This window comes from Bos indicus x Bos taurus, chromosome 4 (assembly GCF_003369695.1).
Source record: "Bos indicus x Bos taurus breed Angus x Brahman F1 hybrid chromosome 4, Bos_hybrid_MaternalHap_v2.0, whole genome shotgun sequence".
NCBI classification, from domain to species: Eukaryota; Metazoa; Chordata; class Mammalia; order Artiodactyla; family Bovidae; genus Bos; species Bos indicus x Bos taurus.
Genome location: NC_040079.1, coordinates 60,101,431 through 60,173,519, shown reverse-complemented (window position 1 = coordinate 60,173,519; position 72,089 = coordinate 60,101,431). Strand labels below are relative to the sequence as shown.

General features: G+C 40.3%; 2 protein-coding genes and 1 pseudogene across 3 annotated transcripts; 1 reads left to right on the top strand and 2 right to left on the bottom strand.

The window, feature by feature from the left end:
- Positions 1 to 1,840: 1,840 nt before the first annotated feature.
- Positions 1,841 to 2,759, bottom strand: LOC113890908 (annotated as a pseudogene).
- Positions 2,760 to 52,082: 49,323 nt separating this feature from the next.
- DNAJB9 (DnaJ heat shock protein family (Hsp40) member B9) lies at positions 52,083 to 57,663 on the bottom strand. Its single transcript, XM_027539550.1, has 3 exons — positions 57,470 to 57,663; positions 55,335 to 55,561; positions 52,083 to 54,436 (listed from the first exon to the last, which is right to left on the bottom strand). Exons 2-3 carry the CDS (start codon positions 55,549 to 55,551, stop codon positions 53,982 to 53,984), a joined length of 672 nt encoding a protein of 223 aa, XP_027395351.1. The 5' UTR covers positions 55,552 to 55,561; positions 57,470 to 57,663; the 3' UTR covers positions 52,083 to 53,981.
- A 137-nt stretch (positions 57,664 to 57,800) lies between these two features.
- THAP5 (THAP domain containing 5) lies at positions 57,801 to 65,849 on the top strand. 2 transcript variants are annotated; one of them, XR_003510769.1, is made up of 4 exons: positions 57,801 to 58,028; positions 61,298 to 61,490; positions 61,996 to 63,537; positions 65,648 to 65,849. XR_003510769.1 is itself a non-coding variant. In XM_027539548.1 (3 exons), exons 1-3 carry the CDS (start codon positions 57,949 to 57,951, stop codon positions 62,908 to 62,910), a joined length of 1,188 nt encoding a protein of 395 aa, XP_027395349.1. In that variant the 5' UTR covers positions 57,801 to 57,948; the 3' UTR covers positions 62,911 to 65,849. The 2 variants fall into 2 exon arrangements, 1 of the variants encoding a protein (XP_027395349.1); XM_027539548.1 differs by having other exon boundaries at positions 61,996 to 65,849.
- Positions 65,850 to 72,089: the final 6,240 nt, after the last annotated feature.

Here is a 72,089-nt window from a genome sequence, read left to right as displayed (position 1 = left end):
CATAGACTTGGATTACTGTCATATTGAATGGTTTGCCTTGGAAAAGAACAGAGATCATTCTGTCATTTTTGAGATTGCATCCAAGTACTGCATTTCAGACACTTTTGTTGACCATGATGGCTAGTCCATTTCTTCTGAGGGATTCCTGCCTGCAGTAGTAGATATAATGGTCATCTGAGTTAAATCACCCATTCCAGTCCATTTTAGTTTGCTGATTCCTAGAATGTCAATGGTCACTCTTGCCATCTCCTGTTTGACCACTTCCAATTTCCCTTGATTCATGGACCTAACATTCCAGGTTCCTATGCAATATTGCTCTTTACAGCATCGGACCTTGCTTCTATCACCAGTCACATCCACAACTGGGTATTGTTTTTGCTTTGGCTCCATCCCTTCATTCTTTCTGGAGTTATTTCTCCACTGATCTCCAGTAGCATACTGGGCACTTACCAACCTGGGAGTTCCTCTTTCAGTATCCTATCCTATCATTTTGCCTTTTCATACTGTTCATGGGGTTCTCAAGGCAAGAATACTGAAGTTGTTTGGCATTCCCTTCTCCAGTGGACCACATTCTGTCAGACCTCTCCACCATAACCCACCCATCTTGGGTGGCCCCACATGGCATGGCTTAGTTTCATTGAGTTAGACAAGGCTGTGGTTCATGTGATCAGATTGGCTAGTTTTCTGTGATTATGGTTTCATTGTGTTTGCCCTCTGATGCCCTCTTGCAACACTTACCATCTTACTTGGGTTTCTCTTACCTTGGACATAGGGTATATAATGGGTATTGTTAATTGTCAAAAATGTGTGGAAAATGCTATGTCTAAAGCAATGTTTTCTTCCCTGTGCTCTCCAGTTCTATAATCATCTTAGATAGGCTTATCAATTTACATAGTTTCCCTAGAGACAAAGGAGTTTCACTCAGGCACTTACTATAAAGAATAGAGGGGAAACTATTTTTCTTCCTTTATAGTTTCTGGTGACCAGGATGAGACTTGCAAATGGGATACTGGGAAAACTGCAGAGGTCAGGAAAGGATGAGAATTCTCACCAAAGTCAGCTCCCCTAGATCTCTCTCTGTGGTGTCTAGTGTGAAATAAAATATTTCCTGCCATATCAGTAGACAGGGATTCACAGTTATCAGCGATTACAGCCCTCCAATGTGAGCTGGTGAGTCGTAAGGGCACTCAGGAAGAATACCTACTAGCCATCAGATTGCAGCCACTCCCTATAGTAAGCTCCAAAAGAGCTCAGGATGTGAAAAATACAGGGTACCAGGTGAGGTGGCCATGAAAGGAACGATTTCAGTGAGTCAGATTCTTGCAGCTTCCCATATATAGACAAGCACTAAAATCCTTAACTTGGGATATCTGGTTTTCTTTAACAATACTTTTTTTAAGAGATAAATAAGGCCTTTATATACAGAGAAGAGCTAGTGGTGAGTGGAGTTAAGGTAGCACTAGTAGTAAAGAACCCGCCTACCATTGCATGAGACATGAAATCCAGGTTCAGTCCTTGGATTGGGGAAATCCCCTGGAGAAGGGAACAGCAACCCACTCCAGCATTCTTGCCTGGAGAATCCCATGGACATAGGTGCCTGGCGGGCTACAGTTCATGGAATGGCAAAGAATCAGACATGCCTGAAGTGACTGAGCACACATACAGAGAAGCATGACTAACTAGCGGGGGCAGGCGGGCTGTCAGCAGCAGCAGACCAGACAGGGTGACCACACCAGCAGGGCCCTGTCAGTGGTGGAAGATGCGCCAGAAGCAGGCCTTGTCCTCCTTGTCTTTCTGAGGGATCTGCACTTAGAGGCATGGCTCACAGCTAGATCTGCACCTAGATCCACAGCTCAGGGCTCACCATAGTCGCCAGGGTGGGTCCCAGCTCCAGCACCTTGGCAAAGTCAGCCTGGGCCTCTTAAGTGTTCCACATTGATGCATGTGCCTTGATGTACTTGAAGTAGGACTTGACCTTGTCATCATACTTACTGAGGATGGAGGAGCAGTGGCCCAGCACTTCTGATACTCTTCCACCATCAGCTTGCACTAACAGTAGTTGAGCAACAGCAGTGTGATCTGCTGATCCAACTGGATTCTGTCAGGGGACTCAGACTGTTCTTTTATCTGAAGGTTCTTGACACAGGCGATGGCCTCATAGTATTTGGCAGCAGCCTCCTTCACATGGCCTTTGAGGTACAACCAGTTGCCCTCCTGGTGGATGACTGGCATTGCCTTTGCCTTCTCCTCAACTGTCATTGCCCATGGGTCCTGCTGATATGTGCCAGGATTCTCCATCTTAAGCATCTCAATGTCAAAGATGAGAGGCTAGGCCTTCTGCTGCAGGGTATCCAGATCAGCATGGCCCAGGGAATTGTGCTCCTGCATCTAGGTGATGCCCTCCAGGAGGTCCTTGCTGGCTTCGATGTTGAGTAAACTCTTGGCCAATAGCGGATATAAGACCACATGCTTGACGTCACAACAGAACTGAGCGATCTCCCCCTCCCACATGGTGTACAGGATGGGCTCCCACAGGGGCAACTTAAACTTCTTGCCAATGATGAGCTCCATGGTTTGCTCCATGATTTGCCCCCTGGCCGGCTGTCATCCAGCATGGTGTTCTCCTTATCATTGCAAAGAGTCTGGTAGCGGAACGTGATTTTGGTTCCATCCTGAAAGTCAGAGAGCTTTCCTTGGCCATCCTGTATCATGTGCTTTTGGATCCCATCCTCCCAGAGTCTTTCAATGATATCTACCATACTCCTTCCTCACTGCTCTCTTTCAGCAGCTTCTAGACCAGCTTCCGCAACTTGTAGAATTTAGGCAACTTCTGAGCTGGCGTCATTTCGGCTATGGGCAGAACAATAATATTTTGATGTTCAGATTACCTGCCCTTTGTGTAAAACTTCTATATAATCTGGCTCCTCCCCACCTCTCCTCAGAGCAGTTCTCTCAGGATTACTTGAGATGCTGTTTCCCAGCCTTGAAATTCTAAAACTTCCCACCAAATAAAACATAACTCTCAACTTTTGGAGGAGGAACTGGCAACCCACTCCAGTATTCTTGCCTGGAAAATTCCACTGACAGAGGAGCCTAGCAGGCTACACTCTACAGGGTCACCAGGAATCGGACAAGACTGAGCACGAATGCACATGGCATAGATTTCTTTTAAACTGGCATTCTTGCTTAATGATGTCATCTAGGCATCATTGGAGACTAAAAAAAATTACTGCTCTGTAAATAAAGCTAATTAAATGTCTACATAAATTTTAAAAGGGGCAATATTTTAATTTTTTCTTAATAGTGTAAAAATTCTTTGAACTAAGCTAAAACCATGAGAAAACTTGCTACTTTAGTGTTTAGCAGTATACCAAGACTAGCAAGAGTTTGCTTCAGGATTTCATTGAATAATTAAGATTATATTTTGACTGTGTCAGAGCCATTCAAATTGTTGGTGTTGCATCATAGCTACCTTAATTGTTTTAAACATGGATCCTCTGTGCCTGTGAATTTATTTGCATGCTTCTACTTGACTTTACTGACTCAGCTTTTAGGTTGTGACTATTTTTTAAGTCAACAAAAGAAGAAGCTAAAATTTTACATAGTTCATTTTTCCCCAAATTAGGATTGGCAAGGAAAAATATTGATTCTTGACCCTTTCTTTCCCTTTGCCTTCCTGTCTCACTGTGTATCCTGAGAGGTTGGCCTGGCTACCATCAGATTGTAGGGCCCCAAAATATGGCCAGATACAAATGTGGGTTGTACTCCATTTGCAGCTAGGGTCCTACCAACCATTCCCAGCTCTCAAGGGAATTGTCTAAGTCATTCTTTCAGTTATCTTTGGGGGTGGCTCTAGATCTCGGAAGAGGAGTAACGTTTGCATTTCACTGGAGACCCCTCTCGTGTCCAGGTGCTGTGTTGAGCTGTGCTGTGCCTAGTTGCTCAGTTGTGTCTCTTTGTGACTCCACAGATGGTAGCCCACCAGGCTCCTCAGTCCATGGGATTTTCCAGACTAGAATACTGGAGTGGGTTGCCATTTCCTCCTCCAGGGGATCTTCCCAACCTAGGGGTTGAATCTGCATTCCTTGTGTCTCCTGCATTGGCAGGTGGATTCTTTACCACTGAGTCACCTGGGGAACCCCTGTCAAGAATATTTACTCTCTGTCTCAGGTAAAATGTGAGACAATATATTGAAGAGGATTATTTTTTAAAGTAGTTCTCTTGCCAAAAAAAAAAAAATAAAGTAGTTCTCTGGTCAGAAATTGACTTAATTGAAAGCTGACATTCAGAATCTGATAAGAACTCTTTTTTAGACCTTGTCTACTAAGCTAAAAAGCAGAGCCATTTCTTTGCCAACAAAGGTCCATCCAGTCAAGGCTATGGTTTTTCCAGTAGTCATGTATGGGTGTGAGAGTTGGACTATAATGAAAGCTGAGTGCCAGAGAATTGATGCTTTTGACCTGTGTTGTTGGAGGAAGAGAAGGGGATGACAGAGGATGAGATGGTTGGATGGCATCACCGACTCAACGGACATGAATTTGAGTAAACTCTGGGAGTTATTGATGGACAGGGAGGCCTGGCGTGCTGCAGTCCATGGGGTCACAAAGAGTCGGACACAACTGAGTGACTGAACTGAACTGAACTAAGCTAAAATGAATCTACGCACCCAGAGGGAAAGAAAACCATTCTGAAGCCATTGTGGAAGGATTACTAAACATTCCAAAGAAATATGGCTCTAAATCTAGAATGTAGGAGTCTTTTGATTTCCATTTTTGTTGGAAATCTTCTCCCGGAAATGAAAGAGAAAATTGAGAATAATGCAAGATTGGATGGTAGGGTCAGCATCTTGAAATTATTTAGGTTACAACCCAATTCTTTGAGGAATTAAAACAATTGTACTTGTCTTACAATTGAGTCTTTACCAGAACAAAAATGCAGCTCTAGCAACAATTCAAAGTCTACCTATCTTTTTACCAATCCCCTCAACTTCCCTATTTATCTCAAAAGGCTTGTAGATGTTGTAAAACATCTGAATTTTGGAAACAAAAGTCCTTTTGGAGAAATTTACAGCCTTTCTCTGTCCTTTGAGATTGTAAATGTTCTACCTGGTCTTCCTTAGGAACCCAGCTCCATCTCTTAAAATGCAAATTTATGAAAGAATTTTTATCAGAGAAAAAATAAACTATTTGGAAACAAGGTGAATGAAAAGTCTCAAGCCTTTTTCACAAATATTAGTAAAAGCTTTAGCCATCTGACATGTAATCTTAATTTATTCTTTCTGCCAGAAACACAACCAGCCTTTCTTTTATAAACCACAGTTTGCACTGTTGCACCTCATGGATAACATTTTAAAGCAAAAATTATAAAATCAATGTGTCTGTATGCCTTTGTATGTATGTTATAGTTGCATGAAATTTTTCTGCCTCTGGATGATATTGCCAAAACTAATATGTCAAGAGTTCTATTTAATTTACTTGAAGACAAAATTTTAAATTAATCATGTTCTCTCAGAAATAGAAACTAACCCAAATGTTTTTCAAGTTCACATGATCTAAGATAAAAGCTAAACTTTGTTGGTTTAATTACAGTAGGCATGTCTTTAGAGTTATAAGCACTGAATATGCTACTTTGATTCTACCTAGATTCACTAAAAATCAGATAAGCTCATGTTTTCTCTGTTACAGAATTGAGGGTGATTGTGAGGGAAAAAATATATTTCAGTAGAGAATTATAATACAGTTCTGTGGATATCAGATTCTAGTTCCATTTATTGTCTTTGAGGTTTTGTTATATATCTATAAACCAAACTAGATCCTGATTCTTCCAGTATCCTCAAATATCTGGCTACAAGTCTCCAAACTAACACTGTCAGTTTTCTCCCTTTCTGAGTGGGAATCCTTAAGAGCAAAGACTGCCCTTGAACCTCTCTGGCAGGACAATACCAGATATGCCTAATAACCCAGAAAGCAGCCAAACTTCAAGAACTTGAACTTTGGGTCCACATCCCCCAATTACAAATGGGCTCTCTAGACTCTTGAACTGCACACTAGCTAGAGATCTAAAATTAAAATTGTCTTGGGAAGTTCCTCCCCAGAAGCAGATGGCATCTTGAGGTAGACAGCTCTCCCAAAATCAGAGGTCAAGATCCTTATTCAATATAAAAGCTTGATTCCTTTTGCCTTTTCACAACTTAGTTTTTCTCTCTGTTAATGCATGAGAAAACAGAGCTCCTTAAATCTGGCAACTATTGCTGAATCTACTGCTAAGCCCATCGCTGCACAGCAAAAGTGCCTATATTTTCTTGCTAAAGTGGTTTTAGGTAATAGAATTGCTTTTGGCTGAACAAAGAAGAGTCTGTGCCATAGTAAATACCTTCTGCTCTACCTGGATCAACACCTCTGGTATTGTAGAAAATAGAGGAAATAAATAAACCGCTTGACTAAAACAGGCTGTTTCCCCTTAAGGTACATTCCTTAATTTATTTGCTAACAACTGGTTTGGTTCATGGGGGCTCTGTCTAAGGAGTATACATCAGTGTCTTGGTATTATCCTCCTAACAGCTATCCTTGAAGTGTCTGTCCCTGGTGCACTGTGTTCTCCCAAAAGTCTTAAATGAATGTCCACAGTCACCAGTAGTTCATTAGATGGTCTCAGTATGCTTGAGAACAATCAAGATCAACAGCAGAAACAATCTCTTCCACAGATCTGACATCATAACCTATGAGTTTCACAGTGAGACAAGAGCAGCTTAGATCTGATGGTGACTGAGAGTGACACTAACTCTACATTTTCGGTCAATATCTCATGTATCAGAGGACGACCAAAAGGGGAGAATTGTTTAATTAATTAAACAGGGAAGCCATTACACTGATGTGACTGTAATGCCTTAGTGGCCTGTTTAAGCAAACCAAAATCTAAGCCTGTAAATGCCTCAAGGTAATGAAATCAAAACACTAAGGACACCAATTACAGTCAACTAAGCTTTTTGCTGTAGCCAATCAATAATTTCTTTAACTTCTCCCTTTTCCCTAGAAAACTATCTCCCTGAGCTCCAAACCACTTTTCATTTGACACTTGCTGTTTTTCAGTCATTCAGTCATGTCTGACTCTTTGCGACCCCGTGTACTGCAGGACCCCAGGCTTTCTTGTTCTTCATCTCCTGGAGTTTGCTCAAACTCATGTACATTGAATCAGTGATGCCATCCGTCTCATCCTCTGTTGTCCCCTTCCCCTGCCATCAATATTTCCCAACATCAGGGTCTTTTGTAATGAGTCAGGTCTTTGCATCAGGTGGCCAAAATATTGGAGCCTTAGCTGAAGCATCAGTCCTTCCAATGAATATTCAGGATGGATTTTTTTCCTTTAGGATTGACTGGTTTGATTTCCTGGCAGTCCAAGGGACTTCTCCAACATCACAGTTCAAAAGCATCAATTCTTTGGTGCTCAGCTTTCTTTATGGTCCAACTCTCATCCTTACATGACTACTGGCCAAAACCATAACTTTGACTAGATGGACCTTTGTTGGCGAAGTAATGTCTGCTTTTTATTACACTATCTGGGTTTGTAGTAGCTTTTCTTCTACGGAACAAGCATTTTTTAATCTCATGGCTACAGTCACATTTGCAGTGATTTTGGAGCCCACGTCTCTCACTGTTTCCATTGTTTCTCCATCTATTTGCCATGAAGTGATGGGACTGGATGCCATGATCTTCGAATTTTGAATATTGAGTTTTATGCCAGCTTTTTCACTCTCCTCTTTCACCTTCATCAAGAGGTTGTTTGGTTCCTCAGTTCCTTTTCACTTTCTGCCATAAGGGTGGTGTCATCTGCATATCTGAAGTTGTTGATATTTCTCCCAGCAATCTTGATTCCAGCTTGTGCTGGAAAAATCACAACTAGCTGCTGAACAACCATCAACTGGAAAATGTTGGATCCCACCAAAAAAGGATACCGTGCATCCAAGGGCAAAGGAGAAGCCCCAACAAGATGGTAGGAGGGGCAAAATCACATTTAGATCAAACCTCATACCTGCCAGAGATGCTCAGAGGGTGCAAACAAATCCTTATGGACAACCAAGGTCCAGGGAAAAGAGCAGTGACCTCCACAAGAGACTAAGCCAGGCCTGCTTTTGAGTGTCTGAGTGTCTCCTGAGGAGGTCAGCAGTAGCCTGCTGCAGGGACAGGGCTCTGGCTGCAGCAGACCTGGGATGCGTGGCGTGTTGCATAAGTTCTCTTGGAGGAGGTTGCCATTAGCCCCACCATAGAGCCGCCGAGCAGACAACCTACAAACTGGAGAACAATCAAAGAAGGCAAAAGTTCTAAGACCCACAACAGATTTCCCAACCTGAGGATCCAGCACAGGGACTAAGAATCCCCAGGGAATTTGAAGGTCAGTGGGATTTGATTACAGAACTTCCACAGGACTAGGGAAACCGACTCTTGGAGGGCACAAACAAAACATTGGGTGCACCAGGACCCACAAGAGACAAGCCAGACTTGCCTGTGAGGGTCCAGGAGTCTCCAGCAGAGGGTCCAGAGTCTCCGCTGTCAACCCCCATGCCATGGGTTGACAGCGGCATGCTGTAGGGTCAGGGGCACTGAATAACAGTCCTGGGAGCTTCGGCATGCTCCTTTTGAAGGTCTCTATTACTGCTATTACCCCTACCAAAGTTTGGCCTAAGGCCAAACTACAGGATGGTAACACAGCCCCACCCATCAGCAGAAAATTGGGTTAAAGATTTTCTGAGCATAGCCATCCTGCCACCAGACCAAGACCCAGTTTACCCCACAGCCAGTCCCTCCCATCTGGAAGCTTCCACAACCCTCTTCATCCATCAGAACGCAGACAGGATGGAAACCACAATCACAGAAAACTAACCAAAACTAATCACATGGATCACAGCCTTGTCTAACTCAATGAAACTATGAGCCATATGGTGTAGGGCCATCCAACTCAGACAGGTCTTGGAGAGTTCTGACAGAATGTGGCCCACTGGAGAAGGGAATGGCAAACCACTTAAGGCAGCATTCTTGCCTTAAGAACCCCATGAACAATAGGAAAAGGTTTGACACTGCCCAATTCCAATTGATTCATTTTGCTCAAATAAAATCTTAAAATTCTTAAAAAATAAATAAGGCAAACTAGGTCATAAACCAACTTTCAAGCAATTCTGACACAGGGTTTTTAAAAATATTTTGAAAAATAGATTTATTTTTTCAAATCTGTCTGTAGCTTCCCAAAATAATTCCTTAAACTAACAACCTTAAACTGAACGATTACTTCTATATTCATTTTTAAAGTCACACTTATTCTCATCTATTTCATATAATTAAAATTAATTCTGGTTTCAGACACCAATTTAGATATTCTAATCATGGAAAAAGCAAGAAAGTTCCAGAAAAACATCTATTTCTGCTTTATTGACTATGCCAACGCCTTTGACTGTGTGGATCACAATAAACTGTGGAAAATTCTGAACGAGATGGCAATACCAGACCACCTGACCTGCCTCTTAATAAATCTGTATGCAGGTTAGGAAGCAACAGTTAGAACTGGACATGGAACAACAGACTGGTTCCAAATAGCAAAAGGAGTACATCAAGGCTGTATATTATCACCCTGCTTATTTAACTTATATGCAGAGTACATCATGAGAAACACTGGACTGGAAGAAACACAAGCTGGAATCAAGATTGCCGGGAGAAATATCAATAACCTCAGATATGCAGATGACACCACCCTTATGGCAGAAAGTGAAGAAGAACTAAAAAGCCTCTTGATGAAATTGAAGGTGAAGAGTGAAAACGTTGGCTTAAAGCTCAACATTCAGAAAACAAAGATCATGGCATCCGGTCCCATCACTTCATGGGAAATAGATGGGGAAACAGTGGAAACAGTGCCAGACTTTATTTTTCTGGGCTCCAAAATCACTGCAATGGTGACTGCAGCCATGAAATTAAAAGACGCTTACTCCTTGGAAGGAAAGTTATGACCAACCTAGATAACATATTCAAAAGCAGAGACATTACTTTGCCAACAAAGGTCCGTTTAGTCAAGGCTATGGTTTTTCCTGTGGTCATGTATGGATGTGAGAGTTGGACTGTGAAGAAGGCTGAGCGCCGAAGAATTGATGCCTTTGAACTGTGGTGTTGGAGAAGACTCTTGAGGGAACCTTGGACTGCAAGGAGATCCAACCAGTCCATTCTGAAGGAGATCAGCCCTGGAATTTCTTTGGAAGGAATGATGCTAAAGCTGAAACTCCAGTACTTTGGCCATCTCATGCAAAGAGTTGACTCATTGGAAAAGACTGTGATGCTGGGAGGGATTGGGGGCAGGAGGAGAAGGGGATGACAGAGGATGAGACGTCTGGATGGCATCACTGACTTGATGGACGTGAGTCTGAGTGAACTCTGGGAGTTAGTGATGGACAGGGAGGCCTGGTGTGCTGCTATTCATGGGGTCATGAAGAGTCAGACACGACTGAGGGACTGAACTGAACTGAATCACCATTGATGCTTGATATATCATAAATCAAACCTCAAAATTATTTCTTGTATCAGGCTAATCCCAAGAAATAATTTTTAGCTTTGGTTTATTTTGCAGATCTGAGCTGTTATATACAGAATGGATTAACAACAAACTCTTACTGTGTAGCAAAGGGAATTATTTTCAGTAGCCTGTGATAAACCATAATGGTAAAGGATATGAAAAAGAATGTGTGTATACATATGTGTATAAGAAATGAAGTAGCTCAGTCGTGCCCAATTCTTTTCGACCCCATGGACTTTAGCCTACCAAGCTCCTCTGTCCATGGGATTTTCCACCCAATAGTAGTGGAGTGGATAGCCATTTCCTTCTCCAGGGGATCCTCCCAACCCAGGGATCAAACCTGGGTCTCCCACATTGTAGACAGACGCTTACTGTCTGAGCCACGAGGGAAGTCCATATATGTGTGTGTGTATATATATATATATATATAATTGAGTCATTTTGTTGTATAGCAGTAGTTAACACAATATTGTAATTCAACTATACTTCAATAAAAATGAATTTTTTTAAAAATCTGCAAAATACATAGAAAATTATTTCTTGTCATGTACATTCTTCAGGGTTTATATGACAAGGAACAAGCATATAAGGAATAAGCATATAACATGTAAGAGTACCTATGGTACTTAAAAAAATTTTTTTTTAACTGGAGGATAATTGCTTTGTAGTATTGCATATGGTACTCTTGATGACTGCTACATGAAGGGCAGATTTCCATAGCCAGAATGAAGAAGAAATTTGTGTTTCTCACCTTGACATTGAGAACAAAATACTCACATAAACTGGTTAAAAATCTCTTGGCGTCAGTGTGATTAAATAATATGCTTGCATCAATATCTATTCACTTTGCTGTGAACTCTTGGCCTCAACGTACATTATCAGAAACATGAGACATGTTTTCTTATTTCTCAAAGTAAGAGGTTTTTCTCCTAGTTCTGACTGCCGTAACTGTCTCAAAGGAAAAAAAATATGCCCTCAGCCACAAAGATAAATTATAGAAGAACTAAAAAAAAAAGTTAGGTTTAGTGATTTAAGAGGCACTTGGTGAGCTTTCAGACCTCAATTAAGGCTGTGATTTGAGAAAAAGAAAATGAATTTTCCAAGCAATTAGGTGGTAATAGATCTAATGGCTTTGGGGGGGGAAAAGAAATGGGTATATTTAATTTTGACAAGTGGCTGCCGTGCATGTGTTATATAACCTCTTTTGATAAGTATTTTTGCTCCAAATACCTTTTTTAATTATCTGCAAATGCCTTTTACAGGGAATTATAAAGAGTAACAACCACAAAGAAGACAGGCATTCTGCCCTACTGAGTCAATAGCATTCACTTTTCTAAAAATATCTCATATTAATTTCATAATACTTATTTTAAAAGGTCCAAAAATATGTGCTTACCAATAAACCATATGGTCTCAGAAGGATATTTTACAAGAAAATGTGTCAGCTTTCATAAACTTCCACAGGGGACCCTTTTCCTTTTGAAAGAAAAAAATCTGACGTTGAAAACACAGTGGAATTTGAACATGAAAAGACTTTTTAACAGCATGGGAATGCAATAGGATCCAACAAAATCGGTACATTTTATATTGAAGTAAGGTTCTGTGTTCAGCTCACTCGTGGGACAAAAGAACAAACTATTGGTTACAGTGATATAGCACAGGTATTCACATTAATGTAGGTTGAAGTTCCTCATTTACTCATTGTTGAAGGACAAGCTAAGATTGAGTCATCTGAAAATAGAACCACATCACTATACCTTATTCCATAGGTAAAAATCTTTTTTTAAGCCCTTTTGTTCACAGTGTACAATTTTCTTCATTATTTGACCCTACTTTTATCTCTGCCAATTCTTTAGAGTGCCAAAATTTGTCCTACAAAGCCTCACAAGGAGGAAATCCTCCATCCACTAGTTTTGTATGAGCAGGAAATTAATTCTCTGAGCTTTGGCGCCTGCCTCTTCCAGACCCCAGAAGCCTGACCTCTCTGACCTACAGAATAGCAAAATGAGTTGGCTTTAGGGTACAGAAAATATTTCAAGCTAGTCAACTGAATGAGGTTTCTCTAAAAGAAGGCATACAATTAAAATACATAATGGTTACACCTAAAACTTGGCTGGAGACAAAAGAACTCTATGTCTATTTTGCTGGGGTTGAAATAATTGTTTACAAGATAGGAATTCTGAGGTCATACCAGCAATTAATCAATGAGTGGTGAGTGGGACAATCCATTCAGTCATTTTAACCACAGTGATAAGGAATATTGGTTACTTCTCTTTAAAATGTTTATTATTATTATTTGACTGTGCTGGGTCTTCACTGTGTTGCACCAGCTTTTCTTATTGCAACCCACAGGCTCTCTATAGGAGCTGGGCTCAGTAGCTGCAGTGCACAAGTTTAGTTGCCTCACAACGTATGGGATCTTAGTTCCCCAACCAGGAGTTGGACTCACATCCCCTACATTAGGAGATGGATTCTTTGCCACTGGATCACCAGGGAAATCCCATGAATAATGATTTCTAAAGCCAAATCTTTCAGGAGGTGATCATCTGTTTATTCAGATGACAAAACCAATGGGTCAATTCTACTGCCCATTTGGTCCTTTATGTGATGAAATCTGAGGAATGCTTGCTGTTATCTGCGATGGAAGCATAGTGATATTGGTGATAATAGGAAAGCAGAGGCTCTCCTAACTCCAAGAGAGGAAGCAAGGGATAAAACAAGCAGAGGATGCACTCAGCTCAAGAAAAGCTGGACAGGACATCAGTGCCACAGAATTAAGCAGGAGAAAGCAGCACAGATCATGCAGCCAAAGTAACAGAGCTAAAAACAATACCTAATTAGTCGTAACAACAACTGGCATATGGTGAGCACAAATATTTGTCAGGAATTGTGTTTAGCTCAGCAAATATTTTTTAACATTTAAAAAAAATGATTTATTTGGCTGTGCCAGGTCTTAACTGCATCATGTGGGATCTGATCTTCTTTGGGCATGTGGAATCCTTACTTGTGGCATGTGAGATCTAGTTCCCTGACCAGAGATTGAACGTGGGCCCTCTTCACTGGGAGAGCAGAGTCTTAGCCCCTGGACCACCAGGAAAGTCCCCTATCTCAGCAAATCTTGACGACCTTTGATTGTGAGCTTCCCAGGTGGCACGCTAGTGGTAAAGAACCCACCTGCCAGTGCAGGAGACATAAGAGACATGAGTTCCATCCCTGGGTCAGGAACATGCCCTGGAGGAGGGCATGGCAACCCACTCCAGTATTCTTGCCTAGAGAGTCCCATGGACAAGAGGAGCCTGGTGGGCTATGGTCCAAACAGTCGGAAAGAGTCAGACACGACTGAGTGACTTATCACGCATACAATACATCCCCACGTTAGAAAGAGAGAAAATCGAGACTCAGAAAGCCAGTGGTGGAATCAGAGACAAATCCAGGCAATATAACTTCATGGTCTGTGCTTTTGCCAGAACCCCTTAGGAGCACTGGCTGAAGAAAAGAAACAGCAAAAATGAGCATGAAACTGAAATGAATCAGCCAAATATCAAGGGAGGGGCAAAAGCAGCCAGTGGACAGTCTTTAAGCTGTGGAACCCTACAGCCGGGACAGCAGGTAGGTGTGTGATGCTGCTTTGGAAGCCTGTGCTCAGCCTCATCCAGCAGCTTTAACCACCTATATTTATAAGCCGCCATCAGAAAGGGGTAACTGGAAATAGCCATTTTGGTAAGCATGGATCATTCAAGAGCAAATTCTGCAGGTCAAACAGAACTCTTCACTTGAAAAAAAAATCCAAAATCTTGCTTGAAGAACATACCAACATGTGGAATATCAGGCCTTCATTTGAGGAGCTCAAAACATTTTGTAAACACTCTCACAGGGGCCCTCACAAAAGAATCCTTTTTATTCTGTGCCCTGAAGCTAGGATTGGAATATTAGAGAATCCAGTACCTTCATACAACCTGTGGGATATCCTGTACTTTCACCAAGGCTAGAGAGAAGACAGTGATGATTTAGAAACTGGAATCTCAGTTTGTTTTGCAGGGATTACACATACTTCTAGAACCTCTGAAGGATGTGTTACTTACTGTGAATCAAAGCATCTGTGGTAGAGTGTACCTACCAGATTAATCGCATTTCCTGTGTTGATTTGTTAAGCAATTAGAACATGTACCATATAAAGTCTTACACCCATTATGTCATGCTGGTAAATAGCCAGCTTTAATCTTCAGTATCTTTAAGCAGTTGCCATTGTGTTATATTGTCCTCAGTGGATCCATGCATTTCTACTTATAATTCCTCTATTTCTAGAAGTGTGGTTTGTAAAAAATAGCTCTGACCTGTCAAATCTATAATATGGAATTGATTCTCTTTACTAAATATGTTTATAGCACTTTATGTTTACAAATGGATCTGTTTAGGTAAGTGTGGCTATTTCTTTTTTGTTGTTGTTAACTGAAGTAAAATTGCTTTACAATGTTGTGTTAATTTCTGCTTTACAGCAAAGTGAATCAGAAGTGTGACTATTTTCATCTTACTCTGGAAGGCTAAAGACCACATGGCTATAATTTACCCACTAAACCCATGATCAAAACAACTAGAAGTCTATTGATACTCAGCACAGTTTTGGCTCATGTTTTTCTTTCACTGAGGCAAAAAATAAAGAAATATGGACAACTAAGGATTTTAATTTAACTAATGATTATAGATAGAAAAGCTGAAAGACTCAGACTAAATCCTTCCCTAATTCTCACTTTATATCAGTATTAGTGTTTCTGGCAAGAATTACTCTCTAAGTAGCCTATGAACTGATATTTCAACTTTTCTTCAGTTATTAAGGTTTAGGTAGTCTTGCCTGGAGAATCCCATGGATGGAGAAGCCTGGTAGGCTGCAGTCCATGGGGTCGAGAAGAGTCGGACACGATTGAGCGACTTCACTTTCACTTTTCCCTTTCATGCATTGGAGAAGGAAATGGCAACCCACTCCAGTGTTCTTGCCTGGAGAATCCCAGGGACAGGGGAGCCTGGTGGGCTGCCATCTATGGGGTCGCACAGAGTCGGACACGACTGAAGCGACTTAGCAGCAGCAGCAGCAGACATATGCTATAGAACAAACACTGTAATTAGCTTTAGGGGCCTCTAAGGGCAATCACGGGACAAAAGGTTCAGCCCTCTTCGAGTGACTTCAAGTGTGCTCAGAAAAACAATATAGATACACAAAATGTCTTGATTAACCAGTATGCCCAAAGATGCGGGACAGTATTCACATCAAATCCTAATAAATATATCCAACTGCAGAGCTGAGGAAACTTCCTGAGCCACTGTCAGCAGCCACTTGGTTTCAAACAATATTGAGCCAAACCAAATTCCAGCATAACAAATGGGTAACATTCTTTAGGCTTTGCTGTGACGATATTTGAAAGCATAAACCGAATGAATATATGCTGAACTATGGTTCTCCAAGTGTGATCTCAGACTCGCAACATCAGCACCACCTGGCACTTGTTGGAAGTACGTATTCTCCAGGCCCTGCCCAGACTTACCAAACCAGAAACTCTGGGGGAAGAACGCTACAATCTGTTTTCAGAACTTTTCCAGGGGATTCTGAGGCACACTAAAGAAAAGTCATCTGTTTAAGGTGGAACGAGATCAGGAATATTTCTTGAAGGAAGAGGATCTGTAATCAGACTTGACAAGAGCTTGCCTGAACTACAAGCAAGACCAGAAAAACAGATTAAACATTTACCTTTTCAAAGAAGTGTAGGCTCTGTTTAAACACTAAACCATATTATTCAACCACTTGGCTGATCTATTTTCCATTGATGTTGCAACCTCAAAAATATATACTTCCCAGCCAGCCGTTTAAAAAAAAAAAAATTGATCATCACCCCCAAAATATTTGAGAATTTACACGCTATCATTCAAGATGAAAAGTGAAGTATTTCCCTTCACTGATAATTATTATTTCTTTTCTTTGTCCATTTCGTAAGCCATATATTTAGCTCAAAGGTGAAATTGGTAGAAAATTTACAAAATATAAGGAGGCTAAGGCTTCTCTAGTGGCTCAGTGGTAAAGAATCCGCCTGCCAAGGCAGGAGACAGAGATTCAATTCCTGGTCCGGGGATATCCCACATGCCGAGGAGCAATTATGCCCAGTGGGCCACAACTACTGAGCCTGCGCTCTAAAGCCTGGAAACCACAATTATTGAAGCCCGAGTGCCTATTAGAGCCTGTGCTCCTCAATAAGACGTGCCTCCACAGTAAGAGAAGTCCACACACCACAATGAGAGAGCCCTCAATTGCCGCGACTAGAGAAGAGCCCACTGCAGTGAAGACTCAGCACAACAAAAAGTACATAGAGTTATTGAAAAAGAGATTTCAACTTTCAAAATATTCTTTAAAAATATTTATATACACACACACATATATGAAGGAGCTGAAATTAATGTGAATATGAAGCCACAGAGATTACTAAATTCTAGTCAACTTTTTTTTTAAGTTCTCATTTTTTGTGCAACATATTACGTTTCTTCTTAACACAAATGCACTACATTTTTCATTAGCCGCCATTTCATTACAATTTTAGTGTTCTACTTCCCCCTTGTGGTGGAAATTAGAATTTTACTATTTTTGACATCAAAAAGAGTCCCCCGATAGTCAACAGCAAAGGTTTAATCAAGTTTAATAGAAATTGACAGATTCATTCCTCTCATTGTTTTTGTATCCTTTTGAAATGCCTGATAGTTTGTAGAATGTGTGCTTTTCACCTAGATATAAGTCGTTATCTGCTGCTGTTAAGTCACTTCAGTCGTGTCCGACTCTGGGCGACCCCATAGACGGCAGCCCACCAGGCTCTCCCATCTCTAGGATTCTCCAGGCAAGAACACTGGAGTGGGTTGCCATTTCCTTCTCCAAGTCGTTATCTAGATACAGACAAAAACAACTGATAGGAGCAGCCAATCAATAAATTTTTTCAAACATTCAATTGTTAGTTTTTTAGAGTGCCTGAAAAAAAGAAATTCAATAGTTCAGAATAGTATGATTGTTACTGTTAAAAATGAAGTCGCTAAAACTACACGGAGAATGTGTGGTGAGCTTCTCACCATTTATTTTGTAAATACTGAACTACTTAACAGATAGCTATCGCTGGGGGGGGGGGGGGGGGCAGAAATCCCAGTTTAATCAAAATTTCATTATAAAATCTACAATTTGCAACTCTGGAGCTGTGGCAGTTTAAGTGCCATGACAGCAACACATTTCATTCACCCATCAGAATGAACTTGGGCTAAATTACTGGGGTTGTGAGAGTGGTTTCAAGACTGAGAACTTAAAAAAAGTGAAAGAACAAAAAAAGAGAGAGAAATGACAATTTCAACACCTAAGTGTGTTTGCATATATGATACATCCAGTTTTCAACTCCTATCTTCCTTTGGTATCTGTATGATAACCTAAGGAACCTTGATTATGTGATCAAATGACGCCACACTAGAACCACACAGGGGTTTCATGAATGAGATGAACTGGTTCGACCTCAGTCCAAGCAAAAACTGAGAGAACCAACAATGAACTCAACTTTCAAGGAATTCTAGTTTCCTCCGTCTCGGAGACTGTTAGACAATGACATTTATTAAACTGCTATATTCAGGATGCTGAGCTAATGAGATACTCAGAAACCTTCTTGTCCTTGAAGGACCAGCTCAAATGCCAGACTGTGTCTAAAGCTAGACAGAATTCGTTCTTTCTCTTCAATTATATGAGCAATTTACTTTTACAGCTAAGAATGCACTTCACATATCGTTTTAAAACTACTGTGTGCCCATCTGTCTCCTTCACTAGACTCTGAGCTCTCTAAGCAGAGGAACTATAACTTAATCATATAGAATGATTAACGTCTAGCATCAAGTCCTAATTGTTCAGTCGTGTCCGACTCTTTGCGACCCCATGGACTGTAGCCTACCCGGCTTCTCTGTCCATGGGATTTTCCAGGCAATAGTACTGGAGTGGATTGCCATTTCACTCTCCAGGGGATCTTCCTGACCCACGGATCGAACCCCGGTCTCCCGCATTGTAAACAGACGCTTTACCATCTGAGCCACCAGGAAAGAACATCTAACATAGTGCCTGGCAAATAGTTCAGTTCAGTCGCTCAGTCATGTCCAACTCTTTGCTACCCCATGTACCGCAGCACGCCATGCCTCCCTGTCCATCACCAACTCCCAGAGTTTACTCAAACTCATGTCCATTGAGTCAGTGATGCCATCCAACCGTCTCATCCTCTGTCGTCCCCTTCTCCTCCCGCCTTCAATCTTTCCCAGATTCAGGGTCTTTTCAAATGAGACAGCTCTTTGCATCAGGTGGCCAAAGGACTGGAGTTTCAGCTTTAACACCAGTCCTTACAATGAATATCCAGGACTGATTCCCTTTAGGACGGACTGGTTGGATCTCCTTGCTGTCCAAAGGACTCCCAAGAGTCTTCTCCAACACCACAGTTCAAAAGCATCAATTCTTCGGCACTCAGCTTTCTTCACAGTCCAACTCTCACATCCATACATGACCACTGGAAAAACCATAGCCTTGACTAAACGGACCTTTGTTGGCAAAGTAATGTCTCTGCTTTTGAATATGCTATCTAGGTTGGTCATAACTTTCCTTCCAAGGAGTAAGCGTCTTTTAATTTCATGGCTGCAGTCACCATCTGCAGTGATTTTGGAGCCCAAAAAAATAAAATCTGACACTGTTTCCACTGTTTCCCCATCTATTTGCCATGAAGTGATGGGACCAGATGCCATGATCTTCGTTTTCTGAATGTTGAGCTTTAAGCCAACTTTTTCACTCTCCTCTTTCACTTTCATCAAGAGGCTATTTAGTTCTTCTTCACTTTCTGCCATAAGGGTGGTGTCATCTGCATATCTGAGGTTATTGATATTTCTCCCGGCAATCTTGATTCCAGCTTGTGCTTCCTCCAGCCCAGCGTTTCTCATGATGTACTCTGCATATAAGTTAAATAGACAGGGTGACAATATACAGCCTTGACGTACTCCTTTTCCTATTTGGAACCAGTCTGTTGTTCCATGTCCAGTTCTAACTGTTGCTTCCTGACCTGCATACAGATTTCTCAAGAGGCAGGTCAGGTAGTTTAGTATTCCCATCTCTCTCAGAATTTTCCACAGTTTATTGTGATCCACACAGTCAAAGGCTTTGGCATAGTCAATAAAACAGAAATAGATATTTTTCTGGAACTCTCTTGCTTTTTCGATGATCCAGAAGATGTTGGCAAATAGTAGGCACTCAATAAATGTTTGCTAAAAGAATTGAATAAGTGAAGGTGGATTATACTTCAACAAATAAGTTGAAGTATAATCATTGCCCTTAACTAGTTTTTATGGCTAATCTTCATAGGCTTTCTAAGAATATATTGATGGTTTGGTCTATTGTATGATTATAAAAAGTGTGATCTCTCCTGGGATTAAAGAGAGGTAAGAAAGGTGTTTTGTTAGCTAAATGCTACTCAAACCAGCTTTTTCAGGTTTTCTTCCACTAGCCCTTCCCTTGAAGCACAGAACTTGTTTGCAGCCAAAGTGAGCTGGGAACCATTTTTTTTCATTTTCTTTTTTTTAAATTTATTTTCGGCTGGCCCAGGTCTTTGCTGTGGTGCACAGGTTTCTTATTGTGGTGGCTTTTCTTGTTGTGGAGCACAAGCTGTAGGGTGCACGGGCGTCAGTAGTTGAGGCTCACAGGTTCCAGAGTGCAGGTTCAGTAGTTGTGGTTCACACAAGCTTAGTTTCCTTGCGGCATTTGGGATCTCCCCAGGCCAGGGATGGAACCTGTGTCCCTTGTGTTGCAAGGCAGATTCTTAACCACTGGACTACCAGGGAAGCCCTGGGCCCCTTTTCTTGATCAGTGTTATTTTCCTCTCTTCACAATAGCTACATGGCCCCCAGCTAAAGGTGCACATGTTCAGAATCAGGAAATGGTCAATAAGGTATATTTCTAAAGATATGAAGAAGACTCCCATTTTCCAATGATATTTTCCCCACTGCTGCTGCTAAGTCGCTTCAGTTGTGTCCGACTCTGTGGGACCCCATAGACAGGCTCCCACCAGGCTCCCCCATCCCTGGGATTTCCCAGGCAAGAACACTGGAGTGGGTTGCCATTTCCTTCTCCAATGCATGAAAGTGAAAAGTGAAAGTGAAGTCACTCAGTCGTGTCTGACTCTTAGTGACCCCATGGACTGCAGCCTACCAGGCTCCTCCGTCCATGGGATTTTCCAGGCAAGAGTACTGGAGTAGGGTGCCATTGCCTTCTCCACTACTATGTTAATTAAATCCCACCGAAAGAATTGATTCCATTGTGTTATAAATCTCTCTACCATTTAAAAGTGCAGTTTCCCCTTGGAAAAGCAGTTCACCCAGTTCTTAGCACCTTGGTATGTGTGGGTGTTTATTAAGCTACCTTTTGTCTGCTCTAACAGGAACTGAAAAAGAGCATGACGATTCTGGATACTTATTAAGGGAGGTGAAGTGCTGAGGGGTGAGAATGAACATAAAAACTGACAGTGACAAGAGGAAGCCCTACCATTCCAGACCCTGCATTCCTGGGGCTGCTCGGGCACCTGTGAAGGCAGCCTTCCTGTACACTTCCTGCTAGTACCTAGCCACCCATAGTTTATCACTACCGTGCCTCACCTCCCTTCAAAGTGACAGCTAATTAATTTGACAAAAATCATTCCTAGGAGTACTATGAACTCTCAGAATCTTCTTCCTTCTCTAAGTAACATCTGCTAGCCTTCATGATGTGGGCAGGCTGTGACTAACCCAAAACTAAATGCCATTGCCAGCAAGAGGAGTTGAAAACTCTCATCACCTAGCCCTGGGGCACAGTAGTCTGATTGTCCAACAGGAGAGCAGCAAGTACACAGACACAAGGTAAGATGCAGAGGGGCAGCTCCATGGGGCCCTGCTTCCTTCCTTCACAGACTAGCAAAGTAGGCATCCAGTGCAGTGGGGAAGATAGTAATGAGGCACTGTGCCCTGGGGAACTGGTCTGGTTGTCCAGAGGTTATGACTCTTCACTTCAAATGCAGAGGGTACAGGTTCTAGCCCTGATCGAGGAACTAAGATCCCATATGCTGCTCAGAGCACCCGGGAAAAAAGCACTATGCCCTGAACATCAGCAGATGGTAGTTAAGTCCTTAAAGCTATGCTCTGGGCCAGAGCTTAAATAACGCTAACAACTCTGCATGATCAGGTATGTAGATTTCAAAGCAAGGGGTATTCATCGTCTCTCAGACAGGGTGCCAAGAGCAGCCTTAAACACATTGAAAGGGAGTCACCCTGGATGGATCACCAGCTCTGAGGAAGCAAGAAGGATTCAGAAGCTAGTGGACATTTGTTGTCATTATTGTTATTATTGTTCTGCTAAACAGGATTCATTCCCTCTTTCTTATGTTAGCCTAACTCCTTTTAGAAAAATTACTTCTTCACCTCTCTGTGAAGTCTTAGTCGAACTATACCTTACCCCTATCAGATTTGGCACCAACTCATGAAATGCAGCCCTCTCTCCATGGACTTTGAACACTGAGAAGAAGAATTCAAAGATAGTTCAAATAAATAAATAAATAAATAAAATTTGGGTCACATTCATTCCAGGAGCAGAGCCTGTAAAAGATAGCCAGACAGTTTCCATTGCCTGGAGGCCTACCTGCCTGCCCTGCTTTCTGTTTCTACCCTGATATTGCGTAGAAGCCATCCTCATGTCTAAGTCAATATATTCTGTGATGAATCCCTTCAAAAAGTTCTCATTTTTCTCTCTCATTCTCTCTCTTTCTATACTATATATATAATAAATATTTATCTATACTAAATAATAAATACATATAACTAAATAACAAGTCTAAGTATGATTATACTTAAATACCTATATCAAGTGGGGCTTTCCAGGTGGCTCAGTGGCAAAGAATCCACCTGCCAAGGCAGGAGACACAAGAGACATGGATTCAGTCCCTGGGTCAGAAAGATCCCCTGGAGTAGGAAATGGCAATCCACTCCAGTATTCTTGCATGGAAAATTCCATGGACAGAGGAGCTTGGTGGGCTACAGTCCATGGGATCACAAAAAGTCAGGACTGAGCATGCATGCATCTATATCAGATATCTCACTTGATTGATTGAAGACACCTGTAGTAGGCAGAATTAGGTACACAATTCTGTCTTAGAGCTTATTTTCCTCTGGATATGCCACATGCTACATTTTAATTCTATCAACTTATTTCCAGCCTCTCACTCTGGATGATCTCTGCATGAGCCAGGAGACATGAAGCAAGGATAAAATGTTGAGCATAATCCTTTTGACCTCATCACATAAACCTACTGAATTGAGAATTCAATCTCAGTCTCTTGAAAGGGGGAAAGATATTTCTCAGATGAAGTGAAAGAATCAATAAGCAGTACCAAGCCTGAAGTCTGTCTAATCTTCAATTCTCCCAGTCCCAAAGAAGATTTTTCTAGTGATTGAGACACTCTGGTTCAGGGTGGATGTGGCTGGCAACAGATTCACACTAAAACAAGTCTTTTTGGATCATGCCTGGCTGGCTCGTGGCTAAGGTTCCCATGCGTGAGTTGAAGAGGCTAAGTTCAGGCAGTTCCTGTGTGCCTTAGTTTGGGCTGCTGTAACAAAGTACTGTAGACTGTGTGCCTTGACTTACAAACAACAGATATTTATTTCTCACAGTTCTGGAGGTTGGAAGCCCTAGATCAGGGGACCATTATGGGCGGGTTCTAATGAGAGACTTTGTCCAGGCTGCAGACTGCCAACTGCTCCTTGCATCCTCATGTGGCTAAAAAGGGAGCAAACACCTCTTTTATGAGGACACTTACCCCATTCATAAGGGCTTGAGACCCAATTATCTCCCAAAGATGCCACCTCCTTATGCCACTACACTGAGGGTTAGGATTTCAACATACGAATCTGGGGGGACACAAATATTCAGCCCATTGCACTGGATGGCAGAAAAGCCCCAAACACAGCAGTGCCCAGGTGAAGCTCAGACTCAGTTTTCTGGTCCATCTGCCCTATTCTTCTCAAAAGCAGGATTCATTTCCATTGACTTTACTCCTAAGCCCCACTCAGAGAAACAAAGGCAGAATTTAATTATGAGCAGAATTTAATTTTCTCATAGTTCTTGAGGCTTGACATTCAAGATCAAGATGCCATCAGAACTGGTTTCTGGTAGGGCCTGTCTTCCTGGCTGTGGGGGACATAATTCAGTCCATAAGAGGCAGACATAAGCAACACAGATTGGAAGGTTTAAACCACAGAAATTTACTTTCTCACAACTCAGATTACTTTCTCCTTAGTTGGCTTGTAGATGGCCATCTTCTCTCTGTGAATTTCACGTGATCTTCCTTCTATACATGTTTGTGTAAAAATTTCCTCTTAAAAGGACACCAATCATATTGGATTGGGGACCACCCTAATGACCTCATTTTAACTCAGTTACCTCTTTAAAGATTCTCTCTTCAAACATAGTCCCAGTCTGAGGTACTGCAAGTTATGATGTCAGCATACAAATATTAGTCAGAGAAGGCAATGGCAACCCACTCCAGTACTCTTGCCTGGAAAATCCCATGGACGGAGGAGCCTGGTAGGCTGCAGTCCATGGGGTTGCTAAGAGTCAGAAACGATGAAGCAACTTGGCAGCAGCAGCAGCAATTCAGCCCATAACAGTAAAATAATAGATAAGTCAAGAAATTGGACAAACGTTAAGAATAGGAAAGATGGTGAGAGAATAAAGAGCAACATTTGTCAAGGCTGGGTTAGAACCCTGACTCTGAGATTCCCAGGTGCCAACACAGGGAGGGGAACGTGATCAGTTACAAGATACTCACCATGCTCTGCACATGGATTTTTTTTTTTTTTTTTTTTACTGTGGCCCATTTTTAAAGTCTTTATTGAATTTGTTACAATACTGCTTCTGTCTTTGCTTTCTTTTTTCTGCTGCAAGTCATGTAGGACCTTAGCTCCCTGGCCAGGGAGTGAACCTGCACCCCCTGCATTGAGGGGTGAAGTCTTAAACACGGAACCACTAAAGAAGTCCCTGCACAAGGGTTTGAATGAAGATGCTCTTTCAGAGGCAGTGTGCTTCTGTTGTCTAATAAAAAGTCCTGACTCATGGTGGGAGACTCAAGATGGGGAGGAAAGCAGAATAGAACCATGGCAGCCCAGTATTCTTTGATACAATTTTATTGACTCTTTCACAACACTGTTATGGGGTCAACTATCTGTACTTCACAATTCCAGGGTGACAAAGAATGTCTGCAAAGAAACCGATGTTTCATAAATAATACATGTTTATGTATGCTTGTGTGGAGTGTTTCAAAAATTGTATTACTTCAATTACTTTTAATAACACTCTAAAATTAACTAGTTTTAATTTCTCAACTAAATGACTAAAGCCACAAGGGATATTTTGATCTATGCAGGCTCTTCACAGTCTCCAGCATGTTTATGTCTCTGAAGACTATCACAGCTCAGTGGGCCAAGATGAAAACAATCCAGGTGCTGGAGCACAAATTTTAATCTTTGAGTTATGTCTTGGCAGACCATTTAGATCACCTTTGGAAGGGGAACCACATATTTGGGAGTGAAGTAACACGCAGGCAAACATGAGGATGAATGGCATAGGCTGGGCCTGGATTGTCAGTTTTTCCAGTCCTGTTCAGAGATAAAGTTTATCTGTCAAGCTGATAGGAATTATGGAGTAAGCCTCCTTTTCTACCCACTGACAGAAGTTCTGTGTAGTGCTAAAGGGACAAGAACTTGGGGGACAACCTTCCTGGGTTTGAATTCCAGAATCACCATTTATTAAAATGTATGACTTTGGGATATTTCATTAAGCTCTGCACCCTGGTTTCCCCATCCAACAAGGAGAACAATTGTACCTATTTGGAGGGTTATGAGGATTTAGTTAAATATGTATAGTGCTTACAGCAATGCCTGGTATTTAGTAACTGCTATTATTCTTACATAGTTCCTTAAGTTCTGAAAATTATAGGTTGGTATATTCAAATTTCTGTTAAATTGTTTGACTAGAAGTGATAGAATCAGAACAGTTCTGGCCACGTGTACATATTCACATGACCCCCAGTGCACTCTGTACTGTGAACAAGGTTCATTTGGTCAGCTGTGTAGTGAAGATCTCACTCTGTTAGTAAAGAGGGACATAAGCTCCTTTGTCAATGCTTCATAATGAGACACCTCTGCATTAAAAACCCCAAGAGGGAACTCTCACCTTTTGGAGCTGTTGTAATACTTTGCAATTCTGATAGTATTTGCTACCTGCTTTCACTCCACATCCAGGCTTTACACAGGTTTTCTCCAAATAGGTATCTTTACTTAAGATTTTGTTCCCCAGGTGTGTGTGTGTTCACTTTTCTCAGTTGTATCCTGAATTTTTTTCCTGTTTTTTTGGTTCAAGCCTCTGAGCTCCCTTAAGCCTTTGTAAACTATCTCAGTCTGTAGTGTTCTCAGCATCATTATTTGGTGCTAGATTGTAAGCCTTATTGGAACATCTCTCTGCCGGATCATTGATGATGTTTTAAAATTTACATCCCAGTTCTTCTTGGTCTTTTTCTTACATCCCACAAGCCTTTCTCTACAAAATGGCACTGGCTGACTTGGTTCTCTTTCTCTGTTCCCTCTCATTCATTCTCTTTCTCCCCTTTCTTTTGTCCTTTTAAGAATGAAGGGAAACTTTGTTACCCAAGTAGGTTTCATTCCAAGATGACTTGTCTCTTAGTGTATTTGACGCAGGTATATAATTAGTATAGAACATATTTGTATGGGATCTTTTGTTTTATAAATTACAGCCACAGGCTCATCCGTTTTTCTCTATGTTCCCTTTTTTTCCCTGGTACCTAAGGTAACCAGATTTATGCTGCTGTTTATGTTGACTCCCTATTGTTCTTGTGATGTGTGACATCTGTTATTTTACAGCACTTCACTCATGTGCACTGGCAGCCAGGAACCTACTGGAAATAACAATTAAGGGCATAAATAACACACATCTGCATGAGTTTGGCTCCCTCTCAGGTATTAACTCTGCTTACCACCTTCCAGAGTTTTTCTCTTCTGCATTGTGATAACCATTTGATTTTTAAGACTTTAGTTTTCCTCCCTGTGGAGATTTTGGCGTACATTTTATGTAATTGTCTGTTTTTGTGGATTGGGACTTGTGTGTACTGTGTGCTCTCTGATAATTGAACATTCAGGAAAAAAAGACACTCCCCATCGTGTTCCCGTATTGCAGTGTTAGCCTTCCCACCTGAATAGTTTATACAACAACATCAAGCATGACTCACTGGTAATCCCTGCTCACATAAAATTCATATGCCTGTGTGCTTTCTTCTGAAGGCAGCGATTTGCATTTCTGTAGGGGTCTGAAAGAATAGGAGAGAGTTATTATCAATTATTATTTGCTGACCACCCAGAGCACTCACAATGGGGTACAAGAGACAGAAAGGGGAGAGGTCAGTTCTTTAAAATGTATGTGTAACCAGCTCAGAGCCAATGCAAGCATCTTGGTGGCACTTTAATTAGCAGTTTCCAGGGTGAGAGGACTCCAAAAATTTTCCTAACATCTACTTTGAGTCCATGGAAAGTGCCACTTCACAGACTCCTGAGATGAGAGGGCTAGCAGTGAACAGCTGTGAATTCTCTCTGCTTCTCAGCTAAGCAAGATGGCTAGCACCACCTCACTCCTCCTTTGTAGAGCTTGAGGCTGGCCTGCTCCCTGAATGCCACTAGCACCTGCTGGGGGCCACACAAAAGCTTGAAATGTTTGTTTCCCCTAAAAAAAAAAAACAGAAAACCAGAAATGAAGAAGGGAGGAATCATTTGCGCACAGTGGTTGAAGGGCTGGTGCTTTAGATGGCACTATAACGGCAGGACAACCCAGATCCACTGGGATAGAATGTTGCTGAGCAAGGAGCTACTCTGATGGTTACATCAGACTAGAATCCTAAACCCATGCTTCCTAAACTAATCGTTAGAAAATAAAGTGGCTTTTTCATTTTTCAAAACAAAAGCATAGCTTGCAACACCAACAGTACCGTTCCTTAGAACATTCTAATTTTTTTCTCTAAAAGCCTCTCAAATATTTCTAAATGACAGAGTATGAGATCACAGAGTTTCTTTTTGTTTATTTTTGTAGCATAACAGGTGAATGAGAAGGATGAAATAGGTCATGTATAAACTGGTTTCCAAACTATACACGAGAATCTAGTCTCAGAAATTAGGGCAAATCTTTATGTCTAAAATATGTCATAATATGATAATATTAAAACAAAAAATCTAGATATGTAAGTGTCCAATGACAGGGAAATGATTTAGCTATGGTCCATCTATAACTATTAGACAATTATAGAATTATGTTTTCAAGTCATTTTAATGGTTTGCAGAAACGTTCACTATATAATTCTAAGTGAAAGAAATATAACACAAAACTACTTACAGTGTGATTTTATTTGTATGTATATCTGTACAGATGTATACACACACATACACTGGAAGGAAACACACCAAATTGTCAATAACACAGTTATATCCAAATAAGACCATTAGAGATGATTTTTATTTCTTCTGTAATTTTTTAATCTTTCCATGATTAATGTATTTTACTATTAAAATCAGAAAATAAGTGAATAGATTAAAATGCCTAGCCTGAGCTGAAAAGATAACTCAAGTCATCAGCAGGACAAATATGCACTTATGTAATAGAAATTTAACAAGATTTGTAAAAGTCCATCTTACCCCCAGATCTCTTTCATTAATATCCTTCAGGTACCCAAAATTCCTGAGATTAGAATTCATTCAACAGCAGTTGAATTCACCTGCAATGAGGGAGACCTGGGTTTGATCCCTGGGTTGGGAAGATCCCTTGGAGAAGGGAAAGGCTACCCACTCCAGTATTCTGGCCTGGAGAATTCCATGGATGGTTTAGTCCATGGGGTCACAAAGAGTCAGACACGACTGAGCAACTTTCACTTTCACTTTCAACAACAGTAAACTATCTCGAGCAAAGAGTATATATTTATGACTCCATTTCTTTTTTTTAATGAGTATATACTTTAAATCTATTTACTTATTATTCATATATCTTATTATACAAGTGTTGGGGCTTCTCTGGTAGCTCAGATGGTAAAGAATCTGCGTGCAATGCGGGAGATCTGGATTCAATCCCTGGGTTGGAAAGATCCATGGAGGATGGCATGGCAACCCATTCCAGTATCTTGCCTGGAGAATCCCCACGGACAGAGGAGCCTGAAGGGCTACAGTCCATGGAGTCAAAAAGAGTCAGCACAACTAAGCATCTAAGGACATACACAGATGTGCTGGGAACTGACCCAGTCCCACTTGTTCACAATCGTAGGTTCTTTTTCATAGAGAATGGTAGGCTCTAAAGGTTAGAAGTAGGTGATAGTAAAGGATCCTTCTTCCACAACTGTCCCCACTGTGGGTATCTGGTACAATGAAAGCAGGTCTCACAAGAACTTTAGCTCAGAAGACAAAGATTTATTAGTAGGTACAAATAAAATCACACTTACTTCTCTTAGCTCAAAGAATTGTCCCACAAGACAGAACAAAATCCTAAACCTAGTGAAAGAAATTGTTAGTCACTCAGTCATGTCCAACTCTTTGTGAATCTATGGACTGTAGCCCGCAAAGCACCTCTGTCCATGGAACTCTCCAGGCAAGGATACTGGAGTGGTTTGCCATTCCCTTCTTTGGGGGATCTTCCTGACCCAGAGAGCAAAGCTGGGTCTCCTTCATGAGCCTCTGGGGAACCCAATATAATATTTCTAATCAATTCACATATTTCAAACATTAATAATCTTACTAAGGGAATATTATTTCTAGCATCCATTATGCTAAAAAATAAATATTTGAGTCCCATCTGGGGTAACAAAAATTTTTTTTTAATTTTAATTTAAAAAATAAGAAATAAACAACTGGAGAACTAGTTTCTCTGAAGTAGGGCCTTCTGATTAGAACTTCAATGGTAACTGACCATTCCTTGAACCCTAACCTTGATTAGCATATATCAAAGATTAACTAATCAGCCCTAAGGTATTGATTAAAGCTAAAACACAGGCACAATTAACTAATTTATAATACATTATAGATCATATAATGATATGCACTTACTTGAAAAAAATTCTGAAAAAAATAGCCAGCAAATTATTATTAGTGATTTTCTCCAAAAAGAATGAAATTAGAAGAGGAGTCATTTTTCTTGATATTCTCCTACATTATTTGAGGTTAAAAAAATATTACTTTTATACTGTATTAATACTAATAAGAATGTTTAAAGGATGACATAAATGATAACAGAAATTTACTCATCTAAATTAAAGATTTATCCCTACTCACCTTCAAAAGTACACAGCAGTGTGCTGGAAGTTTGCAAAAGCACATGATGGTCAGGAAAATCCCCTGGAGGAGGAAATGGTAATCCACTCCAGTATTCTTGCCTGGAGAATCCCATGGACAGAGGAGCCTGACAGGCTACAGTTCAAAGGGTTGCAACGAATGAGACACAACTGAGCATGTGTACACACACACACACACAGTCACACACACAGGATGGACAAGGTATGTATAGAGTGTTTTCTGCTGGGAATTTCAGATAGGCTAGAGCATTGTTTAGTCTCTAAGTCGTGTCCGACTCTTTTGTGACCCATGGACTATAGCCAGCCAGGCTCCTCTGTCCGTGGGATTTTCCAGGCAAGAATACTAGAGTCGATTGCTATTTCTTCCTCCAGGGGATCTTCCCCACCTAGGAATCAAGTCTGGGTCTCTTGCATTGCAAGTGGATTCTTCACCTGTGAGCCACCAAGGAAGCCAGGAGCATTAAGTAACCTAAATGATAAATAACTTAAAATAGATTTTTAAAGCAATTTCTCTCTTGCTTTTCTTACCTCAGCCTTACACCCCTGCCTCTCACCCTACATCCCTCAGCCCCATTAGAGATTTTCATTCACTGTAGTGAATTTAAGATTTTAGTGGAAACATTTGAGAAATTATACTCCTTTCTATTAATATTATCATCCATTAATACTTGTTATGCATTACTATGGCCTTCCCTGGTGGCTCAGACAGTAAAGAATCTGCCTGCAATGTGGGAGATCTGGGTTTGATTCCTGGGTTGGGAAGATCCCCTGGAGGAGGACATGGCAACCAGTATTCTTGGCAACTCCAATATTCTTGCCTGGAGAATTCCTATGGACAGAGGAACTTGGTGGGCTAGAGGCCATGGGGTTGCAACGAGTCGGACACAACTGAGTGACTAAGCACAGCACATGAATTAGTATGTGATCAAACAGTTATCTGCAAGGGTCAAGGAATAACTGAGAAAAGGATGTAACTGGTGGCAGGTGGTGGTTAAGGAAGTTGAGGAAAAGGGAGAAAAATAATCTGGAATTCAACAGATAGTTGAGACCAGGATACCCCAAACCTTGGGATAGCCCAGCCATTAGCCCTCTAGCAACTAGAGCTCTGAAAATGTGTGCCTTGGAGCTAAATTGAAGCAGAAAGGACAGGGAGCATTAACATCAAATGATTTTATGTCACAATTTACCCCTCCCCAGGAAAAAACAGAGGTACAAATTCAACAGCTATGTCAGTCATAAGATTTACTGCAGATGATAAACATCTGTCAGCTTACTTGTATCGAGCAGAAGAGCTGAAACTACAGTCTGTGTTCGTGATAAATGAAGATTTGGAAGACATTTACTTTATCCTGCCTTTTGCTTACTTAAGCATCATGCAGACACAAAAGACATCACCAGAATTTGCTTAGACAATGCTGAACACAGAGAGAAGGGAGGGAGAAAACCACCATGAAATATTGCTACTTCCACTGCTATTCCGGAACCATCATTTCACATTGCTAATGCTTGCTCCTGCATATGAGGAGCAGGAGCCTTTCCTGATCCAAAGGCCTTGGCAGGAGGCTTCATTTATCAGGCAAGGAAAACGTATAATTCAAAATGAAAGTCACCTAGCCCTGATAAGTTGAAACAAATGAAGCTAAACTTCAAACTCTGGCTCAGCACCAGGGAACCACTCCTGTCCCTCCAGAGAGTAAGCTTCCACCCTTTTCTCGCTTACTATCAGACTCTGTAAACCTAGTGAAAGAAGAGAGGAGGAGGTGGGGAGCATCGTTGGGCTCATAATATTTAACTGTTTTTTGTGTATTTGACTTCAGTGGTCTTAGGAAGTGTCTCTCTCTCTCTCACTTGCTCTTAATCTCTCTTCCTCTGTCACTGCAGAAGGAGAACTTTCATTCTGCACCCCCTGTGTCCGAAAGATTACAAAGCGCTCCAGAGAGTCTGTTTCCTTCTTTCTCCTGGCATCCCCCTTTCCCTCCCCTTTCTTTTTTATGGCAACTTCTTTTCCCAACCTCCCTTCCCATCAACCGAAAGTTTAACTCAGGCAGCTGGTGCATGATAATGAGTCATCCTTTCATCCATCCCCCATCTTTTTGACAAATATTTATTTATAGTCTGTTATGGGTGAGATGTTTGAGAAGGGAGGAAAGGCATCCTCCTGTGCCCCCTTCTGCAGCTTATATTCCTGTGAGATTCTGAAACTCTGCCCCCAAAGTGACTGTAAACAGTTTGCAGCTGTGATCTGTGTAGATCTATAAAGAGAAAGTATTACATAAAAATTACAGATCTATCCTAACAATGCTCAGTGATTCCTGGTTGAATGCTACCCTCCTTCTTCAGCAGCTAAGTCAAATGAACCAGCAGAGCAAATATGATCTGGTGGCCATGGCAACATACATTTCTGCTTTGAACTTGTCAATCCACCACAAGGAAATCACATTAACGGGATGTTTTTCTGCTACACGTAGCTTTTGTCTTCACATTTTAATTATAGAAAGAGATTTTTTTGATTTCTAAATTCTTCAAAGACCTGGGCAAAAAGGAAATAATAATAATAATGTTGTTTCAAAAATATTTTTTGCAATTCCAATTAGCCTTTTAGTTGAGGAAGGAAAGGTAGAGAAAGAGAAACCATCTATTTGTCCCTGTTTTTTTCCCCACCATATAACTTGGAAAATCAGAGATATAGTCAGATACTCTCTAAGCAATTTGCTTCTTGGTCTTTTTAAGGTCATTTCCTCATCTGTAAAAATAGAGTAAACAATATCTGCCTCACAAAAGTGTATAAGGTCTAGTTAATGCTTGCAAAGTGCTAAGGATAATTGCTAGGATTATGAATTAATGTTGCTGGTTAATGCTGGATAGGGAACCCTTGGTTTCACCTGGGGCCCTTAGCTACTTCATTCAGTTATTAATGCCAGAAAATGCTCATTTCATCTAAGTTTTATTGCTTAAATGTGGACCATGGCTGTAGAAGTTTATCAACACATTTTATGAGAAGTTAGTAAGCTCATAAAAAGGGCTAATTTAGGACTAATTTCTACCATTGATAAAGCTGAGGAAATAGGAGATGGCACCTATGTGCCACTGTGCTCGATAGGAAGACAAAATTGGACAATGAAAGGAAAAGAATCCATGAACATTTATGTTGCAGGTTTCAGTAGTCTTCATTCTGACCACAAAACTAGCCATATGATAAAAGAAGACAAAAACTAACTGCTTGCAAATGAGGATTGATAATTTCTGAGTTGTGAAGGTCTGGCTCTGTAACTCTTCCCATCTTTTCATACTGATTTTTGAGAAGAATAAGAAGGACAAATCTGTACAAAATAAATAACTCATTTGCAGGCCTTGGTTTTACTCACTTTGCTCACCTGTAGGCACAGAAGATAAAAAATGGTGGAATATGGCCCAGAGCTCTGGCCCTCCGCATTCTCAGTTTTTTTTTTTTTCCTAATATTTATTTTTATTCATTTATTTGACTATTAGTTACAGCACATAGAATCTTCCATCTTCATTGATGCATGCAGGATCTTTAAATTACAGCATAGGAGCTCTTGCAGCATCTGGGATTTATTTCCCTGACCAAGGCTGAAACCCTTTGAATTGGGCTCTTGGAGCCTAAGCCCCTGGACCAACAGGGAAGTCCTTTGTTCTTAGTTTTTAAGGAGAAAAGCCAGTGCCTCAGGATTTTGTTGATGGAGGAAACTGAACCAGCTTCAGCTACTTCCTGATTGTCAGTGCCATCTGACTGCTTCCAAACCAGGCCCCATAGGGTGCAGAGAGCAGTAAAAAGTAGCTAACTTGTTTAGTCACTCAGTCATGTCCAACTTTTGTGACCCCTGGACTGTAGCCCACCAGGCTCCACTATCCACAGGATTTCCTGGCAAGAATACTGGAGTGGATTGCCATTTCCTTCTGCAGGGGATCCTTCTGGCCCAGGGATTGAACCCATATTTCCTGCATTTCAGACAGATTCTTTACCACTGAGCCACTGGGGTTATCAAATCAAAACTTGGGTCTTCTCCCCAATGAAGCCTGTTTACTAACACTGCAGTGTTTGTTTCAGGGCACCAAGCAAGGAGTCCAGAGCAGCTAGTGCTCAAAACACCTGAATTCCCCATGGGTTTCTGGGAAGCATTTTCAAAGCCCAGATGAGGGAAGGGAGTCCCAGGGTCAGTGATCAACTTGTGTACGATTCCCTGATTGGTTGATTGTGAGGTAACAGGGCGGTGTCACAGGGGTTAACATTATCAATCCTTAGTTTCCAATAGGCCTGCGGGCTATGCGCACTGTCATCAAGTAGCTAACATCTTCCTTTTGGTGGGGGCTTTAGTTTCTGTGAAACAACTCAGGAAATGTGCATTAGATGCTATTATCTTAGGGACTAAGGTAATATGCAAAGATTATGCAAAGGTACACAAAAAGAGTCAGACATAACAATGACTACAGCATTTCAACAATCTTAGGTACTTAGGAGAAGAGAAGCAGCAGAGGACGAGGGGAGGCATCTGTTCTGGGAAGACCCCATAGGGTCCTGCCTTGTTACACTCCACTCAATCCTTCACTTGCTCTTCTGAGTCCTTGAAAAGAAATTATGGGCTGGTCCTGCAGATATTCATGTCAGCATAGGTAATAAAAAGTCTTGTTGGTGAGGATGTAGAGAAATTGGAATCTTTGTGCTTTTTTGCTGGTAGCAATGTAAGGTGGTGCAGCTACAGAGAAAAGCAGCTTGGCAATTACACAAGAAATTAAACAGAATTACTGTATGACTCAGCAATTTCATTCCTAGGTATATACCCAAAAGAATCAAAAACAGGAGCTCAACAGTAGGCCAATGTTCATAGTAGCATTATGCACAACAACCAAAAGCGGAAGCAACCCAGGTATTTATCAACAGATGAACTTGTGGTATATATATATATGATGGAATGATATTCAGCCTTAAAAAGGAAGTTCTGACACAAGCTACAACATGGATGAATCTTGAAGACATTATACTAAGTAAAATAAGTCATTCACAAAAGGTCAAATACTGTATGATTTCACTTATATAGAGTATACCCAAATAGTCAAATCATAGAGACAGATAGAATAGTGATTACTAAAGGTTGGGGGAAGGGGGAATGGGGTGTTATCATTTAACGGGTATAGACTTTAGATGAAGAAAAAGTTCTGGAGATGGATAGTGGCGACAGTCACACACCAATGTGAATGTACTTAATGTCACTGAACTGTACACTTTTATACGGTTAAAATGGTAAATTTTATATTATATATATTTAACCCCTCTAAGCATTTTGGGCAATAGAATATCTTGCCAAATTCAATACTAAAACTTTATTCTTTATTCAGTTTTACTTCCTCCAAACCCACCCCAGCCCCTACTTGTTCCATCTGCAGGTTAGGCAGCCCTAAGATCAGGAAACTTGGGAGTGGGAAGCCCAGGATATGGTGGAACACTTCATCTTCCTTTCTGTAGTTGCTATTACCCTCTGGAGCCCTTCAAGGGAGACCAAAGTGAGAGGAGAAGGATGAGCGGGAAGGAAAGTCTGGGTCCAGCTGTCTTTTTTGCCTTGGAGCTCAATGAGTTGAGCAGTTGGCCAAAGAGAATTGCTTGGTGGTAGGCTTTCGTAGACTTTTCTGAAATCACTCCTCATGAGAAACACACATGCACTCATACACAGGACCTCTTCTCTGTAGTTCTCTTGATGCTGAGGGACTCCTCCAATGGCTTCCGTTCAACTTCTTGCTCGGCCCCCTAGTTCCCAGTTCCCAGTCAAGAGGGGGGCATTGGAAAATGGGATCAGAACCAGGCTTCATCTTGTCTTAGCACATCTGCCCTTTGCTGGTAGTACTCAATATCTACTGTGTTGCTACCAGCCTTTGAAGCCTCTGCCTTCCTCTGAAGCAAAAGCAAGAGCTGCATCTAGTGTTCTAAGAGGTTTTTGTTTGCTTGTTTTGGACTTTCGATTAGATGTTCAATGATGCAGAAGTGAAATAAATAATACACAAGTAGGTTGGGGTGGGGGGGAGGTTGTGGCAAATAATAGTAGGGGAAACTCCTGAAGGATGCTGGAACATATGAACAAATTTGTGTAAGCAGCGTAGAGGTCTTCTGAGGAAAGAAGGACTCAAAATCTCAGTCTTCTGTCTCAAGATTCAATCAACGAGATATGTGACTACATTGGTGGCTTAGTCACTAAGTCATGTTCAAGCCTTGGGATCCCTTGGACTGTAGCATGCCAGGCTCCTCCCTCCATGGGATTTACCAGGCAAAAATACTGGAGTGAGTTGCCATTTCCTCCTCCAGGAGATTTTCCTGACCCAGGGATCCTGTATTGCAGGCAGACTCTTTACCGACTGAGCTACTAGGCACTGACCAAAGGTCAGAGCCAAAGACAGTCAAGAGGTCCCTGTGATTAAAAAATCACTGAAAGACAGGAAAAGAGCCAGGGAGTGGGACCAGCACCAAGTCAGGTAAATCAGTGGGGTAATAGTATCAGGTTTCATCTGAGGCTGACTCCAGCGTTTCTGCTGGCAGAGCTCTGAAGATCCTTATCCTTGGAGAATTGTGAAAACTTGTGGCTTAATTTTCCCCAGATCTACGAGCCCCACTGTGACATGGAATATTTAATTTACTGAAACATTAGTATTTATTAATATATTATACAATGTAACTTTTAGATTAAAAGGTATGTGTTAATATTCATGATCTCCAATAAATATGAACCATTAGATGAGAAAACTTGGAGCAAATGAAAGATGTAATCCATAATCCAGGAACTGGTGATAGAGAAGAATTCTCCTCTATAACACCACTGGTCTAAACCTGATGAAGTACCAGGAGGTACTCACTTTTTAATACACATGCAATGAAAGGTGACATGAAAGAGATGCTGCAGCTGGTAGCTTCCATCCTACTCACTGCCAGGATGGCAAAGTTTTACCTGCTCTCCTAGAGATCTCACTAACTCCTAATCCCTTGCTTCCTCATAATTCCATGAGGATGCTAGTTAGAGCTGGAGTTACCCCAAGTAATATTTTTAATGAAGACAGTTGATCTCCAAGAAGAATGTTCTATACCTGGAGGTCCTTAGACACCAGACACATAAGAAAGACCAGCACCCTCATGGAGCAGAAATATTATTAATAGGTGAGGGAGTGAAGACTTCTCACAGCCAGAGTCATTGTTAAAGACTCAGGGAAATTCTGCAATGAATACATGGTTCTTTATAGTGTCTATCACCATGTTCTCCAAGTTTATTGAACACATCGAAACATTGTGGAAACAGCTATGGCACATCAGTTTGGAAAATCTTTTAGCAAATTACAGTGCCAGAATAGCTAACAGCCATCTGGCTGAGAGATGGCCGATAACCTTTGCCCTCATAGAATTTTGGTGAGAATGAGATGAAATGGTTGGTGTGAAAGTTTCTAGCACAGAAGGAACAGTGAGTAGGAACAATGAGTACAGTATTAGAAGAACCAAAATATGAATCAAAATCCTTATGAAGAAACAAGACACTGAAAAGGTGTCTTGATAAATATATCAGGAATGCCAAAGGAAGTGAGGCCTCGTGTATCCTGTGTGTCCAAAAGCAGGGTAGTGGATACTGATGAGCAAAATGGGAGGAAATAAAGGAATACCTCAGCTTCCTCACAGTGCAACTTGTGGTAGAACCAGTTTTAACCTCTGATTTTCCTGCTCTCCCTGCTTCTGACTTAATCCTCTCATTCTCTTATGGCCCACTCCAAAGGCCAAAAGCTTGCACAAGGCACAGATGATAGCTAACAATTAAAATAGAGCAATGGAACACAGAAGGAAAAAGAAAAGCCCGTAGGATGTTATTCATTTTTACAACACACTGCAGCACCCAGGCGGTCCACGGCTTCAAAGCAAAGCAAGGCCTCCATCTAGTGGAAAAGTGGAGGTGTCTGACATTGCAAATGTTACTTGCAAATGTTATGAAACCCTCCTCCACCCTCCATATTAAATTTGGCAGCTGTTAAAGCTATATGCCAACTAAATCATGCTTGACAATCATATTTGTTTCTGGCTACTTAATTCATTCATTTAGTCCAGTAATAGATATTAACAACATTATATTCCCTACAGCAAAGCAAACAATTACAAACATTTGTAATGTTCCAGCTTCTGCTGTATCACAAATACTAATGCATCAGAGAAAATAAATGAAAAAAATTTCTCCTTCAGGCAGTAGGTTAAGTAGAATAAAGGTAATTTTTTCCTCGTTTCTAATAATAGTGGGAAAAAATGAAACATACAATCATTTTGAAGAAAGTCTTTTCACCTTTGGATGAAATATATTTTTTAACCCATCTAATTAAAACAAAGACTACATTTTAAACTACAATTCAATCAATATATTTAAATTGCTTTTTATAAGAAATAATAGCAAGAATAAAGACTGCAGTTACTCTATATGTTACAGTTTAATGTGGAAAATATTGAATACTTTAAAATATATGAAAAATAGCACCTGATCACCCAAGACACAGTCAATAAGTAAAATTAAATGTCTGAGAGTTCCTATCATTACTCAAAGTATTTGGGAAAAGAAAAAAGATGTGACCTGGTATCACCAATATATGAGCTTATCAACCCAATTGGTAATATGTTTCCATTTGAAATGACATTGAATTGCTTTTGCATTTTAATTATATAACAGAAACTGCAGAAGCTGTTTCAAATAGATTTAAAAATTTGAGAAACTGATAGACAAATGATGCATACATGCTTGGTCGCTTAACAGAAGAAAATTAAGTAAAGGTCAGAGAATGGGTGGGCTTTAAAGAATATGAAGACTAGTTAGAATCCTAAGAGAGGATAAATTCATGATCTTTCATGATGATTAGTGCCTTTTAAGATAACAACAGGATGTCTTCAGAAATGAGGATGGAAGAGGGAGGGTTTGGGCCTAAGAGCGTTCACTGAGGTGGGAGAGACAGGCCAAGAATAGAAGAAATGAGGGAATTCCCTGCTGGTCCACCCTGCTTCTGGTTAAGACCTAGCACATCTACTGCATGGGGTGAGGGTTGGATCCCTGGGTGGGGAACTAATAACCCAAATGCTTCAAGGCAAAAAAAAAAAAAAAATAGAAGAGATGAGATTTGTAACTAGTAGGCTACTGCTCAAAGTGGGTGCAAGTTGAAAAAGGAAAAGAAGGAAAATGAAGTCACTCAGTTATGTCCGATTCTTTGCAACCCCACGGACTATAGCCTGCCAGGCTCCTCCGTGCATGGGATTTTCCAGGCAAGAGTACTGGAGTGGGTTGCCATTTCCTTCTCCAGGGGATCTTCCTGACCCAGGTATCGAATCTGGGTCTCCTGCATTGCAGGCTGACTCTTCACCATCTGAGCCACCAGGGAAAAAACGAACTCATAAAAGTTTGGCTATGATTATCAACAAAGATGGAATAGTGCTGCTGCCGCTGCTGCTAAGTCACTCAGTCGTGTCCGACTCTGTGCGACCCCATAGACGGCAGCCCACCAGGCTCCCCCATCCCTGGGATTCTCCAGGCAAGAACACTGGAGTGGGTTGCCATTTCCTTCTCCAATGCATGAAAGTGAAAAGTGAAAGGGAAGTCGCTCAGTCGTGTCCAACCCTCAGCGACCCCATGGACTGCAGCCTTCCAGGCTCCTCCATCCATGGGATTTTCCATGCTACTGCTGGTGAAAATAATGTCAAAAGGGAGAAATGCATGAACTTCATACAGTAGAAATCCTCCAGGAAAAGCACAATTAGGGGTTTTATAGACACAGTTGTAAAGACTTGACACTAGTAATTAGTTCAAAAAGTGACTTCAAAAGAGTATAAATGAACAAAATTCAAAATTGATGTTATACAATTGATAAACAACATTTTCATTGTTCCATGATTTTCTGATACCAGTACATCATTTTCCAAATAAAATTAAATCTGGTTTGGATTTCCTACCTACCTGCTGATGGGATGGTAAATACCATTATTGGTGCACCTTGCCATCCTCTGAGAAATGTATGAGAATCCCAGGACTCAGATGGCGACAGCAAAATGGGGCAGGCCTGGCCCTCAGTCACATCTGTCTTCATCATCCACCTTCTGCTGCTTTATTTTTCCATCAAGCACTGAGCCTCTGTCCTCTACAGGACCCTGTATTATTTTCCTACTGTAGCTGGAACAAATTACCACAAATTTAGTAGTTTAAAATACAAATCTATTATCTCATAGTCCCAGAGGTTAGAAGTCCAAAATGGGCTTTACTGGGCTAAAAGCAAGGAGTTGGCAGGCCTGTGTTCCAGTCTGGAGGCTCTAGGGGAGAATCCATTTTCTGGCCTTTTTCAAACCTTGTAGAAACTGCCTTCATTCCTTGATGAGTAACCCTTTGCTCCAGCAATGACAAATCTTTTTCAGAACACCATAGTCTCAGATTCTTATTCTTCTGCTTCCCTCTGACCCATTCAAAGACCCTTGTGATTACGTTAGGCCCTCCTCGATAATCCAGGAAACGTCCTTAGGTAAAAGTAAGATGATTAACAACTGTAATTCAATCTTCAACCTTAATGCTCCCTTGTCACCTACCTGAGCATATTCTTAGGTTCTGGGAATTAACATGAACATTTTGGGAAGACCATTACTCTATCTACTACAAACACTATGAGAGAAGTCCCACAATGTAATCCTCTCTAGTGCTTTCAAACGTCTTTTTTACATCATGAAACTCAGTGAAAATGAAAATATTTGATGGCATACTGGGGCAACTGGTTAACCCTGTCATGCCTCAGCACAATTTTGGGGAAGCAGTCTACATTGACTACAGGACTGGTCACGGGGCTTACAATAATGCCATTGAGACTGAGACTTCATAACATTATTAAGGAGATCAAACCACAGACCTGCATGTGCTGTCTCCATGAAGTCTTCCAGGACAACTAAGTGGGAGGGGAAGTTCTGCCGTCTTTAATCTGCCACACTTGCTACCTTCCAGTCTCAGAGGATCCCTCTCTCCATGAGGCCAGCACACATTCACCTTTTTATCTAAGCATAAGAGTCGGACATGACTGAGCGACTTTCTCACACACACACACACACACACACACACACACACACACACACATGCTTTCTTTGTCTTCCTGTCCTCCCCTTTCTTCTCTGGGACTACCCAATGTGGTTCCTCACTGCTCCTGACACTCAATGAAGGATTTGTGTGACAGCTGCTAGACCTCAACTACCTCAGTCTAACTAATATAAAAAGACTTTTTTGTTGTTTTTTTCACATAACGAAGACCCCAGGGGAAGTATTGGCTTTAGGCATAGCTGGATCCAGGGATAAATGACTCTGGATCTGTTTATCTAAACTTCCTCCATGGAAGCCCTTTCTCTGTTTCCATAATGTAGCCCTTGGCAGCATGAGGTTGACATCATTTTTCCTGTTAACAGTCTCAGCTGAAAGCACATCCTATACATTTTCCAAACATGAATTCATTGAGATTTCCTTTGACTTATTTTATGATCAATTTTAAAATTTTCCAGAAGCGCTGAAAAAGATAGAATTCTTTTGTTTATTTCTAATTACCACGTAGGAGATATTTTCAGTACACCATTATTATAGCTTTAAAGTAAAACTTAAATTGCACATTTATGTCCCTGCGCACACAGCTCAAAGGGGTTTCAAGAAGGAAGATTTATCATTTTCAAAGTTTTTGAAAGAAAAGCTCACATATTCCCATTCAGTAATGAGTGTCTATATAAAAAGAGTTAACAGCTGATTTTAACTTCTTAGCTTAGTAAAAGTTCTTTTAAAGTTCCTCTTTGATCTTCTTATAAGTGAGGAGCCATGTCCTAGTTTTCTGAGTATCTAAAGATCCACTGTATCAATATATAAACTAATTTTGTCTCCTTTCAAAAATAATTTCTTATGAGATATTATCTCTGACAGCTGAGACTATGGTATTTGAACAGAATATTACTTTCTAACACTATAATGTCTGAAAGAAAAATAATGAGAAAAAACTAATAGCAAAAGAGATGTTATCATTTAGTAAAAAAAAAAAATCCACTGGATGACTACATTAGATTCTCAATGTTTTTATGAATAGATGTCATTTATCTGGTATAATCAAAATGTCCCTATTCAGATTAACCCCTTTCTAAGAGATAAATGAAAGATACTGCAATGTTTCCAAAAATCAAATTGCTGTGATATGCCATCTTATTGAGATGTCTAATTCATTCATTCAGTAAATACTGAGTATCCACTCTATGCCCGCCACAGACCTAGGTACACAAGACACATGAGTGAACAAAACAAAGATTCCTATCCTCATGGAACTTATATTCTATCAAGAAGAAAAATGACAACATGATAAGTAAGCAAATAAGAGGGCATTTTAAAAAAATGAAAAAAAGAGATGAAAGGAATGGGGAAGGTAGAGGAGGGACACTTCATAATATTAAATAGGATGACCCAGGAGGTTCTAACGAAATGGTGACATTTGAGCCAAGAATGAAAGGAGGTGAAAGGGTCGGCCGTATGGTCAAAGAGTGGTCCAAAGAGAGGAAAGGGCTAGTGCAAAAGCCCTAAGAAGGAAGTGTGCCTGGCACGTTCCTGAAAGATTAAGAAGTCCAGCTTGGCAGGAACAGAGTGAACAAGGGGAAAAGGAGTAGAAGATAAAATTAGTGAGTTAAGGAGGAGGATGGGCTGATTGTGCACGACCTTGTGGCCAGTTATAAAGGATTTAGCTTCTACTGTTGGAGAAGGCAAGGACAACCCTCTCCAGTATTCTTGCCTGGGAAATTCCATGGACAGAGGACCCTGGCAGGCTACAGTCCATAGGGTCACAAAGAGTAGGACATGACTGAGCCACTAAACAACAACAACCAGCTTCTACTGTGAATGACAATGGAGTACATAGAAAACTTTAGGCAGAGAAACGTCAAATTCAGACTTACCTTTTAAAAGGATAATCTTAGTTGCTGATTTGATGACACATTATAAGGAAAAAAGAATGAAAATATACCTTTTTCAACTACAAATTGGCACTTACCAAGAGCATTGCTAATGACTGAACAACAGAGGCCTTTGCCATCTGCCTCTATGAAGATTGAACCCAGGGCTGCTATGGCTGTTGACCTTCAACAATCCCTGAGGGATTTCAGGGTGGAGTGAGGCACTCTGTGCTCCAGGGAATCTAGTGGGACAGTTCAGTCGCTCAGTCATGTCTGACTCTTTGCGACCCCATGGACTGCAGCACACCAGGCTTCCCTGTCCATCACCAACTCTTGGAGCTTGGTCAAACTCATGTCTATTGAGTCAGTGATGCCTTCCAACCATCTCATCCTCTGTCATCCCCTTCTCCTCCCACCTTCAATCTTTCCCAGCATCAGGGGCTTTTCCAATGAGTTAGTTCTTCACATCAGGTGGCCAAAGTATTGGAGTTTCAGCCTCAGCATCAGTCCTTCCAATGAATATTCAGGACTGATTTCCTTTAGGATTGACTGATTGGATCCCTAGTGGGAAAAGTCTTTGGGTAGTTGGATGTTTTTAGGAACAGATTTTATTATCTCAATCCTTCCATCTCCTCATATCTAGAGAAGCACTAAATCCCTTCATGGTTATGAAGGGATTTCATCCTCATGACTAAAAACAACAAAAAAGTCTTTTTAAAATGAGGGCTTCATGGTATTGAACTCCCTCTTCACCAAAACCTTATATATTCACCTTCACCCACTGCTGCTTTGGAGCATTCTCTCAGAGCTATCTGAGATGCTGCTTCCCAGCCTGCAGTCCTCATTTTGCCCCAACTAGAACTTAACTTGCAACTCACAAGCTGTACATCTTTTTTAGTCAACACTTTGACCCCACTAATCCATGTGAGAGCTGATGGTGTTATTAATATTAGGGTGATAAGAAGTTGTGAGATTCTGAAAAGATTCTGAAGGTATGGCCAGTAGAATTGGCTATGCGGTGGGATTGCAAGAGCAAGAGAGAAACCAAGAATCAACCTGAGCACCTGGCAGGATGGATTGACAATCAGCTGAGATGAAGCAGACTTGAGTTGGAATATCTTGAATTCTATTTTAGATATTCTGAAGAGAGCTGTAGATAGTTGAATATATGAGTCGGAGTTTAGGAGAAAGAGTTGTCCTAGAGACAGAAATTTGTAAGTGGCAGTTATACTGATGACTTTAAAATCACAAAAAGAGGAAGAGAAGAGAGGTAACATATGAAAGGGGAAGGGAAGAAGAAAAAGGAAGGAAAGAAAGAGGAAGAAGAAGAAAGAGAAGAGGGAAGAACCAAGACTGAAAAGACACAAAGAAGAGAAAAAAGAATCAGCAAAGAAAACTAAGAAGCAATCAATGAGAAATAAGAAAAACCAAGAGTTTGGTGTTCTGGGAGCTCAGCCAAGATATATATTAAGGAGGAGAATGTTGAACTGTGTGTAAAGATGAGGACTGAAAAGTGGCCAATTTATTTGTTATTTGACATTGATATGCAATGTGGAGCTCATCAGCGACCCTGATGAGAGTAGTTCTGGTAGAGAGTTCTGGTGGGAATGGAAACTCTTTGAAGAAGTCTCACTACAAAGATGAGCAAAGAAATTAGACAGCAACTGGTTGGAAAAGTAGAGTCAAGAGAAAAAAAAATTTTTAACATAGAACTAGCAAAAGGTTTGTTTCCTGGTAGGAATTATTAAATGGAAAGCAAAAAAACTGATAACAGGAACAAGAGGGAAGAATTTCTGAAGAATATTTTTGAATGTTCTGAGAGATGTGATCCAGTCTATGGTGGAGGGGTTGGCTTTAGGAGGGAACATAGGGAGTTTACTGATGGTAGTGGGCTCATAGAAAGGCAGAGGAAGTGGAGCAGCCTCTATAGAAGATGATAGGAAACTTGGAGAGTTCTTTTCAGAATTCTTCCATTTTCTCAATGAAGAAGGAAAATTGCCAGCTATGAATGAGCATGGATGCATTTATCTTTGCGCTTTTTTTTTTTTTCCATCCAGGTGAATTTTCTGATTTCTCCAATACTAGTTTATTATATGCATATTTTTTATGTCATTTTCCATGTGGCAAACCAACACAGAGACATCAGTGGGCATTCTGAGAATAAGAAAAAGAGGACTTTTAGGCTTGGATCCCTTAAGGTGCATTACTATGTATAATGTATCTCTTAAGCATATGTATTCTATCTTGATGACCAAAATCTAACATTAATCCAGAGCTTTGTAATGTTTATAACAAAGAAAAGCAAAGTAATACTATACACATGTGCTTTACACTTTCAATGACATGGCTGTCTCTTCAAATCACTCTTCTAATTAATTTTCTCTACTGCCCATAGTAGTGCTATAAGGGACATTAATCCTAACACTTATTTATGGAAAACTTTTAAAGTGTTTTAAAGTTTGTCTTTTCCACAAAAGTGTGTTCTTTAATTAGATTTAAAGGTATTGGTAGTCCAGAGTTTCCAGAGTGTTACATGGAATTCTTTTACTTAATTGGTCCAGAGAGATGCTCCTAGAAAAAGAGTTTTTTGATCATAGATTTTAGAACTGCCTCAAACTATATTTGCTTCTCGGAGCTATGCATGTAAAAAAATAATTGAGAAGTCTTAGGGGAATACGGGATTCCCTGGTGGCTCAGAGGTTAAAGGGTCTGCCTGCAATGCGGGAGACCTGGGTTCGATCCCTGGGTCGGGAAGATCCCCGGGAGAAGGAAATGGCAACCCACTCCAGTATTCTTGCCTGGAGAATCCCATGGATGGAGGAGCCTGGTGGGCTCCTCCAGGGCGCAAAGTCCTCCTCCAGTCCACAGGGCGCAAAGAGTCGGACATGGCTGAGCGACTTCACTTTCACTTCAGGGGAATAAAGAAAACTAGTGTTTCCCATACTTATTTTCATTGAACACACAAATAACACAGTTTACAGCTATTCTTTTTTTTAAATATAGCATTAAGTAATACAGTCATTAGGCATATTTATTTTGATATTATTCCAATATTTAAGAATATGAATGTGACTGATACATTATTACAGAGTAGATTAGCCTATTCCAACTAACATAGCACCTCTACCTACAACAGGGAAGGAAACGGAGTGAAGGAACAAAAACGCTCTCTGAAAAGGAAAGAAAATGTTTTTCTCTGTATCTTACATCTCTAATGTATGTGGGTCTATATTCCTGATGTGTGTCAGGGAATGAGAATCAGTATTATCTAAATGATAAGAATGAATACAAATAACCAAATAATTATGCATTAGAAAACATCAACTCATTCCATTTCTAATTATGAAACATAATGTAGAAAATAGTAAAATTCATTTAAAACAAGAAAATGTTATTGCTCTTTTAATAATACCAACATGTTAATACATTTCATTGTCACTAAAAATAAACTGTAAAATACCAGCGAATGATTTTAATGACTTTTCCCTAATATGTGTAATCACTCATGTAATTTTTCAAGTGATCATTATTACTTGAAATTATATTTGAATAATAATAAATTAAGCTTAAAAAATTAAATAGTGGAAAGTTTTTTATTTTAAGCTGCTAATTTAGTGAGTGATAATTATATAATGTGTCATAACCCAAAAAAGACTACCATGAAGCATCTTTGAGATGTCAGCAGCATAGATTGGTGGAGGGAAGGTGAAAACAATGTAGATTTGAAAACAGGTGTAGATTTGACTCCCTCCAGGCCAGTAGTTAAAATTCAAAACAGGTATTCAAATAAATGAGGGAAATTGAGGTTTGACAGTGGCAGGATGGGGCAGAATAGAAAGCAGTGGATCAAAGCAAAAGATTTGATCCGGTAAATGGATCATGGTAGCAACCAATCTTCACATGAAAAAGAATACAATAGCCTCAACTTTGAAGAAAGAGACTTATATCTCTAATTTAGTCAACACCATTAGCATATGATTTCCTTCTTTAAATGCCTACACAATGATAAATACGAGGTACTCAAAGATACTTTGATTTGTAGATATTGGATAGGTGGCTAGGTCTACTTACTACCTAGTAATACACTAATATGGCATGGAATTCCATTTTATACCTCAAAAAATCACAAATTCTTATATTATAGAAATTTGGAGTCTGTCCCAAATAGTTGAAACCACAAACATTAAACCTACCAATGCCAAGATTCTGTAACATTTAAGATGAGGTTGATTCCTAACTGAAAAATTCAGCTGTCAGTTCAGGGTACAAAGAGAAAAGCCCAGTCTTCTTTAAAAATCTCTAATGGTGGGGCTTCCCTGGTAGTCCAGTGGTTAAGAATCCACTTGCCCATGCAGGGGACATGGATTCGATATGGAACAACTAAGCCCGAGTGCCACAACTCCTGGAGCCCATGAGCTTTAGGGCCCTCAAGCCACAACTACTGAGACTGTGTGCCCTAGAGCCTGGGCACTGCAACTACTGAAACTGGCATGTGACTCTCAGGCTCTAGAGCACAGGCTCAATAGGTGTGGCACATGGGCTTTGTTGCTCTGTGGCATGCAGGATCTTCCTAGATCAGGGATCAAACCTGTGTCTCCTGCATTGGCAGACAGATTCTTCACCTCTGAGCTACTAGGGAAGCCCCACTTTCTACTTCTTGATAAACTTTTTTTCACTTTCTCCCAAGACACAAAACTCCTAACACACTGGCTGCCTCTTCTGAGATATCGTTGTGTATTCCTCATTTTCTCCTCATGTTTCTTTTGGGGGGAGGGGAGGGGCTCTTTTGCCTTTAATTTTAGAGCACTTGAGGGCTTAGTTCTTGGATTGTTTCTTTTTATATCTATAAATATTCCCTTGGTGATTTAGACTCGTGGTTTAAAATATTCCCTATATTTTGACAATTCAGAAATACACATCTTCAGCTCATCTCTCTCCAAATTCCAGGCCTATCTCTAACCCTGTGTATACATTATTTCAAAACTGTATGTCCAACTGAACTTCCCATCTTTCCCCTTAAATGTCTTCTTGCAGCTTTCCCCATCTTAAGTTAACAACAACTGTCCTTCTGGTTCTCTAAACACTAAGCTTGGAATAATCTTTTTATCCTCTTTCACGCCTACATCCAATTGTTAAGCAAATAATCCTGGCAACTACTGGCAACCATTCCCACTGGTGCAGTGTGAGCTGCATTAATCTTTCATCCGGGAATATGAAGGTAGTCTAACTGATCTCTCTAGCCCACCACTGCCCCTCTACAGTCTACTAGCAACACAGCAGCCTGTATGATCCTTCTAAAGTCTATGAAAGTGAGTCATCTATTTGCTCAAAACTCAGCTATCACATTCCATTGTCAAATCTTTACAAAAGCTGACAAAGCCCTACAGGATCTGTCCTGCCCACCTACCTCACTATCTTTATAGACTCATCTCCAACTACTCCGCCTTATCAGTGACCTCCAGCTATATCGGCTTCTTCACTTTTCCTAGGACTTGTTACACATTTCCATCTTTCATACATATAACTCAAGTCTGTATATTCACCTTCTCAATGAGGCCTACATAGTCAACCAGTAAATACGGGGTTTGATGTCCAGGCTTCTATTCCCTACTGTTGGTTTTCCTTAAATGTCTGAATTCCTTGAGCATATGTATGTGTTTATGAAGGAATTCAATTTGCATAGATGAGAAAAACAGTTTCTTCAACAGTAACGTATGCCTGCATTACAGCTCCTTTTTCAATAGGAGCTATGGTTTCTTGTAAGTTGTCAGGGTATTTCAACCTGCAAGCAACTGCAGGTAAGTATGTAATCAGGATGCAGAAATTATTGCTCCCTACATGTCAAAATATGGTTTTATTTACTCTGGGACTGGAGTGTTACTATTATTCAACACCACCCTCTCCACCACCAAGTGAAAATTCACCTCTGCTCAATCTATCATGTCATCTCAATGCCCACAATTGGGGAGCCTGCCCAGAAATAATCTTTTTCTTTGAAGAGTTACACTGAGTCTCTGACCTTAAGAAAAAGCTGTCAACAGTTTACCTGAAAGCAAAAGGGCAAGAGTTCCCAATGAAGTTCTTCAATGAATTAACATAATTGAGCTCTGGCCCATTTCTTCACTAAAAATCTGAGACTTAAAAGCTTCTCCAACATCTTAACTATGGTTCTCAGATTTACCTCTCAATTCAAGCTCTTTGCTTTATACCCTTTTATATCATGCCTCAAAACTCCTGGATGTTATTTTATGTTATAAGCATGTTCATGGCTTCGTTTAGATTAGATCTGATAGAGAGAGTGCCTGAAGAACTATGGACTGAGGTTTGTGACATTGTACAGGAGGCAGTGACCATCCTCAAGAAAAAAAATGCATAAGGCAAAATGGTTCTCTGAGGAGTCCTTATAAATAGCTGAGAAAAGAAGGGAAACTAAAGGCAAAGGAGAAAATGAAAAGATATACCCATTTGAGCAGAGTTCCAAAGAAGAGCAAGGAGAGATACAAAAGCCTTCCTCAGTGATCAATGCAAAGAAATAGAGGAAAACAATAAATTGAGAAAGGCTAGAGATCTCTTCAAGAAAATTAGAGATACCAAGGGAACATTTCATGCAAAGATGGGCTCAATAAAGGACAGAAACAGTATGGACCTAACAGAAGCAGAAGATATTAAGAAGAGGTGGCAAGAATACACAGAAGAACTGTACAAAAAAGATCTTCATGACCCAGATAACCACGATGGTGTGATCACTCACCTAGAACCAGACATCCTGAAATGCAAAGTCAAGTGGGCCTTAGGAAGCATCACTATGAACAAAGCTAGTGGAGGTGATAGAATTCCAATTGTGCTATTTCAAATCCTAAAAGATGATGCTGTGAAAGTGCTGCACTCAATACGCCAGCAAATTTGGAAAACTCAGCAGTGGCCACAGGACGGGAAAAGGTCAGTTTTCATCCCAACAAAGGCAATGCCAAAGAATGCTCAAACTACTGCACTCCAACATCTTAACTATGCACTCATCTCACACGCTAGCAAACTAATGCTCAAAATTCTCCAAGCCAGGATTCAACAGTACGTGAACCGTGAACTTCGATATTCAAGCTGGATTTAGAAAAGGCAGAGGAACCAGAGATCAAATTGTCAACATCAGTTGGATCATTGAAAAAGCAAGCGAGTTCCAGAAAATACTTACTTCTGCTTTATTGACTATGCCAAAGCCTTTGACTGTGTGGATCACAATAAACTGTGGAAAATTCTGAATGAGATGGGAAAGCCAGACCACCTTACATGCCTCCTGAGAAATCTGTATGCAGGTCAAGAAGTAACAGTTAGAACTGGACATGGAACAACAGACTGGTTCCAAATCGGGAAAGGCTGTATATTGTTACCTGCTTATTTACCTTATTTATAGAGTACATCATGCGAAATGCCAGGCTGGATGAAACACAAGCTGGAATAAAGATTGCTGGGAGAAATATCATAACCTCAGATATGCAGATACACCACTCTTACAGCAGAAAGCAAAGAACTCAAGATGAAAATGAAAGAGAGTGAAAAAGTTGGCTTACAACTCAACATTCAGAAAACTAAGTTCATGGCATCTGGTCCCATCACTTCATGCAAATACATGGGGAAACAATGGAAACAAGAGACTATTTTGGGGAGCTCTAAAATCACTGCAGATGGTGACTGCAGCCTTGAAATTAAAAGACACTCTTTGGAAGAAAAGCTATAACCAACATAGACAGCATATTGAAAAGCAGAGACATTATTTTGCCAATAAAGGTCCGTCTAGTTAAAGCTTGGTTTTTCCAGTAGTCATGTATGGATGTGAGAGTTGGACTATAAAGAAAGCTGAGCAGAGAAGAATTGATAATTTTGAACTGTGGTGTTGGAAAAGACTCTTTGAGAGTCCCTTGGACCACAAGGAGATCCAACCAGTCCATCCTAAATTAAATCAGTCCTTAATATTCATTGGAAGGACGGATGCTGAAACTCCAGTACTTTGGCCACCTGATGCAAAGAACTGACTCATTTGAAAAGACCCTGATGCTGGGAAAGATTGAAGGCAGAAGAAAGGGACGACAGAGGATGAGACAGTTGGATGGCATCAACAACTCGAGGGACGTGAGTTTGAGCAAGCTCTGGGAGTTGGTGATGGACACAGAAGCCTGGCATGCTGCAGTCATGGTGTCGCCGAGTCGGACACGACTGAGCAACTGAACCATGGCTTCATCGTATTCTGTCATTGGAACTAGGCGGGAAACCACCATGACTGACTTTATTCAGTATGTCACACGGAACTGAAGGTGCCAGCATTAACATGAACAATATAAATTTTAGAGACCTATTCCTGATATAAATTTCTGTATTCTGTTCAACAGTGGTCTCATTTTCCCCTGCTGCTGCTGCTAAGTCGCTTCAGCCGTGTCCAACTCTGTGCGACCCTATAGACGGCAGCCCACCAGGCTCCCCCGTCCCTGGGATTCTCCAGGCAAGAACACTGGAGTGGGTTGCCATTTCCTTCTCCAATGCATGAAAGGGAAAAGTGAAAGTGAAGTCGCTCAGTTGTGTCCGACTCTTCGCAACCCCATGGACTGCAGCCCACTAGGCTCCTCCATCCATGGGATTTTCCAGGCAAGAGTACTGGAGTAGGGTGCCACTGCACCATTTCCCCTAGTGTGGTTTTATTTAGAAAAATTAAAATAACTACTTCATGAATGCATAAATTCTTAACTGACCTTGAAGTGAAGTGAAGTGAAGTGAAGTTGCCCAGTCGTGTCCAACTCTTTGCGACCCCGTGGACTGTAGCCTACCAGGCCTCTCCGTCCATGGGATTCTCCAGGCAAGAATACTGGAGTGGGTTACCATTTCCTTCTCCAGGGGATGTTCCTGACCCAGGGTCGAACCCGGGTCTCCCACATTGGAGGCAGATGCTTTAACCTCTGAGCCACTAGGCAACCTAAATTTTCATGGAACTGATCTCAGAATTGGATCTGAAATTTAGAGCACAAAACTGCCTACCAATCTACAGCACCGAATGAACTTCAAATTTACCACATGCACTACAGTACCCAATGCAAGACATACTCAATCCCCAAAACTTGAAGAATTACACAAGTTAGCTCCAGAAAAACATAAAGTCATGTTATGTTACTATTTTATATAGAAGAAAAAAAGGTGACAGATTTTGTGTTGACTTATATAGGGAGTACAGATTAAGCTATCATATTGGTCATTGCATAACTACAGGAGTTCACCATTCTCTTTGTACATTCAACCTATACAAACTATAAAGAAAAAAAATTCTAAATTACGGAGGAAATTGTTATACTGATTACTGGTCTAATTTCTAGTTGCTTACACAGCTAATTACTCACACATATACCTAGATTATCTAAGCATCTTTCTTTATATTTAGCTTGTATCCTAAGTGTGTATGACTCATGGTACATTTTCCCTTGCAAAAAGTATGCCAAGGAGCAAAATGGGAGGTTTAAAAAAGGGGGGGCGGGGGGGGGCAAGCAAATGAATGTTTAAAACTAGATAAAATAATCCTTCATGTTTGTGATTTGAAATTTTTTTTTGCTTATTTTTTTGCCTTACTTTTTCTGTTTAATAGGCCACAGAGAATTTTTAGACCAAAATTCAAGGCAGGCGATTTTCTTATTATCAAATGAAAGTAGTATGTATAACTTTTAGGAACTAATAAAGATACATAAATATAATACATTCATTTTCTTCACAGATTTCAAATTAAAGATGATTACTAACAAATATAGGTTCATGCAGTCTGCTTTTTCCCAACCAGGCCTGAAGAGGAAAGAACCAGTGGCAAGAATACTCGCTCCTAGCAAGCAAATATACCAAAATTATAATTAACAAAATCTTCAAACTTCTAGAATAGTCTATGGTCAGTATTAGCAGCTCAATTGCTTATATACCCTCCAGAACTGCAGAATAGACTTTTAAGAATAAAATGAAAACAGAGATCATATTGTAAATATTATATTTCTCTCACTCACAAAGCTGTATGAGATATTTACTAGTTTTAATATGTATCCATAGGATTAGTACTCATATGGAGTACAACATGGAACAAGTGCAGAACTAAAGAAATAAGTCCATCTGAAAACAAAAGCACACATTTCTTAGGATTTAAAAATATTGCACATAATAAGGTTGCACAGAAATTACTGGCTGTTTTTATAAACAGAATGAGGTATTAGTCAATCTCTAAAGATGAGTGCAAAGAAGAAAAACCACACACACACAAAAATACATAAATTCACACTAAGACCTAGAGGGCCAACAACTAATTAAGAAATGTGAAAAGATGTGTAAAACAGCTATGACTTTAACACTACAAAATCATTAGCCAGGGATCAAACAGGTAACAATCTCTTGACAATATTTAAGTTTTCAACTTTCTTTTGGTCTTAAAAACTATGAGCAACACAATCATTTCCTTTACTCCAATTCTTCTGCATGGTTCTGTGGTAAATATTAAACCATACTTTTCTCAAGCTTTCAGTGGAAATTAAACAAGATACTGCTTGCCATCCTTTGCTGAACTGAATTATACAGTTTCACATACATTTTGCAACCTAAGTCAGAGATGCTACAGAGCATGCAATTTTAAATTAGCAAAGGTTTCACTCAAAAAAAATCATTCATGTTCACATAATTTAAATCTAGAATAACTTTTAAAGTTTAACCTTTAAATATTTATCAGGCAAAGTCAATTCTTTCCTTAAATTGGTCATGTTAATAAGCCCAAGGACAAGTAGAGAAAAAAAGACCAGGCAGAATTATAGTATCTTTTTTTTAAAGAACCTTGTCTAATTAGGGAAATTAATTAGCTATTGGTCTCCTAATTAGATGTTGAATTGTCAAAAACAATTTAAATATATTTAACAGCTATATTAAGTTAAGTGAAATCATGCACTTGTCAAAATAGTTCACAAAAAAATCCTTTCTGCATCAAAGATATTGAAGAGGAGTCACCTAATTGGGTTTAATGAGAACAGAAAAAGAACCAACTACTGTCCTGAACAGTCAGTGTATGTAGTAACCATATTTCCTCTTCGTTGAGTGACAGTCCTACAGTGCTTGCTAGATCCATGGAATCTATTTTCAGTCTGTACTGTATGTCCATTGTTGGTGGTGTCAAAACCACTAAAAGAAAACATTTTCTCCATATCTTCAAACATGTCATCAAACAAACCACCTCCAAAAGAAAACTCCTGGAAATGGTGCCTTTGTCTACTGGAACCATCCTGGCGTGTCTGGAAGTGATTTTCAAAATGCTTCTTGGACCGAGTATTTTGGTTTTGACCAAAAAAATCAAAGTCCTTAAATAAGTCATCAAAATTGAAGTTAAATGAGTGCTCAAAAGGACTTCCACTAGCTCTTTGTCCTTTACCATTAGTAAAAGCATTATGTCCAAGTGTATCATATTCTTTCCGCCTATTAGCATCTGAGAGAGTTTCATATGCTGAAAAGAAATAAAAATACTTTAGTAACTGAAGAGAAACAAAATTACATATATCCAAACCTTTTAAATTTATCTATTTTATGAAAAGATTTCACAGCACAAATAAAACGAAAGCTTACAAGCCTAAGAGTAAAAAGTCACAAAAGGCAGAGATTTTTTGTCTTACCCACTGTATGCTATGCCTCTAGTATCTATACAATAAATGTTAAATAAATGCTACCATTACTAAAAATAATTATATGGGCAACAATTTCAGAGTTATTCTTCATACTATTTGTGTAAAAATCACTGCTTGCATTAAAGAATTTAATGAGCAAATTAAGAGGAATTCAGATTTTTCACCTCCTTACTAGCTGAAATAAATGTTTAACTCCAACTCCCAGTTACCACTACCCAATATTAACTACTGAATGCTCAGGAGATGCAATCTGTTTCGGAATTAGTATTAAGTCAAAACTTGTTTAAAACTTTTCCTTTAAAGACAAATGTGGCTTTGAGATGTAGACCAAGTGAGGAAGAAAAAAAAAACATTTAAAATCTATTTAATTTTTTTATGCTCAATAGTTTTATATTTAATCTCCATACTTCATAAAAACTTTAAATTTGAGGTATCTAAAATTCCTAACATAAACAATAAGCGATGTTATAAATAATAAAAGAATGAAATAATACATTTTCAACATTTTTAGATCTGAATGCCCAAAAAAGTATATACTTCCATACATCCAGGATCAAAATGTTATAAGAAAACAGCCTTGAGACTTTCATTACATTTACATATACATCCCACTTTACCTCTCATCTCCCACAAAACCTTCAAATACATACAAACTTCTTACCTATCATTCTCCTTTACTACTTAATACCTTTGAGACCTTGGAAATAGTCATTTACATACCTTCTGCAATCTCTCTGAATTTTGCTTCAGCATCAGGGCTCTTATTTTTATCAGGATGGTATTTCATGGCCAACTTGTGAAAGGCCTTCTTGACTTGGCGCTCCGAGGCCGACTTTGGCACACCTAAGATATCATAGTAACTTTTGGAAGCCAAAATTAATTCAGTTATCATTAAAATGCAGATTGCAAAGATGAAAACTGATTGGGGAGTAGCCATTTCTAATATCCTAAAAAAGAAAAGAAAAAAAATTATGGAATTAATCTTTAGATTTTTCTTTTAAAAGGAACTGGGTGAGCTTTTAGGATTTAAAGTACACTAATGCAGTAATGCAAAAAGGGTGGAAAATCAAAATACTTTTTGAAAGAATCCTAATCTTCAAGAATGTATACTCTGCTTCTGCTGCTGCTGCTAAGTCATTTCAGTCGTGTCCGACTCTGCGACCCTATAGATGGCAGCTCACCAAGCTCCCCCGTCCCTGGGATTCTCCAGGCAAGAACACTGGAGTGGGTTGCCATTTCCTTCTCCAATGCATGAAAGTGAAGTCGGTCAGTCGTGTCCAACTCTTCGCGAGCCCATGGACTCCAGCCTACCAGGCTCCTCCGCCCATGGGATTTTCCAGGCAAGAGTACTGGAGTGGGTTGCCATTGCCTTCTCCGATGTATATTCTAAAGGGGTTTAAAAAAATTTAACTGGAAACATGTCTATGGTAAATAGCCCCATATGTCTAAATTAGCAGTAACCTTCCCTCCTTAAGAAACAGGCTTCCCAGATGGCTCAGTGGTAAAGAATCAGCCTGCCAAGCAGAAGACGCAGGTTCAATTCCTGGGTCGGGAAGATCCCCAGAGGAAATGGCAACCCACACCACAATTCTTGCCTGGAAAATCCTATGGGCAGAGAGAAGCCTAGCAGGCGACAGTCCACGGAGTTGCAAAAGAGTCAGACACAACTTAATGACTCAACAGCAACAAAGAAATTTTCAGTTTTCATTTCGGCAAAAGGAGCCAAGGCTTGCACTTATAGAATCTCAAGGAGCCAAGGCTTGCACTTATAGAATCTCAGTATCACAATAATATTGACAACTCAACAGAACGTAATCTCTTTAAAAAAAAAAAACTGTAAGATCTCAAATATTTAATACAAAAGCATGAATATATGTTATGTTAAAAACTCGTAATTAACAAAATTTAGGATTTCTGCTAAGGCTGCCAAAAAAAAAAAAAAAATGAACTTTCATTGTTTGTACTACAGATAAGGTAAATTTACTTTCAAACTTCTCAGGAGTCATTAAAGTATTTCTCTAACCTCAAAGAAGTTTCCACCTAGAATACAACTTGGAATTCTCGAGACTACAGATTAAATGATTCGCGATTTAAAAAGAATTGATCCTGTTTTTTGAATATAGGAGTGCTTATAAACCTAAGATGACATAACATGCCTGACGAAAGACACTCTGGTTTGTGGAAACTGCCTGCCTTCCTCTCCTGTGGCCCGTTTGAAACGTAATTAGTAGACAGATCACTTCTTTCCAGAGAGTTAGTCACAGTCACGGGTACCAAGAATCAAGTACAAACTCCTGGTTAAACGAACACAAACCGAGCGTGTACTGCGGTGCCAAAGGGCGGTTGCCAAAGGGCGGGTCTAACACTGGCAGAGAGGTACCTTCCTGGTTTAATAAACTTCATTTCACAGTTTCAAGGTGAATATCCCATCCTTTCCTAGAAGACTGACTGCCTTATACTGACTCCTCATTCCTAAGAGGGACCTGGCGGACAGTCCCGAGGGTCTCTCCTCAGAACCGGTGACTGCTTGGACTAGACCGTCAGCCCTCACCCATACTCGCCCTAGCAGACCAGATGCAGCCGTTGGGTTGAAGGGCTCGAGGTCCCACCCGGGGTCCGGCCCTGAGAGGAGCTGCCCACACCCGAGAAAGCCCGCGGCACAACCCCACGACAAACAGCACTACGCTGTGTTTCTGCCATCACCTTTCCCCTATTTTCCTCAAGAACACCGGGCAGCCCGAAGCCCCAGCGGCGATCGTAGCGGATACCGAGGCCTAACCCCCCTCCCCGAGACCTCGGCCTCGTCTCTCGTCCACAACCTCCGGCTGCTGCTGCTCCTAACCGGCGACACTAACCAGCGACTCCACACGGCCGCTCGGCTCGGCCTTCACCCCGGCCTCAGCAGCTTCCGTGAGCCGATACGGGCCCACTGCCTCCTGTCCGCCGACCTCACACGCCTCTCGCAACCGCCTTCCCGCACAGCCCGCTCCCCACTGGCTGGCCGGTAGCTGCGGGCGCCTGCACCTCAGGAGGACATACACGAAACGCTTTTCTATTGGCTCCCGCCTCCCCACCTGACCCTGGCGCCCTACGCGCACGTGGAAAACTGTTGTTGCTGATCAGCCCATGCGTCACTTCCGGCTCCAACCCCCTAAAGGGCCGAACAGAAGCCGGCGGAAACGGAAGTGAGTTCAGCGTGGCCGAGTCTTTCCACTCCACCCCGCCTGGCGCAGGCGCGATACCTCGGGCAGCAAGGATCTCCAGCCCCGCCTCGGTGAGGAAGTCCCGCCTGTGCCCCTTGGCGGCTCGGGTCTTGTGTGGCAGCGCTGCAGGGATGCCCCGCTATTGCGCAGCGATTTGCTGTAAGAACCGCCGGGGACGAAATAATAAAGAGCGGAAGCTTAGTTTTTACCCGTAAGTTGCCCCTAACGCGGAAGCTTCAGCTTGCCTTTGGGTCGCTGTCCTGTGGCGTTTGGGGTTAGGGTTTGGCGTCTCCTGTCTGCTCTGTAAATTTGTCCTGGGTTCTCCGGGAGTGTTTGATTTCTGCGCAGGAGGAGGGCGCGAAGGCGCGAGTTGAGTCTACCTGGAAATGTTCTGACATTTCTAGGGAGGACGCTGGGCGTGTGGCGAGGCATAGGGAGGGGTCTGTTGGGGGTGTTAATAGGGCATTTTAAGCGGTAAAATTTGAGCGACACTTCTGGTTTTCAGAGCGTTTCCCCACCTCCCCTGACCTCGTTTCATTGAACAACGCTAATGGACGTGAGTTTGAGTGAACTCCGGGAGTTGGTAATGGACAGGGAGGCCTGGCGTGCTGCAATTCATGGGGTCGCAAAGAGTCGGACACGACTGAGCGACTGAACTGAACTGAATCACTTCAGGTGCATCAAACGTGCCGAATGGGAAGGTGCCCTCCAAGTTTATCTTACACCTCCTGTGAGTTAGGTCGCGTAGATGTTATTCCATTTTCTCCTGAGAAAACAGGCTTTTCAGAAAAGATAAGGTAACATACCTTGAAAGTTTTGTGGCAGAGGCGGAATTATAATCTGTCACCTGCTCAGGGCTCTAGATAATTCTTCATTGGTACAGGGAGCAGGTAAGTAAGGGCTAACAGGTTTTCCCCGCTCTCCCAACGTAGAGCGTTCCTAGGAAGCCTTTTCTAAGCGAGGAAGCAATTGCTTTTATTTTGTAAAAGCGAAAATTTTGTTTGGGCCCTAATACCTGTTAGACCAAACTTTCCTAAAAGTGAAGTGGCAGAAAGCGAACTCTGGAAAAGTAGGGAATATTCCATTTTATTCCAAATTACTGTATGTATTCCAAATAACTATAGCCACGAAATATTTTTTTGAGGAACCCCAAAAGTACTCATTTTTACTTGGAACAATAGGGAAGAAGTATTGTGTACTACTTATTAGTAAGATACCCGGCTCCAAAGCCAGATTTAGGTTCAAATCCTGGCTCCATCACTTTGTAGCTGAACGACCTGTAAATTATTTAACCCTGCTACCCAAGACCTTCCATCTGTAAAGTGGACACGTTAATAGTACAGAATTCACACGTAACGTCTAAAAACATAAAATAGCACTTGGCATTCATAACATGCTTCGTGTTTGTGAAAAATCAACGTGTTTAGACTATTCTATAATTTCCTTTATTTCTTATGTGAAAGTGTTTGTTGCTCAGTCGTGTCCAACTCTTTGTGACCCGTGGACTGTAGCCCACCAGGCTCGTCTGTCCGTGGAATTCTAAATAATTTAGCTCTAATGTGAGTGTCTTTAAGTTAATTTGAAGTTTCACTAGCTATTTTGTGAAGCTTTTTTGACTTTAGACCTAAAGCTCATTGTTCAGTAATGACTCAGCTGCTTTCCATTATCTTACCTAATGGAAAAAAACAAAAAACTGATAACTCCAAATGATTTGCACTATGTGCCATATTTCTACAGTTATCTTCCTTGAAGCCCTTCCACAGGTTGCAGAGATATTTTACGGGGATAAACATACTCTGGTATATGAATGTCACTGGCTCTGAGGAGGTTTGTAGCAAAGAATCATGTTGAACTTAATACCATGTTTCCCATATTTATTTGGCCTTGGGTTTGGGGGGCTCATAACCTCAGACTAGGACTTCTTTAGTCTTGTAGACTGCATAGTTACTATTTTTAAGGAGAGAAAAATAATAAGGCCAGAGAAAGTCAATTATAGATTTTTATTCCTCAAAATATGAATTTGCTGGAAATGGAACTTTTTATTGACTTTTTAAAATTTCATGTGTTCAGTCCCCTAATAGCATCCAACTTGAAGAATTTTCTTGCTAACACTGTCACGTGCTGCAAAATAAATTTATATTAATTAGGAAATTCAATGAATATAGTGCTCAGTTTATACCAGTGATTATTCTAAGTCCTCTGAAAGTAAAATTCTTTTTGCCACTAAATGCCTTTTCTCATTACGTTTATCATATTTATAATATAAGTTACTGATATATGTAAGGTTAAAAACTTTTCAAACTGTGTATGAATATTGTATTAATGGTAAAAAAAACTTCCAAAAGCAGATAATATGATTTTTCTGTGGAACGATATCAGGGTTAAAAATTATTTCCTACAAAGCACCCAGATTCTTTTCATCTAGCATCTTACTACATTATCAATATTTATTTTTTTATAAGATCTTATTACTACAAAGCATAAATGGTTGTGATTGAGAGAAATGTATAACAGCTGCTTCTTGTATGAGAACCTTTTGTGTTACTCCTTTTTAAAAATAGATTATTATATGTGTCTTGGACTGTGTTCCTATAAAATCTTCAAAAGAAGTATAAATCACTGTTGTTTAATACAAACCTGTTTACACTGGTAGAATAAAGTTTTCTGTCAAATTCTGCAGCAAGTCCAAATTTTACCCTAAAACATGTAGTGTGTTAGAGCCAACTCTGAATATCCAGGCTATTTGGTACAGGAACAACATATATAAAGAACTCTCTTGCCTTTCTTTGTCTTTTCGATGTGTTTCCTATTATAAAATATGAGTCTGCCCTCTTAACATGTTTAGTTCTCTTTCAGAACTTGAATACTTGAATTTTAGAGTTCCCAAACCACTAGCTAAAGAAGACTAGAAATGTTGGACTACATTATAGATGGTTGGAATTGAGGCTGATTCCAGTAAAGAGAATGGAATATTAGTAGTTTTATAAGATATAGTATTCCTTTTATGTTAGCTAAACCATTTTTTGAATTAACATCTCCTTATTTTAAAAATATTAATATAAAAGCCTTAGGTTTAATGCTGCTTATAGACAGGAAATGGTTTGATTTGTTATATTACTATGAAGAATATTTGAATAGAACTTTTTAGTTAACAAAACTCTTTACTAGTTCTACAGACTATACAACAGAATGAAAAAGAGACATAATCCATAGAAAATATGAATAGATTTTATCCTTTGTAGTAACATAAATATTTTACTTGAAGGACCCTGAGTTATACTTCTCAGACAAAAGCTTTGGCTGCACACCTCATACCTTAGCTTTCTTTGCTGCAGAGGTGATATGGCAGTTGTTGTCATGAAGATGCTGTTGTATGGTAGGAACAGTTGTCTTTGTGGCCCTTGGGTTACCTGTATATACAGGCCTGGAGTCTGGCATTATTGTTAAAATATAGCAAAGTTTTCCTTTTTTTAATTTCAGGTTTCCTCTACATGACAAAGAAAGACTTGAAAAATGGTTAAAGAATATGAAACGAGATTCATGGGTTCCAAGTAAATACCAGTTCCTGTGTAGTGACCATTTTACTCCTGACTCTCTTGACATCAGATGGGGTATTCGCTATTTGAAACAAACTGCAATTCCAACAATATTTGCTTTGCCTGAAGACAATCAGGTATTGGAGGCAGGGAGTAGGGGAGAAGGGGCTAATGCTGAGTATGGTGGCAGATTGCAGGGTGGCAGATAGTCAGGAAGGGGGAGGAGAGTGAAAAATAACTGTTGGGAAAACACATACTTAAGAAAGGAAAACTCATGTGTACTTTTACTGAAAGTGATAATTTTTTAATAAACCATTCTGAAGCATAGCTTAAGAGGAGCCAAAGATAACACATACATAAATTATCAGGTTAAGTTTTTAATGTAAATTAATGATCTAAGATTTTTTTACTAGTCTTGTGAATGATCTGAGATTTTTCTTTATATATTGATTATGCATAATTTTTTTAAAAAATGCTTTCACATACATTTTGAGCTGTTAACATACTGAAAACATTTTTTAACTGAATTAAATTTGTTTGGTCAGTATACTACTCAAAGTTGTATGGAAATAGCACTAACTAATAAGAGGATAAAGCCTAGTAAGGACATCTTTTTTAGAATTTGAAAATGTTATTTTATAGGAGAAAGATCCTTCCAAAAAAAAATCTCAGAAGAAAAAATTGAAAAGTGAGAAAGAAGTATGCCTAAAAGCCAAGTCAGAAGAATCTTTTGCATCAAATGAGCCAAAGAAGCATCCAGTTAATACAGATCTCCTCCCTGAACATGCAGAATTACTTGAATCATCTGCCTTGGTAAAACCACCAGATCCAAAAGCAGAAAGTGTGCAAAATAACATATTAACTCTTAGTCTAGTTAAACAAGGTACCAGAAAACCAGAATCTATATTGGAAACATCAGTTAACCAAGACATGGGTATAGGTGGTTTTCACACATCATTTGAGAATCTAAGTTCTACAACTATTACTTTGACAACTGCAAGTTCAGAGGGCATTCAGCAGCCTTTAGAAACCCAAGAAGTGATTGAAATAACTACTAATCATCTTGCTAACCCACACTTTACAAATAATTCTGTGGAAATTAAGTCAGCACAGGAAAATCCATTCATACTCAGCACAGTTACTCAAACAGTTGAAGAATTAAACACAGATAAAGAATCCGTTATTGCCATTTTTGTACCTACAGAAAATTCCAAACCTGCGATTAATTCTTTTATACCTGCCCCCAAAGAAACAGTGGAAATGGAAGAAGATATAGACATCGAAGACTCATATAAGGATGTAGACTATGAGACAGAAGTTTTACAGATTGAGCATTCTTACTGCAGACAAGATGTAAATAAGGAACATCTTTGGCAGAAAGTGTCTAAACTACATTCAAAGATAACTCTCCTTGAGTTACAGGAACAACAAACTCTAGGGAGATTGAAGTCTTTGGAAGCTCTTATAAGGCAGCTAAAACAGGAAAACTGGCTATCTGAAGAAAATGTCAAGATTATAGAAAACCATTTCACGACATATGAAGTTACTATGATATAGATTAAGAGGTTTCCAGGTTTGTGACTTTCATGTAAGGTTTCTGTTAGCCAAACCAAATTCTCTGTAAAGTGAACTTTTTCCTGTGTAAAGTTCTTAACCTTAAGCCAAGCAAGTGCTCTAATGTTATGAACTGCATCCTATTCTTATTATGCTCATTTTTTTAAAACAACTCGAGAATTGTTGGGTAGATGACATTTCATTGCTTGTTAATTTTCCAAATTTAAAGTAAAAACTTAGTGAATAAGTAATATGATTCAGTCATAAAATGAGAGAACACAGACATGGTAAGCAAGAGCCCAGAATAGAAGTCAGGTTCCAGAATCAGTCCTGATTCTACCATTGAGATGTGTCTTGGACAAGTTACTTAAGATTGAGTCCCAGTCTCTTAATTTGTAGAAGGAGGGCACTGAACTAGATCTCTTACATAGTTGTTTCTTTTTAATAGAACAATGATAATCTTACACAAAAGTAGATGCTGGCTAGAATTTTCTACTATTACCTGTTAGGTTCTTCTCAATGTGTATTAAATTCTGTGTTGCTTGACCTTTGGGCTATAATTTTTTGTATTATACAGCTTCTCTGATGCCTCGAGCAGTAAAGAATCCACCTGCAATGCAGGAGAGCCAGGTTTGATCCCTGGGTTGGGAAGATCCCCTGGAGAAGGGAATAGCAACCCACTCCAGTATTCTTGCCTGGAGAATCCCATGAACAGAGGAGCCTGGAGGTCTGCAGTCCGTGGGGTCACAAAGAGTCGGACATGACTAAGCGACTAATATTTTTTGTATTTTACCAGAAAATACTCTTGTTAGGTTTTATTCCAGTTGAACTAAAATAAGGAATCAACCATTAGCCTAGTTCTTAGGAGAGGTACTTTAAACTTGAAAGAATATATATCTTATATGTAGCTGACCATCATAATACACAGTTATTTGAATTGACACCCTGCAATTAAAGTTATTTTTATAAACCAAAAATTAAAATGAGGTTAATTTTTTAAATATTTTTTAGGAATTAACAGTTTATATCTATTTAAAATGTATAACCTTTAAACGTGTGCATGTCTCATTTTAAAATTCCAGAATAGAATAATACTTATTATTATACCTTCCCACTTACATGTATTTTATTAAAAGAAATTATAGATAGGTGGTGATGACCATGGCTTTGCAAGTGGTGCAATGATAAAGAATCTGCCTGCCAATGCAGGAGATGCAGGTTGATCCCTGGGTTGGAAAGGTCCCCTGAAGTAAGAAATGGCAACCCACTCCAGTATTCTTGCCTAAAAAATTCCTTGGGCAGAGTAGCCTGAGAGGCTACAGCCCATGGAGTTGCAAACAGCTGGACGCCACTGAGCACGTGCACATGGTAATGACCTTAGGGAGGTAACTAAGAAAGAGACGAAGGATGGTTTTTTTGATTTCTGTAAGGTAATAAACGTGTTTTGGTGCTGAAAAATAGGTCGTGCTCAATAAATAGTTGACTACACAGCAGATAGTATTTTAATTGTTTTTCTAAGTGGATGGTGATTATTTGCATATGAATGTGTGTTAGCTAATTATAAAAAAGTTAATCAGAGGTATCCTTATAACCATGGGGGGGGGAATCCTTAACATTTTTGTATAAATTATGTACGTATAATTAATAAAGTTGATATATTAAGTTCCATTTTGATAATATTTAAAATACATACTCTAAATGTAAATAGCCCTTTTAAGTCATTATAAAGTGTACATTATAGTTATTTTCTATTTATAGTTTACTCAGGAATAATTTCGGAGAAGGCAATGGTACCCCACTCCAGTACTCTTGCCTGGAAAATCCCATGGACAGAGGAGCCTGGTGGGCTCCAGTGCATGGGGTCGCTATAAGTCTGACACGACTGAGCGACTTCACTTTCACTTTTCACTTTCATGCATTGAAGAAGGAAATGGCAACTCATTCCAGTGTTCTTGTGGAGAATCCCAGGGACTGGGGAGCCTGGTGGCTACCATCTATGGGGTCGCACAGATTCAGACACACCTGAAGCAACTTAGCAGCGGCAGCAGGAATAATTTAAACTAGTTGTATTTCTTTAAACTACTATATTACAAGTATCTAAGATACTCTTGACTTGTATATTCAGTTTAGAGTGTTCCAACCTAACTCAGTTAACTGTTAAATTTTATTTGGGGGTTTTGACCAACTTTATTTCTTACTTGGATTATTATAGGAACTTCTTAACTAATAGTACCTGTATTTTGGATCTCCTGCTTTTGGATCTTCCCGGAGTCCACTGTTAAGTTTTTTACCTAAACTATACATCTAGCTGTATCACTTGTGTACCACTTAACTTTCCTAGCTCAGAAATCGGTAATCACCCTTTAATACCTACAGAATACAGCACAACTTGTTTCCATCATGTATATTATCCTCTGTGATTCTGTTCATCCTGTGTTCTAGCCATACTCGAATTCTTAGCATTTCTCAAACATGCTGACTTTGTCTGTTTATTTTATTCTTTAAATTCAACCAGTTAAAATTACATTTCAACTTTGTGGGAATATCATCCCTTTTACCAATCAAAATGGATTTTTCTTTGTTTCTACAGGGTTTGTGTTATAACACTGTAGCAGTACTTACACGTTTTTTAATTAATTTTTATTGGAGTATGGTTGCTTTTGGTTATCCTTTTTTTATATCATGATGTTATGGCTTTCTGTTCGACTTGACTATGCTTTTTTTTTTTTTTTAATTCTAGTGTTAATTGAATAAATGAAAGTACAGCTTTTAAGGATCAAAGAGACGTGTTAACATGGGATGGGGGAAGGTAATGTGATGAAGTAAGAAGTAAAAGCAGACAAGAGAGAGCATCCCTTGCTTCATAGCCAGGGCTCATCTTCACTTTTGTTTCATTGACAATGTAATATTCACTCAATAAAGGTTTGGATGAATATTCTGAATTTGCCTACTTAGAATTTCTTATTATTTAAAATAAAGAACCTTTTTAACAATTATGTCCTTCATACCTTGAGAATGTTTAGGGAAGGATATTGATCTTCTTATAGTCTTTGAAACATTCTGTGTTTCCAGTGTACAGTACAATTTACCAGTTATGTGCTATGCCACCTATTAATTGATTTTGGTTGTAGAAGGCTATCCCCACCACAAACTATTTCCTCCTTTCTATCCCAGATAATTAGAAAGGATATTAAGTCTAAGGAAGCTGTGTATCTTTATGCCTATACTTCAGGGAGATTGATAAGTCATTTAAAAAGATTTCATCATAAATAATACATGGCATTGATCTAAACATCAAGCAGGAAATTTTTCTGCATACTTTTGATCTTAAAAAAAATGACTTATGCATCGAGAGTTGAAATATTGATGTGCAGATGAATTTTTCTATTACTAGCTAAATTGAACAGTTCTGTCAACTAATTTGGTGTTCAAGTATATGCTTTCTTCTTTTTTAGATTACACTGTTTTTCTGTGGATGAGGTGAGTGGGTTAAAACACAGCTGTCAGGGAAAAAGCTATAGAGAAAGGTGAGGGTAGAGATACTGACCAAGATGCATCTGTGTTAGAGAAACTTTTCTTCAAGGAATGGCCTGTTTGAATTATCATTTTTAACCTATTCACCACCCTCTGATTTTTTGGTTGCTTGACCACCTCATCTCCAGTGAACTTTTCCTCCATTCCTTCTCAGCCACCTCATTTCCATGGTAAGTGGTAGACCTTTGTCATTTCCAGTACTTGCATCTGCTTTGAAAATTGCCAACTTAAAGCTCTTCATTCTGACCACCAGCTTCTGTTCTTTAGCATAGTTATTGGAACAGCTTACATTCCAACCAACCCTTTTCCATGGCCCATCATCCCTGCAGTGATTACGTTTTCTAAATATGGCTGCAAAATATCTCTCATCCTATATTCTCCACAGTATAACCTTGCCACTCCATTATCAAGAAGTGGAGTTTATTTCTCTACCTTTTTCTGGAAAAGAGTGTGGCTGCTTTGATTGATAAGAGTACAGTAAAAGTGACTGCTAATTCCAACAGCCTGTAATGGGCCTGACAGCTTTCATTTCCTCTCTGGAGCTTTTGCTTCCTTAGAATACCAGGTGCCATGTAAGGTGTGTGATTACCCTGAGATCATGCTGGAAAAACCAAAGTCACATGGAAAAACTGGAAAGTGAGATACCAGACATGGAGTGAAGAAGCCACCTTGAAATTGATTCTCAAGCCCATCACTCCAGGCTTCAAATGCAGCAGAGACAATCTCTTAGCTGAGCTCTTGCTAAATTCCTTTTGGGGTGGATTGTTAGGAAGTGTTTTAGGATGTGTTTTCCAGAGAAACAATTTCCCAGATCTGCAGCTGGTGAACTGCAGACTCAGAAGAGCCCAAGGTGTAGTTCTAGTCCAAATCTGAAGGCCTAAGAACTGGGAGACCTGATTGTATAAGTTCTAGTCTGGGTTTGAGTTTGAAGGAAGGAGAGTCAATGTCCCAATTCAAAGGCAGGCCAAGAGTGAATTCTGCCTTACTCTTCTGTGCTGTGCTTAGTTGCTCAGTCATGTCTGACTTTGCAACCGTATGGACTGTAGCCCACCAGGCTCCTCTGTCCCCTGGATTTTCCAGGGAAGAATACCGGAGTGGGTTGCCATGCCCTTCTCTAGAGGATCTTCCAACCAAAGGATCGAACCCAGGTCTCCTGCATTGCAGGCAGATTCTTTACCATCTGAACCACCAGAGAATGAGGCCTACCTATATTAGGGAGGGCAATCTACTTTACTCTGTCCACTCATTGAAATGTTAATCTCATTCAGAAACACACACAGATAGACCCAGAATAACATCTAACCAAATATCTGGGCACTCTGGCCCAGCCAAGTTGACACATTAACTGTTACAGGTAGCAATAGATAACCAACGCTATCCCCCTTCTGTATTTACCTCCATCCTTACTCTGATGCTGTGAACCATCATAACTGCTCTCCAGTAAAACCTTAAACAATATTGATCCCCTGTCTACTGTTCTCACTTGCCTAAACTCCATCTCATTGAACTCAAATACCTGTCTGCCTTTTTCTACATCAGAGTACGTTAGACTTAGCTGGAGAAGATCATACCAATGGACAGGCTTAATTCCACATTCATATCCAGAAACCCCAATTGGACCCAGCAGCATTATTGTATTTCTCAAGTGAGTTCATATCTCCAGTCTGATTCTCCCTCACACTGCTCCCTTCCCATCCTACTACCCCTTACTACTCTCCCAAGGTGAGGATCCCATCTCATGCTTCTCTGAAAAAGAAAAAATCTGAAACACCTCTGTAAATCAAAATAGACTGTTGCACAGTAGTAGTTGAGTGAACTACATGTACATGTATCAACATGGCTAAATACCCAAATTATGTGAAAAAGGTAAATTCCAAAACGTCTGGCAACAGTCTGCTGTGTGCTGTGCTGTGCTGTGCTGTGCTTAGTCTCTATTGTCTCCAAATCATGAGACCTGGTGGACTACCCCACCAGGCTCCTCTGTCCATAGGAATTCTCCAGGCAAGAATACTGGGATGGGTTGCCATGTCCTCCTCCAGGGGATCTTCCCAACCCAGGGAACAGTCTACTACTTAATTAAAATTTTAAAATACACAAAACAGTAACATGGTGCTTATGTTTACATTCCTGCATAAAAGAAACACACCAACTTCAGGATAATGATTACTTCTCAGGAGGCAAGAAGGGGTGACGGTGGAGAGATCTTATGTGTTATTGCTTTAAAAGAGAAAAGTGAGGAGCTGAATAAAGATGACAAATTTCGTTACTGATTTAAATAATAGGTACAGGTCTACTATTTTTTTAAATGTTTCAGAATTTAAAGTTACATATTTTAGTTGAAATGACAGAAGACTGTTAGGCTTATTAAAGTAACTAAAGAAGGAAATGATAACCCACTCCAGTATTCTTGCCTAGAGAATCTCATGAACTGACCAGCCTGGGGAACTACAGTCCATGATGTCACGAAGAGTCATACACAACTGAAGTAACTGAGCATGCAAACTTGGATTTGAAGTTAGGCACTGTGCTAGGCAGAAGAATAGCCCCTCCTCACTAACTGTCTGAAAAGGGGCAATTTCCCTTTTTAGTAAGTGGCTAAAGTGGGGTGGAATGGGGTAGGGGGGAGCAGGTCACAAACTTCTTTAGTTCTCTGCAGCAGTAAAATAAGAGCCAAATGAGGATGACATTTTTGCATATCATTTTCCCACTTGCTAGCACATTCCGGTTTCACGTCTCTCCTTGAGCTTGTAATAACAGACTGGCCCACTTCTCTATTCCCAGAGAAATTCCCGGCTCTACGATCAAGATGGGGTGGAGATGCACCAGGGGTAGACCTGATGGCGTCCCAGACCAGTGTCCAGTTTCTCACCATTAAAAACTTGCTTGCCTCTCATGTCACGCAGGGTGCAATCAAAGTAACCTTCCAGAATGCCTCCCAAGCTAAGATCACTAGGGAAAACATTCATCACCTGAGTGCTAGTGTATGACCCTGAGTATATTCCTGACCACAATAAGACCGATACAAACATAAAACCACAATGTTCCTTCCAAGCGTCACCACATGAGTATAAGTGATAGCAAAAGAGATGGTGAAGGGCTGGCCAGTGAGGAAAAAGTGATTTTTTTTCCTTGAGTTATTAGGCCCAGTCCTTCAGTTCATTCCCAAAGATTCCACAGAAAGAATATCTGAGTAGTTGGGACAAAAGTTACTGGAGAGCCTCCTCTGGTCCCACTAAAAGCTAGTGTTACCAAAGGAAGAAGCCTGCTGTACTTCCTATCTGAGTAATCTTTAACCTGAGAGATGCTCTTGGAGCTTGAGCTCCATCTAGCTTCTGAACTTCGGATTCTTAGCAAGGCTGGGCGCTTCCTGACTACCAATCCATGTTTGGGACATAAGTGACAGTACACAGTAACATCATGGACAGCAAGTCCCTTGAAAATCTGTGATCTGACAGATGAGGTTAGCAGTTCTAATTCCCAAGAAGTTTTGAAATTGTCAGAGAGACCAGAAAGCTTGACCGAGAAAAGAGACTTTGGTCCACATGCTTTGTCCATTTCTGGTTGCTCCCCTCACAAGGAGGTTGGATGTCCTTGGCATTGGCAGGTCGGTATAAACCCCCAATGAGGTGCCCCTTTTTGAGGCTGCCTTCAGTAATTACGAGGCATCTCATTCAAAACAGCAGAGCAGGGCTCCTAACTTGCTTCGCCCAGGGCATGTCATTCATTCACACAAGCACACCTTAGAGTTAGTCAGTTCAGTCGCTCAGTTCAGTTCAGTTTAGTTGCTCAGTCGTGTCCCACTCTTTGTGACCCCATGAATCACAGCATGCCAGGCCTCCCTGTCCATCACCATCTCCCAGAGTTCACTCAAACTCATGTCCATCGAGTCGGTGATGCCATCCAGCCATCTCATCCTCTGTCGTCCCCTTCTCCTCCTGCCCCCAATCCCTCCCAGCATCAGAGTCTTTTCCAATGAGTCAACTCTTTGCATGAGGTGGCCAAAGTACTGGAGTTTCAGCTTCAGCATCATTCCTTCCAAAGAACACCTAGGGCTGATCTCCTTTAGAATGGACTGGTTGGATCTCCTTGCAGTCCAAGGGACTCTCAAGTCTTCTCCAACACCACAGTTCAAAAGCATCAATTCTTCAGTGTTCAGCTTTCTTTATAGTCCAACTCTCACATCCATATATGACTACTGGAAAAACCATAGCCCTGACTAGACAGACCTTTGTCAGCAAAGTAATGTCTCTGCTTTTGAATATGCTATCTAGGTTGGTCATAACTCTCCTTCCAAGGAGTAAGCATCTTTTAATTTCATGGCTGCAGCCACCATCTGCAGTGATTTTGGAGCCCCAAAACATAAAGTCTGACACTGTTTCCACTGTTTCCCCATCTATTTCCCATGAAGTGACGGGACCAGATGCCATGATCTTCGTTTTCTGAATGTTGAGCTTTAAGCCAATTTTTTGACTCTCCTCTTTCACTCTCATCAAGAGGCCTTTTAGTTCCTCTTCACTTTCTGCCATAAGGGTGGTGTCATCTGCATATCTGAGGTTGTTGCTATTTCTCCCCACAATCTTGATTCCAGCTTGTGCTTCTTCCAGTCCAGCGTTTCTCATGATGTACTCTGCATATAAGTTAAATAAGCAGGGTGACAATATACAGCCTTGACGTACTCCTTTTCCTATTTGGGACCAGTCTGTTGTTCCATGTCCAGTTCTAACTGTTGCTTCCTGACCTGCATATAGGTTTCTCAAGAGGCAGGTCAGGTGGTCTGGTATTCCCATCTCTCAGAATTTTCCACAGTTTATTGTGATCCACACAGTCAAAGGCTTTGGCATAGTCAATAAAGCAGAAATAGATGTTTTTCTGGAACTCTCTTGCTTTTTCCATGATCCAATGGATTTTGACAATTTGATCTCTGGTTCCTCTGCCTTTTCTAAAACCAGCTTGAACATCTGGAAGTTCACGGTTCACGTATTGCTGAAGCCTGGCTAGTAAAGTTAGTAAAGTACAGCAGAAAACGTGTTTGCTAGGAAAACAAAGAACTAGACCTCTGAGCATCCTCACCTTGTCCTGAAGAATCCCAGATGATCCCCCAAGATGAAAGGTCATTGCTAAACCACGAAGATGCTGGTATTCTTGGCCTCCAGAGGAGAAGAATTCAATCTGGAGCCAGAGATGAGGCTTGATGGCTCAAAGCTTTTGTATAATAATTTTTTCTTTAAAGTATAAAAGAGATAGAGAAAGATTCTGACATAGACATCAGAACGGGGCAGAGAGAGTGTGTCCCTGCTAGTCTTTAGCCGAATGTTACATAGCTACTAGCAAGCTGTTAATTAAAGAAAGGAGATGTGTCAAAACTCAAAACTGAGTGGCACCAGGCCCCTCACCCACAACATGCATTTTGAGATAACATTAGCACCAGGTGAGTTATCCCAGGCCATAAAGCAGTTGACATGAATCTTGAAGAAAGGCAGGTTTCCAAGTAAATATAGAGTTTCATTAACATAGATTAGGAGAACAATGCATGAGTAGAACATACTGGTTTGTCAAGTCAGTTCTGAATCTTAGGTGGAACTGACTTGAAGACACAGTCTAGGGCAAATACATAGTTCATTAACATAGCTTAAGACAAACGTTTCCAT

Excerpts from the sequence above, each read along its gene's own strand:
- DNAJB9 (XM_027539550.1), bottom strand. The coding sequence starts at position 55,551 with ATGGCTACTCCCCAATCAGTTTTCATCTTTGCAATCTGCATTTTAATG. Across the intron at positions 54,437-55,334 it reads ATTCAGAGAGATTGCAGAAG|CATATGAAACTCTCTCAGAT; the intron begins GTATGTAAATGA and ends ATTTCTTTTCAG.
- THAP5 (XM_027539548.1), top strand. The coding sequence starts at position 57,949 with ATGCCCCGCTATTGCGCAGCGATTTGCTGTAAGAACCGCCGGGGACGA. Across the intron at positions 58,029-61,297 it reads CGGAAGCTTAGTTTTTACCC|GTTTCCTCTACATGACAAAG; the intron begins GTAAGTTGCCCC and ends TTTTAATTTCAG. Across the intron at positions 61,491-61,995 it reads CTTTGCCTGAAGACAATCAG|GAGAAAGATCCTTCCAAAAA; the intron begins GTATTGGAGGCA and ends GTTATTTTATAG.